The 72089-nt window shown below is 35.7% G+C and overlaps 2 protein-coding genes across 2 annotated transcripts; one reads left to right on the top strand and one right to left on the bottom strand.

The window, feature by feature from the left end:
- Window positions 1-39088: 39088 nt before the first annotated feature.
- On the top strand, window positions 39089-54699 carry LOC129939985 (ras-related protein rab7). Its single transcript, XM_056048196.1, has 5 exons — window positions 39089-39256; window positions 45881-46085; window positions 46147-46365; window positions 46453-46590; window positions 54147-54699. The coding sequence occupies exons 2-5, from the start codon at window positions 45906-45908 to the stop codon at window positions 54237-54239; spliced, it is 630 nt and encodes a 209-aa protein (XP_055904171.1). The 5' UTR covers window positions 39089-39256; window positions 45881-45905; the 3' UTR covers window positions 54240-54699.
- Window positions 54700-61449: 6750 nt separating this feature from the next.
- LOC129942547 (uncharacterized protein C2orf42 homolog) lies at window positions 61450-69121 on the bottom strand. The gene is made up of 5 exons (XM_056051539.1): window positions 68016-69121; window positions 62268-62915; window positions 61966-62127; window positions 61751-61906; window positions 61450-61686 (listed from the first exon to the last, which is right to left on the bottom strand). Exons 1-5 carry the CDS (start codon window positions 68976-68978, stop codon window positions 61585-61587), a joined length of 2031 nt encoding a protein of 676 aa, XP_055907514.1. The 5' UTR covers window positions 68979-69121; the 3' UTR covers window positions 61450-61584.
- Between the last annotated feature and the right edge of the window lie 2968 nt (window positions 69122-72089).

The raw sequence follows: 72089 nt of genomic DNA, 5'->3' as shown, positions 1-72089 counted from the left end.
AACTACCATACACGGGTACTTCACAGTCTTTACCTAGAAGATCAATAGATGAAAGATTTATAAATAACTAGCTTGTGGTTAAAAAAAAATAAAATAAATTGGGTGGCGCAACAGTCCTTTGAGAACCAGGGCCTAGTGACTTACAACTCTCAACCATTCCTGTGTGCGAGTAATGTTGTCAGGAATAGAGGGGACTTACAGTTTATATGCCGAATCCGAACGGCTAATTTGAGAAAGCACTTTTTCATGACAAGAGTTACTCTTGGAGAATTTGTCAATTCCTCTCAAGAGGCAGTACCCGTGAAAAGACTTTAGATGGCATAGGCAGGGATCGAACCCAAGACCTCTGGCATGACAGTCCAACGCACTAACCATCATGCCACGGGTACTACAGCTTGTGGTTAAAAATATCAATATCACATAAGCTAACTAGTCAAGCTTATCAAAATCAAAAAAAAAAGGAACCAACATTAACCCTGAGTATAATTAAAGTGATCGGCTTTTTAAGGTTTATTATTTTTACCATTAAGACTAGAATATTAGCACAAATAATATTTCGCTCAATTTGTGTGACACGAAGTCTGTTACCGTTAATAAATCGAAGGGCATCTTTCGCATACTCATTGCTGGTACGCCTAATTTCAATTAAAGCTTATGTGAGGGCACGCCATACAGCTCAAGTGAGTAAATTAACTCTTCAGTGCTCTATTCTGAGCCCATGACAGTGTATGTTGACAAATACTCCCTCATGTTTCCAATATTCTAAAACAATAACGTTTCTTTTGCTAGAATAGCCTTTTGATAGCGATAGTGACACATAGCTCTCAATACGTGTTTTAACAGCTTTTCTCCTCTTTTGCATGGTTCTTTTGAGCATAGTTACATGAGGTAATGTCATTATAAGAAACGCCTTATGATAAGCAAAGATGAAAGGTTTGAAAGCAGGAAGCACCTAATGATATGCTACTAATTAGTATTTAAAAAAAAAATATATTGAATATCTAATTATAAGTGTTACCAAAGGATCTCCTCAAATAAGCTATGAACGAGATATTTTACTAAAGTAAAAAGTAGCTTAAAAGCCTCTCCAGCCTCGTAACCACCTACACACAAAATATAATGACATAAAATTGTTCCTTTACGACGTGAAGAAAGGCCAAACACAAAGATTTAAAGTATTTTAGTATTTAAAAGTCAAGTAGCCTTATATCCGGGGAAGATAGGCCCTTGTATATCCATGCATTTGTTTTATAAGTAAAAAAAATTCTTAAACTTAAGGCATGTTGACTAATAAACGTAATACATAAGCGCATCGAAATTTTGAGTATCTTAAGACGTTGGCAGAAATAAAAATAAATGTATTATTTAGTTAAGAAGATAATAAGTATTATTATTTTAAAATCATACTCATTATTTTATTTTTTAAAACATTCAAAATCAATTGCATCGGAATATTTATTTAAAAATATACAAAGATAAAAGCTTTGTAGATTACTTTCTCCAAAACGATGTAAAGATTTGTTCCACTGTTCGGTGAGATGAACCATGAGATCACCAGTGGACAAATTGCTACGAAAGCCATACTGTCGGTCATTAAGAAGCTTCCGTTCTTCAAGATATTTCTTAAGCTGAAAATTAATCAGCGTTTCCATGACCTTAGAAAGAAGGGACGTAAGTGCAATTGGACGATAGTTTGAGGGAGAGGAGGATTCGCCTTTTTTAGGGACAGGCTGGACAAATGCAGTTTTCCATCCACTCGGGAAGAGACCTGTAGAATAGGATAGATGGAAAAGCTTACGCAGTGGTTTTGCCAGCGTTGAAGAACACCTCTTCAGAACAATAGGGGGAATACTATCCGGGCCAGTGGATTTGTGTATGTCAAGGTCTTTCAGTACTCTTTCGACGGCACGAGTGCGAAAGAAGATTCGTCCCATAGAATCATTTACGCTCTCAAGAACAGGAGGACTCATGACACTATCCGGTAGCGTCGAATTAACAGCAAAATGTACTGCAAGCAAATTGGCTTTATCAATTGAGCTTACATAGGGAGTGTCATTGTGGACGAGTGTTGGAACCGAGGATGACGTGGTATTTCGTACGTTTTTTACAAATGACCAGACATTTTTACCACCTTTGGGACATTGTAGTATTGTTTGCCTTAATTTCTGATCATGCAAAAATTTGGTTCGTCGAATATGACCATTACAGATCTTTCTAGCTTGTTTAAACTTATTCCGGTTTTCCTCAGTCGGGTTGGCTTTATAACAACGGATCCTAATAACCTCTTTACAGCTCGAATCAAACCATGAGTTCTCTTTGGGTTTGATAGATTTCACCCTATTCGGGATAAAATTTCTCATTCCACAAAGAATTAAATTTGTTACCATATCTGCGCTGGAATCCATGTCACTATCGAGGAAGCATAGTGACCAGTTAAAGTTCCTGAAGAATTCATTGAGAATGTCCCAGTTGGCTTTCTCATATTGCCAAACGGTTCCCATAGGAGGTTTTTCTTTAACTGGGTTTTTTCGACATGAGAATTTTGCAGATACGATACAATGGTCTGATGTGCCTAGAGGCGGTAATTGTGTATTTGTATACTTTCATATAACTTATTAGTTTTTCAGACTCCTTACGTAATAGATCTAGTACTTTGTTATGCACTGCTTTTTTTATGAACAACCATATATTTAAAAAACGGTTTTTACTGTGACAAAGCTAATGGTAAAAATTCGATAGTACTTATTTTCTGTTATTATGAATAAAATGTTTTAGTTTGTTGTTAGAAGTTTAATGGAACATATTATAACCTTGATATTGAAGGCCTTTGTGCTTTATTTGGAGAGCACTGCTATTTTTATGAACACAACTGTAAGTGTGTGAACCCCCCCCCCCCCCCACACTATCACATTAAAATGGATTTAAATTGTCTATATGAATACCATAAACTAGAGCTTAGTTTAGCAAAGACAAAACCAGAACTTATCAAAGAACTATGAATATAGACCGAATAGTCTTTAATTTTAATTTGAGTGTTTATAAAATTCTTGTTTGAATAAAGAAATGAAAATGTTAATCTTTTCAAAATTTCAGCATTGGCAAAAACTTTATTCATCTCAATAATTATGTATAAACAATTTGTTGCACGTCAATATGCTATTCAATTACAGGTTCCTAAATTCAATATTGCACATTCACCATACTCGTATTAAAACCAGTTCTGAAAAGCATCAAAGAAAAATTCAACTTTATCACGACACACGAAATGATTAAGATCCCACAACAAAACAAACTATGAAATGCTTTATGGGATTTTATCGATTTGGCAACATTATAAAAGCTCGTAGTAATATCAAAAGAGTTGTTGAAAGCAAACACAATTGGTTCCAGACCAGGCCAATCATTCTATCAATAAGTCAATGTCCATATTGAACAGAGAAGGGTTATTGAAACGCCGCCGCCGCTTCAGTGCTCCTCACTGCGCTGGCTACAAACATATAAACACAGCATATTCCATCTATACTTACAGGCATCCATAAGCAACCAGCAAGTATCGCATGAACTCTGATTTATTTTGACATAGCATCGACCTTTAATTGAGATATATCAAATGAAAAATTACCTTCGTGATAGATAAATCAAAAAGTCAGTACATGGGTGGATATCGGTTCAAAACTATGTGTGTGTTGGTATTTTTGTATGGTTCTTTTTAATGGAAAAAATAAACACAAAATGATTGCTAATATAGCAATCAATGAGAAAAGAATTAGATGATTAGCTGCTTTTTTTGTTGCTGTTGGTAGTGAGGGTAGAGAGCCGAAGAGATCGCAACTTAATTATGTTACAAGGAAAATGTTTAAAATATCGATCCAATGAAAGATCGTTAAATGGCCTGGGAAAATGAATTCGGAGAAAGTTATGGCAGTGAGAACATCTGTGGAGTTCACATTCGGTAATGTTTTTTGATGATTATATGAAAATTGGAGTATCTATAGGTACGTACATCTTATATCTGTTTTGTTTTGCTTGCGTTGGCGTTTAATTAGATGTTCTTGTTTTTGTTTTGAAGCGAGGTCATGGGAATAACAAACGCCTTTATAACTGTGTAGCCAGCCAGCGCCACCGTTGGATGATAATCATGCTTTACGTATACGTGTGTGAAAAATAGAGCTCCTTGGTGTTATATTGGAAATGTATTCTACGCTCAATAAAACGTTCATTATAAAAATCCAAATTCAAAAATTAATAAAACACACCTAAAACAACAATTCAGCAAATGCGTATGTTATACGGATTTATCAAAAATGTGGTTAAATTTTAAGGGCCGATGTTGAGTGTGAACCACACCTTAATTTCGGACTTATTCAATTTGGGAGGCAAGATACACAATCAAGGAACGCGTTAAAGTTATTCAGATTTATTATAAAAATAAGTGATTTTGTCGTTCAATTTAATCGCAAACGGAAAATTTTGAGTAAACCGGGTCGGTCTGTAAGAGATGTGAAAATACCAGTAAATGCTCGTACAGCTTGTACTGCAGAAAAGATTGCTGCTGTTCGCGAAACTGTGGCTGAAGAGCCGTCTACCTTACCTCGTCGTGCCTAACAATTGCACTTCTCACGCATTAGCCATACAAACTTGTACTGACACGCTTACAAGGTGCAATTGACCCGAGAGCTAAAGCCTCTTGACCAGATGAAGCAACGTCAATAGCCAGAATAGTGGCAAGAAACGGCACCAATAAATGATAAATTTTCGAAGAAAATCATCTTCAGTGATGAGACACATTTTCATTCCAGTCGATTCGTCAATAAGCAGAATTACCGAATTTGGGCGAATGATAATCCAAGAGTGATTGTCTAAAAACTAATGCACCCTCATGATCAGGACGTATTTTAAACTTCCCATATGAAGTTATTTTAAAGGGTCCGATTTGTCAAATTGAAAATTTTGACATTTCTCGATGTTTCAAGGTCCCTAGAGTCGAAATAAAAGATTTTTAGAAAGATGTCTGTGCCTGAGTGTGTACGTTCGTTCGTACGTCCGTATACGTCCGAACATTCGCGACGTGTTTTTCGTCGTCCATAGCTCAAGAACCAGAAGAGATATCGATTTCGATTAACGGTTTTTTTATAAATCAATAAAACTGAAAAAAAAATGTTCACCTCCAAAATTTTACGACTGAAATATGATTTCATCTCTAAAATAATTTTGAGCAACGAAGAATAATGTTTTGGACATCTGATAAAATTTTGAGAAAAATCGAATTGACAGTTTTTTTTATAAAAAATAAAAATCTAAAAAAAAACATTACTCAAAGTTGGTTAAAATTTAATATCGATTCAAATACCTTTTCAAAAACTTGAAATGTAGGCTTCAAACTTATTTTATCTTATAAGAAATATTGTTTTCAACATTTTGAAAAATGTTGAGAAAAATCAAATTGACAGTTTTTTTACAAGAAATAAAAACCTAAAAATTTAAAAGTTGGTAAAAATTGATTTTCGACTCAAATATCTTTTCAAAAATTGTAGATATTGGCTTTAAACTACTTTAATCTTTCAAAAAATATTGTTTTTAACATTCAGTAAAATTGTGAAAAAAATCGAATTGACAGTTTTTGTACAAAAAATTAAAAACCTTAATAAAATTTAACAAAAGTTGGTAAAAATAGATTTTCGACTCAAATATATTTTATTAATTTTAATAAAAGTGGGTAAAACTTGATTGATGAAAACTTTGAGATATTGGCTTTAATTTACTTTTGTCTTTAAAAAATATTGTTGTCAACATTCTGAAAAATGTTGAGAAAAATCGAATAGACAGTTTTTGTACAAAAAATTAAAAACCGAAAAAAAATTACAAAAGTTGGTAAAAATTGATTTTCGACTCAAATATCGTTTCAAAACTTTGAGATAATGGTTCCCAACTAATTTGAACTTATAAGAAATACTATTTTTAACATTCGGAAAAATTTTGAGCAAAATCGAATAGACAGCTTTTATACAAACAATAAAAACCTAAACAAAAAAATTAATAAAAGTTGGTAAAAATTGATTTTCGACTCAAATATATTTTCAAAACTTTGGAAGATTCGCTCTAAACTATGTTTATCTTTTTATATATATAGTGTTGTCATCATTCAGTAAAATTTTGAAAAAAAATCGAGTGGACAGTTTACAAAAAATAAAAACCTAACAAAAAATCAATACTAAAACTTGGTATAAATTTGTTTTCGACTTAAAATCTATTTAACAAAACCAGATTTTCAAACTAAACTGTTTCTTTATATGAAAAATATTCTTAACAATATTAAAATTTTTAACAATAATTCAACTAACAACACGAAAAACTACAAAGTTTTAAGCAAGACAAACCGATAGACGGGATGTGAAGTTATCAGTGTGGGTCGCATCCCAGCCTCTTTTTTAAGATGGAAATTATTCAACTAACATGTAACAAGTAGAATTGTAGTTTTTGGCCCTTTTGTATTTTTAAGCAAACAAGCTTTCTTGAATCTAGCATTGGGGGACCAAATCAATGAATCTGCGAACAAATCGTTCGTTTAATTTAACATATCCTGACTTTTTTTTCTGGGATTATACCTAAATCAATGTTCTAGACAGGATGGCTTTCATAAAACACACAGTGGCGGATACCATGTGAAGGGAATAATTTTAAACCATTAAATATGATGAAATTTATGATCTAATAAACTCCACATTTTTGTTTATACCAAAAAAACAATATTATCATTTTAAATAATAATCTATTTTCATCAAGACACTTAGCGATTGGCCTTGCTAATCTTACTCAGTTAAAAAAAATATCCATTTAATTATAAACTTTTTTTCCACCACTACAGCAATATTATGCCTACAGGCTATGAAAATTAATGGCTTTTTAATGATATATCCTCATCCTCTATCTCATCGGAACGCAGCACCAAAAGATAGATATGTATATATGTGGATAGGTGCAGGAACATCTACTAATTTAACTTTAAATAATAATATGGTCCTATATCATTAAGCCACGGTCCGGTTCCCAAATGAAAGACTATGACAACAACAACAACAAAAACAAAAACAACTACAATGCACGCAACATCGACATAAGACCACATAAGGATATCATCAAGGGCAAATTAAAATACCCAGTCATGACTCACGAGTGTAATTAGAGCACATAAGAGTCTTGCGTTTTCCTTGGACTGTAACACTTGATTAATTATAAATTAATCTCCTTACATATTCCAGAAGGATGCGGATGATTAACGAGTTTGTGGTGATGTCAAGGTGGTTGCAAAATATTTTTCTATTCATCCCTGCGATCTGTGGAAAAAAAAAGAAGAATCAAATAAAAACTGATTCAATTAACGCTCGAACAAATCTTAAAGACGTTGGTAGCAATGCAGACAGCTTCCTGTATGAGTCGCCAGGAAAACTGTTGGCCAGCTTCCAACGCCGACGGATATCAACGCTATTTGGCACAAATGTTTCTGATTACCAGAATTGTCTGTCGTTTTTCGTGTCGAGTCGTTATCTTCCCGTTTGCTATGAAAACGCACATGAAAGTATACATTCTTTCTTTACTCGTAAATGAAATTATGCCCTGGGCTGACAGTTTAACTATTTATTTGAGTAAAGAACCGTCGTTAATATTTTTGCACAAATTCGATTGGCTTTGGGCCAAAGGACATTTTCGATGGTGGTAGCGGCAATGGCAGTGGAAGCGGCAGCCACAAACATACTGCCAATGTATTAAGATAACTAATGTGTTGTTTTCATTCTGGCAAAATGCCTCAGGTAGCCCGCTTTGACTCATGCGACATTAAAATGAAAAACGCTCCTTGCGAGAGTTATTTGCGACACAAAAATAACAAATTGTCTCATAAATTGAGCGCCATAACTTCGGGGATTATTCATTCGGGCAAATAAGCCAAATTTACGATCACACCTTTGCAACTCAAGTCCCAGCTATAACAAAAGTCCTCACCAATAACTGTCGCATAAATTCACCCAAAATCTGATACCCGGAAATAAATTCCACTGCCAATTACTTAAGCTCTGATGTGACCGTGGAACGCGTCATAACCCCACCTGTGAACTTGTGAAGTTCGGTATTTTACCGTATGGATGTGATTCCGTCCATTTTATGCGTTTACTCAAAATAAATTATTAACTCCACAATGGAATTGGATGGTTTGGTGTTGGATTCTGTCCATTTCGCAAATCATAAACCCAATAACAACGACGATATAACCAAGGGTAGAGAGTAAAACGACTGGAGACTTAAAATAAAAAAATAAAATTTCAAAAAAATAAAAAAAAACTTGAAATAACAGCAGCAACATCAAAACCAAAACTCGCACTTGGACTCTGCTGGACAAGAAAAAGGACGAAACGAAGTTATACCGCCGCGCCACATCATATCACCGCTCGCTGCTGGCCGGAGGGATGCATTATTGATGTACACATCGAGCAAATAATTTTCTTACATTTATAAAAGCGCCTAACAATGCTAATAAATAAAACATTTTGCATTAAAGTGTTTGGTGCTCGATGGGGGGCTTACACCAGCCAGCGACCAGCGCGTACACTCTGGCTGGTTAAAGGGATATTTCGAGGCCAAAACGTCTCGTGCGTCGCGTCGTCGTCATCGTTCGTCGCCTATATTTGGTGTTGTAGAGAAGTTGTATAACTTATCCGTGAAAACGCAATTCGCCTGAACACGCAACGTATTGTAGAAAAGGGTATTTTTTGCCAGTTATGGATTTCAGAAAATGAGTTCAGAAATCTTCTTGATAATTTGAGCTTTCCAGATTTGTTTAATACCAATTTGGGTCAAGGCATATTTAATTTGTCAGATTTGTAGTGAACTTATGAAACTTTTCATTACAACTAGGTTGCTTTCAGTTCCCTATATGAGACATTAAGAATCATTGCCTCATGTCGTTAAACTCGATTGAAGTTTTACTAATTATCAAACCTGACCAAAAGACGATGATCTACCAAAGAAAGAATTTTGAAGCGAATGATTGCGAAGTATCAAGCCTAGTTATTCGTTAAGTTCACGCTACCTATTTATTTATTTTGTTTTTATTAAAATTTTTCATTAAAATCAAACACTATATTTACAAATTGACAGTGGTAAAAACTTATTGTTACAACAAATTCAATACAGCTTTCTTAATTTCTAATCTATTTATCGTAAGCAAAGAGTACTGAATACAAGTATCTTCTAAAGGTTTTAAGTCAATAAAAGCACATCTGGTATCGCAAGGTAGCATATTTGAATTATTATAAAGCTTTCGCAAAGCAAATTTTGTAAATCTCTTCTGAACCTTTGCAATCATTAAAATGCTTGATTGTGTAAAGGGATTCCATATTATGCAAGAATATTGAAGTAAAGGTTTTACAAGGGATACAAAAATAAATCCCAACATGGAATTAGCTTTTGAAATAACATTATTTATTTGAAGTGAAAAATTCATACTCGAGTTAAAATCGCACCAAGATCCTTTTGATTTGTTAACCTCATTAAGAACTGATTCTCAAATTTGTAATCAAAACATATCGAATCCTTTATTTTAGAAAACATACAAATACTACACTTTTTTACAATACAATTTAAAACATTTATGAAACACCACTTGGCAATATTACCAATATCCAATTAAATTAAAAATGCTAGTAAACATCTAATGAAGAACTTATAAAATAAATAAATTGGGTGGCGCAACATTCCGACGAGAACTAGGGCCTAGTGACTTACAACTCTCAACCATTCCGAACGGCTAATTCGAGAAAGCACTTTTTCATGAGACGAGCTAATCTTGGAGAATTTGTCAATTCCTCGCAAGAGGCAGTACCCGTGAAATGACTTTAAATGGCATAGAAAGGGATCGAACCCAAGACCTCTGGCATGACAGAATGAAGAGCTTATAGAGCTACAAATATTGAGATCATCAGCATATAAAAGACATCTAGAACTTTTAATACAATTCAGTAAAACATTTATAAATAAAATGAAAAGGAGTGGACCAAGATGACTACCTTGTGTTACACCGGAAAAATGTTGTATTTCATTGAAAAGAACATTACCAATTTTAACATATTTTCTTCATCCAAACAAATAGCTTCTGATCAATTCAAGTTTTTTCAAGAGAACATTATGCTATACCCGATCAAACGCGTCGGAAAAATCGGTGTAGATTAGATCCACTTGAATACGATTTTCTAAACAACCAAGACAGTAATTTGTAAAAATTGCTTAATTTGTTGCAGTAGACCTACCATTCATAAAGCCATGCAGGGAAATATGGTTTTGAACTAAACAATAAAGTTTAACTTCAACAATTGCTTCAAATAATTTGGGGCTTAACTGAAGCTTAGCAATAGGTCTATAATTTTCCACAGATGCTTTAGATCCAGATTTATGCAAATGAGTTATCACAGAATGTTTCCATGTATCTAAAAATACTATTTGTTTTAAGGACAAATTAAAAATAAAGCAAAATTGGGTTTTAAGATTGTATTTACAAAATTTTAAAACTAAAGGTGGAATATTGTCCAGTGCGGCAGATAAACTGTTATCATAAGCGACGATTAATACATCAACTGCCGATAAAGAAAGGTCAACAACATTAATGTTAGAATTGAAACTAAGTGTTTCATTTATAATCTAAACCCAAATCAGAAAAGTTCGATTGGAAAAATAAAGCAAAGTTATTACAAATATCTTTTAAAAAATTTCAGAAAAAATACCATTGTAAGAAATACTGGAAGGAATTCCAATTGATTTTCTTTTAGTATTTAAAAATGACTAAAAACACTTCGAATTAGTTTTTATTTTCGACTAAGGAGACCAAATATACTGTTTATATGTAAATCTTCTTAAGAATTCGTACTCTTTCCTAGATCTAATAAATTTTCCAAGAAAAGAATCCGCGATCTTAATCTTTTTACGAAGTTTAGCTACGACATTTTTTAATCTATACACACTTTTATTAAACCAAACGGGTCTTTTTGAATTTTTGAAATTTTTTAAAGGTACAAAATTAGCAATAGCGTCATCTAATATGCTATAACATTGGAACAAAACTGTAATTTAATTAAAACAGAAAAATTGTATTTTATTTCAAATGATTTATGATGAACACTATTTTTACCCAAAAGGTGAAAGCCCCATCTAATCGAGCTTCTAGATTCTTATCAATACAAATTAGATCTAAAATTCGACCAATAGAATTTTGAACATTCTATTGACAACAAATTTTTAAGAAAGCAGATTACTAGCGCTCCGTATTAAACTTTTATTCCAAATATAGCACTGCCAGAACTATTAATTAGCATAGTTTCACTATATTACAGGAGTTGGATATATTCCAGAAAAATTAGATCTTCTTCAGCACAAATTTTCTTATATTTAGTTTTAAAATTCTGACTGCTGTTGCGTTTTAAACACTTTTTTCTTAATTTGTTTTTATACTTCACTTTTTTAAGCAAACTATACGTAATCCACGGTTTTAAACGCTTATTAGACTTTTTCGGAACGATATCAAAAGAAGCATCAGAAATGTATCTACAAAGAATATCAATAAAAATGTCATACGATTTGGAAGGATCACTCTCGGCAAAAACTTTTGCACCCAAAGTGTTTGTGGAACAGTAAAGTGAAAGTGAAGAAAAGCTTCTACAATATGTAAGATATTTATTGAAAGACGTGTTTGAAAGTTTCTTCAGCTTATTTATTTTCGTATGGCCTTTGACAGCCAATTTTAAATATGTTATATGTAACCATACAAAATTAAGCTCAAGTTACCAAACACACTCTAAGTATACCTACATACACATAATTATTATAAGAATCGTTTTCTACAACCAATACAAATTATTAATAAATTAAAAACGACATTTAACTCATTGTTATGTTTAATAGACAAATTAAGTAAAATGGCTAGAGCCACAAGTAAAATTTTCAAATTCTTAAGTGAGCGTCTCATACATTTTGTAGTTTTCATACATTTTGTAGTTTTCGAAACTTGACACATTTATTGCTTGGTTATACCTCATTAAATCCCCATTTATAACTTGCTAAACGTCACTTTGAAGCAGTTTTGTTTCTTAGTGACATTTCGCACGTAGATAATTTAATAATGGTAAACACTTACTACACGTGGCTATTAGTAATTTGCTAAATCGAACTTACTTCGGATTTTCTGAAATTTCAAAAAAATAGATTGGTTCCGCACATTATGAAATGTTTTATATATCAAATTAAATAAAAAACGCTTATTCCACTTTTATTCCGCGAGCTTACTAAACCAGGAAATAAGAGTTAAGCTGTGGCTTAAAATTTTCCACGAATAAAAATGTTCGTGGAATAGTAAAGTGAAGTTTACCTATAATCCCTTGAGTAAATCTTCTACAAAAGACACCTACGATTACTGTTTGATAACCTACAATTTCCACCAAGTTCCACAGACTTGTTAACTTATCATAGGATGTTATTGTAATGAGTCCGGTTTTGTCGAATTGAAAATTTAAAAATTTCTCGAAGTTTCAAAGTCCCTAGAGTCGAAATAAAAGATTTCTAAAGAGATATCTGTGCGTATGTGTGTGCGTACGTTCGTGTGTCCGTACGTCCGTAAGTTCTGGAACTTTTTTCGTCGTCCATAGCTCAAGAACCAATAGAGACCTTGACTTCAAATAAATTGTGTTATACAAATAATAATGCAGAAAGGCTCTCAAGATTGAGTGGGTGGCTTTTTTTTATTACAGAAATTAAAAAAAAAATGTTTGGTTAACCCTAAATATCTCACGAACCACTAACGCTAGAGACTTAAATTAAATTTTATATTATATATTGTAACGTGATACCAAAGAAACATATTTTTGGAAAAAAATTTCAAAATAACTGAACAAAATATTTGTTACCTCAAAAATTTTACGAACAAATGATGATTTTATCTACAAGACAACGTTGTTCAACGAAAAATAACTTTTTGATGTCTCGTAAAATTTTGAGAAAAATCGAATCGACATTTTTTTATAAAAAAAAACCTAAAAAAACATTAGTCAAAGTTGGTAAAACTTGATTTTCGACTCAAATATCTTTTTATAACTTTAATTTATTGGCTTTAAACTAATTGTAGCTTTTTAAAAATATTATTTCAACATTCAGTACAATTTTTGAAAAAACCGAATTGTAATTTTTTTACAAAAAAAAAGCTTAAAAGAAAATTCAAAAAAAATGAAACAAATACCTTTACAAAAATTTGAGGTTATGGCTTTCAACTAATTTTACTTCTAAGAAATATTGTTTTGAGCATTCAGAAAAAATTTGAGAAAAATCGAATTGATATTTTCTTCCAAAAAACTAAAACCCTAAAAAAAATTAACTAAAGTTGGTAAACATTTATTTTCGTCTTAAATATCTTTTCAAATATTTGAGATTATGGCTTACAACTAATTTTATCTTATAAGCAGTATTGTTTTCAGCATTCGGTACAATTTTGAGAAAAATCATTTGACAGTTTTTTTTACCAACAATTAAAAACCTAAAAAAACAATACTAAAACTTGGTAAAAATGTACTTATGACTTAAATATAGAATTAAAAATATTGGCTTTAAACTTATTCTATCTCACAGAAATTATTGTTCTCGACATTCAGTAATTATTTTATAAAAATCCAATATTCCTTTTTTTCATAAAAAAATAAAATCTACAATAAATAGAACGGAAATTTGGTAAAAATTGATGTTCGGTTCTCGATATCCCTCAATTTATTTTCATTCGTCAAATTTGTATTTGTTTATATAAGGAATAAAAACTTAAGAAATGCTACTAAAATTGTTATTCGACCAAAAATCTCGTTAACAAAAGTATATTTTGTAATAAAATTATTTTATTATATACAAAATATTATTGTTAATTTTTAATTTTCTTAGAATAATTTAACTGACAACTTTTTTAACCTAGCACGAAAACCTACAAATTTTTAAGCAGGACAATCCCTGCTCTGCATCCCAGCCTCTTTTTTTGTTTATTTTTGTATGGGTTTTGACAGCAAATTGTGATAATTTGTAAACACACCTAGGAATTGAATTCTCTTATTTATTTGTTTCTGTCAAAATTATTATTATTTTCAATTTTTTGTATTGTGCCTGTTTTCTGTTTCCTCCTGTGACACCATTTAGGTCATCTTCAACATCCGCAATAAGTTTCCTCATATTTCCCTTGAAAACCTATATTTAGCACTTGCGCTAGATCATACTTGGTTTTATATAAATAATTATTATATTTTAAAGTTAAGGGCTAATTGTCCAATAATTGGAACTGTTTTAAAAACTCGACAAAGCTTACACACATTATTATAACAAAATTATCCACTAATTTTAATTTTATTTTAGAATAAATAAGACACATTTGGATCCTTATTAACCTTCTTCAGTGGTTTAACTTAGTAAACGTCACTAGTAGGAGTTTTGTTTTATTCATAACATTGTGAACTAAGTCTATGGAATAAGACATAACCTCTCGTAGCTTATTAATTCCACGCTTTTTAATGTGGCTGAAGATATTTTAAATATTTATGCTCGTTCTGTGTTGAAGCTTCAAGCCCAATCTTTAGTTTTATTGTCGCGAGTTGAGCAGTTTAAGTTGCTTGCGATTTTCGTACCACAGGATTTCTATGAATTCCGCCAGTAACCCACAGCGAAAGTAACACGGATCCAACTTGTTAAAAGAAACCATATGAGTTACTGTCTAAATAAAACCCGCCTAAAAATGCAACATCACTTAATCAATTAAGAACATTTAACGGGGAGTAAAGTAAAGCTTAAAAAAAATTAGTACTTGAAGGGTTAACGACTGCCTGCTTTCAATATTAGGTATGCATAGGTTCCTTAAAATGTCATACTTTACTTTTAAGATTTAGGCATTTTTTTAATTTTAAAAGTAACCAAACTCATACCTAAAACCTGTTAAAAAAGTCTTATCTTAGGCATCTATCTACGTATACCAACAAAAATATAAGCCTGGTTTCTGTATTATAATCCCTACCATTCTTCTGACATCGATCGCATTCAAGTGTTAAATAAGACACAAGATTACAAGTCGTCTGGTCCGATTTACTGTCAGAACGGATGAAGTGAATTTCAAATCCCAAAGATGATAAGTAAGTGCGATCTTAACAAGACCAGAGTATCGCGCTCCTCAAATTGTCTGCTTTAACTCCTCTCTGATGCGTGTCTGTTGTTTGTTCAATATATGTTTTTTGCCACAACGTATATTGCTCCTGCGAACACCATTTGGCAACAAATTCAGAATCAAAAACAAAAAAACACTTGGCTTAAAACGTAATGCGCGAAAATTTCATGTTCAGAACATTTTGTATTTTGTGGAGAAAAAATCTCAGACAACTCTCATCCGAGGACTGTCTTGGCCATAATATGATTGCCAGGTCGGTAGATTTTGGTTAAGATATAAGTTTGACCTGTTCTGTAAGCGGTTCATCTCAAGAATAATTTGAATTATATGAAAACCTTGTATGACATTGTTTTTTTTTTGGGCCTTTCCTCAAAAAGTTGAAGCTACGAATAATAATAATAATTTGACAATGGCTTTTTTGTTTTTTAATTAATTTCAAGATATTGAATCACTTTTAATAAAGTGGTAAGGGCAATCATACATAAAAAAGACCAAAAGACTTTCGCTGCACTAGCCTGTTGTTGCAGCTTGACTCCTCGATTCGATATGATTGCATGTTAAATGGTTCCCGCTGAGTTATTACGAGACAAAAATCCTTATTTATCGCCTCCTGATTTATTCGAAATTGAGCATTCTCGCTGTCAGCGTTGTTCGCCGAGCTGTAGCTGGCCTGGCGAAGAGATGCCGAGATCTCGTTACCTTGTTCCCGCGATGCTATGGCTATGGTTATGGCTCTGGATCTGGCTTTGGCTTTGGCTGATGCTATGCTGTCTGGTGTAAGTGTTCCTGTGATCACTTCTCGTGCGTCTTATATAAAAAGCCGGTATTTATGCACACGGGACATGCGGTTACGGGAGAGGTGAGATTACCACGAAATGGTGTTTGTTCGTTAATTAGTGAACATATTTCGTATAATCGGTGTCATATTAGTTACAAAGTGGATAAAAGCATAAAACGACAACTTAATTAATTTGGAATTCCCTCTGCGTGCATCTTCTTTCCTTTTTGAGGATCCTTCTTTTGATTTTCTATGGCTTGTTTAGTTTATAGGACTCGTTCTAGTAGGTAAAGGTATACCTACATATATACTCATCATTGGGATTCTTGGAATCTTCCAATAAATTCGGGTTTGATGATTTATATCGTTGGAGGGGGGAGACGCGCTCTCTCCCCTACCTCAATTTATAATATAATTCATTAAAAATATATGAATTGACCAAACAAATCGATAAAAGATTAAAAATAGGGATACCTGTGGGCATTAGGTATACTTTGTATCTGTTTATCGAAACACAGAACGTCTGTATGCGGATTGTGGATATTCTTATGAATCTATTTAGGCGTTGATTGATTGAGGTGTTTATATCAGCTAGTTAAGGATTCTTAAACACACAATAAATTCTTATTCAAATTTTGTTTTATTATATTGAGCATTTAATACCGTCATTGGAATTTCAATTTTTCTTGGATGTAACTTTTAAGTCAGGGAGCTGTGTAACATTTAAAATAGAATCATACATTATGGGATAATTTTATCTTAAGCCCATTGTTTGTTTTGGGCTTAAAATAGACATTAAGGTGATATAAAAAATGAATTTAAGAAGATTAACACAATTTGGAAACAATTTTCTGATTGTTAATATGTTGAGAAGATATTTTGATTGATTAGTTTAATAGGCAAGAACTTTTTCAAGTAGGTTCTTATTCTCATTCTAGATTTTTGTAGTAGTGATCGCGATAGTTAAATCGGTACTCTCCATTACCAAAACGGTGTTGCGAAAATGTATTTATTTATTTATTGAAATGTTTATTAATAAAGATACTTTCTTTGCCAAGCTTACAACTTATGTGAGTATTTTACTTCATTGAGCTTTCAATTTTTCGTAAAAAAAACGAATCTCTGTACTTCATAGTACGGCCGAAGTTGGGCTCAAGGGTAAACTGTAACCATTTATCGAAACACAGAACGTCTGTATTCGATGGCTATTTCACTAGAGCACAGAGATAATATTACTTTTTTTATATTTAACTGTAAACTATTTGAATTACACCATTCAACCACCCGATTTATATCGGATTGAACACGATAGCAGTCACCAACACTTCTTATCTCAAGAAATAATTTAAGATCATCGGCATATAGGAGACACTGGGAGTGATTTATGGCTAACGTAATGTCATTGATAAAAATATTAAAAAGAAGAGGACCCAAATGACTGCCCTGCGGGACACCAGAAGTACATTCTATAGATAGTTGATGATATTAATGTCACCAATCATTTTAAAAGCTCTTCTTTGAATACTGTCCAAGAGGCTTAAATGACTTATTGGAGCACCAGCCCAGAGATTAGAGTTAAGTTTCGGACGTATATAGGGTTTTTAGATTGTAGCCAGATCAGAGAAAAAGCCAATACATCTTGCGGCATATTTGCATATTTCGAGGATGTCGAGATTTTCCGTTTTGTTGATGCAAGTGCCACTCATGGATAGTTTCAAAGGGGATTCATCTCGCTTTAACAATACAAGACAGCATTGGGTTTTCGAAGCATTAAATTCCACACGGGTTTTTATTCCCCATTTTACAATGCTGTGTAGGTCGGAATTTAATGAGGTAATCATATTTTTCGGTTGCATTTCCACATCCGAAAAGGAGGGTTGTATATCTGGAAACTGATATGAAAAGCTTTCGTCAGTGAAACAATGTATTGGATTAAAAGTAGCAGACAGGGGATCATTTATAAAAATTAGGAAAAGGGTTGGAGACAAAACGGAGCCCTGGGGAACACCCTGCATTTATTGTATGGGTTTCAGACTTGAATCCGTCCAAAAGACCTTGTATTGAACGGTTCGAAATAAAATCCAACATAGAAGAGATTCGTCGATACCGAAAGCAAGCATTTTTGATAAGAGAACAAGATGCCAGACTTTATCAACTGCTTTTGACATATCAAGTGCAATAATCTTACTTTCTCCACAACTATGTATGTAAAGATGAGATCACCAGTTGACCTATTGATACGAAAGCCGTATTGTCGGTCATTAAGAAGCTTTCGATCTTCGAGATATTTCTTGAGCTGATAATTAATCAGCGTTTCCATGACCTTTGGAAAGAAGGGACGTAAGTGCAATCGGTCGGTAATTAGAGGGTGAGGAAGATTCGCCTTTTTTGGGAATAGGCTGGACAAATGCGGTTTTCCATCCACTTGGAACGAGACCTGAGGAGTAGAACAGATGAGTATTTTGTCAGCGTTGAAGAACAGCTCTTCAGAACAATAGCGGGATACCATCTGGACCAACGGATTTATGTATGATTAGATCTTGTAGGCCTCTGACTAAAGTACGAGTGCGAAAAAAAATTAACCCCATAGAATCACTAACGCGCTCGATGACAGGCGGATTCATAACACTCACTGGCAGCGTTGAATTGCCAAAGAATTTAAATTGGGGTTTTGCCACTGTTGTAGTCTCAATGTTATTTTTTAACAGATCAATCGAGGCTTCTGAACTAAAATGGGATATAAGTTTGATTTACTAGATGATACTCGTATATAATTAGTTATTAATGTTGGGTATTTCCTTCTAAGGAATTTAATTTGATGTGTAGTTTGAAATAAAAATTGCATGTTGTCATATCAAAGCATAAAAGTTTTAGTACTTGCGAAAGTTAGGCAGGTTCTAAATATATTAAATTGAATAAAGCACATTCTCAAATTTGACGAAGTAAAGATTTCCATATCTAATCTGAAGTCTAACAAAGCCTCGGGAGCAGATGTCTTAAATGTCTTTAAAGCAGCTGGAGATAATTTGAAAGCATGCCCGATGAATGGAACATCACTATTGTTCGCCAGATACTGAAAAAAGAAGACAAACTTAACTCCATTAACTATAGAAGAATCAGTCTATTTAATAAGCTTACAAAATCTTCTCTGCCGTAATATGTGAACGTTTAAGGCATATCGTCAACAACCTGATAGGGCCTCATCAGTAGCGTTTTAGAAGTCTCGGTATTGTTATTCTGAGGTAGTAAAGAACTTTGTTTACCTAGGCTCCCCTCTCTGTGTTCACCAGCGCTGAAATGAAACGAAGAATTACTTTTGCTAACCACTGCTTCTTTGGGCTAAGAGAGCAATTAAGTAGTAAAGGCTTCTATTATCATCCCCGTCCTGTTCTACGGTGCAAAAGCATGGACTATGACAAAAGTGGATGAAAGTGCCGTGGGTCACTTCAAGGGAAAAATTATTCGCTTGATCACGGTCGGTCTCGTATGCATGAATGGTGAGTGGTGGAGAAGATGGATCAAAGAACTATACGGGATATATACATTAACGTAGAAGGATGATAGTCCAACGACTGAGATGGCTGGGTCACGTGGCGCTCACAAGTGAAAAGTAACCTCACTCAACTTGAAGGGGACAACTAGAGACATCTAGCTAGGGACCGAGCTAGATAGAGACGTTTTTTGGGTGAAGCCCTAGTTCACACAGGACTGTAGCGCTATTCTTTTTTGTATAGTTTCAAATATTTAATATAGTGTCCCTTTAAAATATTTACAGGTATGATCAAAATGAGCAAAACTTAGTTTTTGGTAAATAATTATTGTATTTATAACAATCATTCAGCTACGTGGCGTGATGCGTAGTGTATCGGCTCCGAAAGCTATTGGGTCAGGATTGTTGTTATAGTAAAGTTAAATATAAAGGAAAATGTAAAAGAAATTCCAAGCCAATTCGTATTATTTACTTTTCTAAGCCATTGCAAAGAGCACCAATGGTTTTGTTTATTATTCTATAACTTCCACATAACATAACCTTACGGTTGACTCCTAAACTGATATCAAAAAAATGATAATTATAAAGAGTGATTTTTTAAAAGCTTTAAGAAATAGTACGGTCCATATAATTTAATTTTAAAGATTATTCTATGCTTATGTTGACCTTGACTGGACCTCAAAAATGGTCCATCCGCATAGTCCAATTTTCGCATACTCTTTCTAACATTTCGGCCATTATCTCACGAATAAATGCTTCAATGTTGTCTTCCAATGCGCCCATTGAAGCGAGCTTGTCTGTATATACATGAGCTCTAACATAGCCCCACCAAAAATAGTCTAAAGGAACGATCTAGACGGCCAATTGACCGGTCCCAAACGTGAAATAAAATGTTCACCGAACTCAAAAAGTACATTGTTGCACGTGCTGTGTAGCTGTTGCACCGTCTTGTTGAAACCACATGTCAAGCTCTTGAATTTTGAGTAAAAAAAAGTTGGATACCATCTGACGGTAGCGCTCACCATTTACAGTAACGTTACGATTCGCATCATCTTTGAAGAAGTACGGTTCACAGCCCATAAACCGCACCAAACTGTGACTTTTTCTGGATGCATTGGTAGCTCTTGCAATGCTTCTAGCTGATATTCACTCCAAAATCGACAATTCTGCTTATTTACGCACCCAAAATCAAAAAAATGGGGTGGCGCAACAGTCCGTTGTGAACCAGGGCCTAGTGACTTACAACTCTCAACCATTCCTGTGTGCGAGTACTGTTGTCAGGAATGGAAGGGACCTACAGTTTTAATGCCGAATCCGAACGACTAGTTTGAGAAAGCACTTTTTCATGACAAGAATTACTCTTGAAGGATTTGTCAGTTCCTCGCAAGAGGCAGTACCCGCGAAAATTATTATTTTTTTTTTTTTTTTAAATTAAGGTGGCACAGGCAGGGATTGAACCCAAGACCCCTTGCATGACAGTCCAACGCACTAACCGTCATGCCACGGGTACTCATTTACGCACCCATTGAGCCAAAAATCAATGAGCTTCGTCGCTGAACACAAATTTTCGGTAAAACAATGGATTTTCAGCCAACTTTCCAAGATCCTATTTACCAAAAATTATACTTTGCAGTAGATCGTTCGCCTTAAATTTTTGCACTGTATTTTGAAAGGCATCACACCTAAATCCTTCCGCAAAATTTTCCACGTTGTTGAGTAAAATAGGCCCAATTGCTGCGAACGGCGACGAATCGATATGTGATATTTTCTTCAGTTTGCACTCTACGTAAACGTGATGGGGGTCCAACAATGTAAACTTGGTGCGAAATTTAGTCACGATAGCTCGAATAGCCGCTTCAGTGGGTCGATTTAATTGATCATAAAATGGAAGAAGCGCGCGAAGAACTTTCTTAACAGAGCACGCATTTTGATAATAAAATTCAATTATTTGCAAGCGTTGTTCGTTTGTAAGACGATTCATTGTAAAATTATAGACCAAACTATTGTTAAATTATAAAAAAACATCGTTGCCACAAAATTGTAGGCAATTAAATTTTATACAAAACAGGTGCTTTTCTCAAAACACACTATAATGTTTAATATTTATCATATCTTTTTTCTAATGGTGCTTTATTATTTAAAAACTTTGTCACGTTAGCGATTCAGTACAATTTTGTTACTCCTTAATTATTTAGGTTGTTGTTCTTTCAAAGATAGTGCAGAATATTATTTTACTTAAACCGAAAAATAATAATAACAAATAGCGCCTCTCTGGATACAAATTATGGTTATTTAAATAAACAGCACACGATTCTTGTGTTTATGCCTTAAAAATAAAGAGGAGGATGAAATTGTGTGCTTAAAGGATCATCCGCACAGATATATCCTGGGTAATTTGTTCGTTGAACGTCGAGCGTGGTTTGGTTTTGAGAAGTTAGCATCACTATCTGTATAGCATGTTGGCTTTGCATCCGTCAGTCAGTATGTCCATACGTCAGTCTACATCAGAATGCGGTGGCTAAGAAACTGAATGTTCTTATACACAGTTTTTTTGTTGCAGTTTTAAGGCAAGCTAGCGAGAGCAGCGAAGTTTCAGGAGTGAAGCTAATAGGAGGATAATGATCCCCAGGATATAAAAGGGGAGTGCAATCAAGTCATGATTAAGGTACGCCCCCTAATTTTGCGTAGATTGACTTCACACAAAAATTCCATTCACCATGCACGAAACGGAGGTTAAGAAATACTTCTTATGCGCTCAAACTGCCAACTTTTCAAAACATTGTTCGTCGATAAAGGAATGAATAAGTTGAAAGTACACAAGCACACTTAATTAGAGCTTACTTTTTTCTTCTTCTTTGATTCAAAGAAAATAAAAGTTGTGTTCTTTGTTTTCTTATGTGAATATCGAATTAGACAGAGAATAATATACATTTGTTAGTTCAGCTTCGTATCTTTATGCCACACTTTTTAAAAACTTTTTAAAATTGACATTTAAGCTTTAAGTACAGACAATTAGAATATAACCAGGTTTGTCAGAAAAAAACTCGTCCCAAATGTCTACCAATAGTGTAAGCTTACAATGTTGTGTGACTCAGGCAATCTTTCTTTAAATCTGTAAGATGTCTTCAAACTTTGTAAACAGGCAAAATTTCTTCGAAAGTGACTATTGTCAGTTTATTGACAGCTATTCTTAGACTACCTACAGATCTGATAAAATTTTACGATTTCACATCGTGTCGGTAATTCAGCTTTGGAATAATTAGGGAAAAATATTAATTTGTATGAATATTTTTTTGAAATTTAAAGCTCGATCTACAAACCTTACACAAAGAAAAATGTAATGACACACAATGACACTCCCTATGTGAGCTCGATCGATAAAGCCAATTTGCTTGCAGCACAGTTTGGTGTTAGTTTGATGCTAAAGGTGAGTGTCATGACTCATGAGTCCTCCTGTTCTTGAGAGCGTAAGCGATTGTATGAGACGAATCTTCTTTCGCACTCGCGCAGTTGCAAGAGTACTAAAGAACTTGACATACACAAATCCGCTGGCCCGGATAGTATTCCCTTATTAAACACTGTGTAAGCTTTTCCATCTGACCTATTCTATTGGTCCCTTTCCGAGTGGATGGAGTCTGTCTCTAAAAAAGGCGAATCCTACTCCCCATCTATAACTATCGTCCAATTGCACTTACGTACCTTCTTTCCAAGATCATGAAAACGCTATTTAATTTACAGCTTAAGAAATATCTTCAAGAACGAAAGTTTCTTAATAACCGGCAGGTTGTCTTTCGAAGCAATAGATCCACTGGTGATCTCATTGTTTATCTCACCGAACAGTGGAATAAATCTTTACATCGCATCGGTTTGGAGAAAGTGCGATTAAAAATAAACAAAATAAAAAAAATAAACAAAATGCGTGCATTTGGTATTACCGTTCGTACCGTTCAATTCAAGTAGTATTGGACGGGCTCAAAACTGATATCCACAAAATAAATGCTTGTGTTCCCCAGGGCCTCGTTTTGTCTCCGACACTCTTCCTTATTTTTTAAATGATCTTTTGTCTGAAACTTCTAACCCACTAAATTGTTTTGCTAGTGACAGTACCCTCAGCTTATCATATTCGTTGTTAGATTCGCAACCTTGTTCTTCGGATGTGGCAGCGTATGATAAGCTCATTTAATTCAGATCTTGACAGCATTGTCCGTCCAATTGGGAATCAAAAATCGTGTAGAATGTAATGCTTCGAAAAATCAATTCTCTCGCAAAAGCGTAACCCCCAAATGCCAATATCAATGAGTGGTACTTGCATCGAAGAGACTTAACAGCTTTCAGTGTTAGGTATGAAATCGCCAAAAATGCTGCTAAGTGTTTAGGTTTTCTCCGCAGATGCAAGAAGTTTTTTACCCCTTTCGATTTAGCTATTATTTATAAAGTGTATATTCGTCCGAAATTCGAGTACAATTCCCATATCTAGGCAAGTGCTCCTATTACTCACTTGAGTCTCTTGGACCCTAAAACTGATAGGTGGGCATTGCCTAACTGAAACTTTTTATTCCTCAAGCACCGTGTCGTAAGGTTTCATGCCTGACTAATGCTCTAATGAAATAGCTATTTACATTCCTCCCGACAAAGAATTCGACCGTAATACCCGGTTCTTCTAGGAATGCTCATCGGTTAGCTCTTGAGCCCCATTTCGGACGTTCTGTAAAGTACAGAGGTTCTTTCTTTAGCCGCATAAAACCAATGTGCATCGGTATCAGATTTAAAAAAGATTAAAACTGTAGGTCCCCTCCATCCTGACAACATTGCTCACACACAGGAATGGTTGAAATTAACTAGGTCCTTTTTCCCAAACGCACTGTTGCGCCACCTAATTTTTTTACTACTCCCCTAATATTGCCTTTGCTTTTCGAGTTGACTGAAGTCTTAAGGTTTTGTCCTGATTAACTTTGTTTTATTTAAGGAAAAATTGAATGGTTTGAAAATTATCAAAATGTAACACAACTCTTTATAAAGAACTTATAATGAATTTCATGGCATTCCTCACAGCTCATCGTAAAGTCTTCAAGTAATGATCCTATGAAACTTGAATGGAACACCACCGTCGCCCATTAAGTATTGTTCTTTTCCTTTATGCATCAAACTGTGATGAACCTGGCGCATAAGAAGGCATAAGAGATGGAAGTGGACGAGGATGTGGACAGGTCTCGTCGATCCTCATTGTTGATATTGTAACTGCTGCTGCTGTTGGCTTTAACTTTGATTTTGACTTTGGGTGTAGGGATGGGGATTGGGGATGTAGTGCTCATCACAAGGAGCTATTTGTGGGGCGCAAATCGTGCGAGATGAGATGATTCCTTTCCTCCACATCGCATCGCTTGCGAAGAGGCATATTAGATGATATTTTGTTTTTACACAAGCATACAACACGATGGTATCTCTGGGGTAATGTGGGGAAATCTTTTCGATATAATAGCGGGCTGTTCTGATATTTGTAGCGCCAAACCACGACGAGACGAGACGATCCAGGACTTGGTCTCTTACCGGAGAGATGATGCGATTCAGACAAGATGCACTCACTATAGTTGTGGCGTTCGTAGCCGTACCATTGAGATGAATCGCACAGGGTTTGCAGTTTGCAGTGAATGAGGCGAATTATCGCGGCGTTTTGTTTATTTTTATGCTATAATTTAACCCATAATTGCACGCCAGCGGGTAGAATTTGTAACTAAACTGCAAATTAGCAGCCAATTCAACAGCCGATTAATAACTATAATTATTTTGGCTTTAACTGACGATGGTGAGATGGTGGTGCTTCTTGGGCTCCTCGATGGTAGAGCGTAGAGTTAGAGTGGAACTCTGTTTGATCGCTTCTTCACCATTCACCCAGACCCCATCATCGCGGCCATCGGGTGGATCGAATGGATGACCGACCGACGAAACGCGACGCGATGATGCAGCAGCTACAAGAACCTATATGAAAAACAACAAACTTACGAGTAAAAGAAAGGTCCATCGATGGGTTTTCGTGATGCACCAGGAGGCTTGAGCTGACGATGATAATGCTCCAGTCCAGCAAAGCTGACTTATTCCTCCTTTGGTCTTATGGTTTGGTAGAATTTATTAGGAATGGTGAAAATTATGTGGTAATAGTATGCGCATTGTACAATTTTGCTGTCGGTTGGGAATTCGTTTCGATGAAAAGCGAGCAACTCGGGTTGGTTAAGGCTATTTTACCCAAAGGAGGCATCGTGCCCTCATTAATTGTGGACATAACCGATTGTCGATGATTGGAGGATGTTTCTTATATTCGATATATTATGATGTTTTCTTGGGAATTCCATGATCATGTTCTGGACGAAGCCATTTGGTGTACGCATAAGTTTTTTGTTTTGTATTTCCTGTTGACAGGATGAGAAATCGATGTCTATTTGTTATTATTAAACCAAGCAATAACTTCAATTATTGCGTAGATCATAAACTGTATGATTACGAGTTTTAGATATATTGGGTTAGTCCATATACTTTTTATGTAATATAAGAAAATATATATCTGGTAATATTATTACACAAGCTTGTATAATCGCACGATTGTTGGACTTTAAGACGATTTTTAGATGACATATCTGATTCTAAGCTTACGATACTTATATTTAATCTTACAGTTTAATTAAGAAAATTTGGTCGCATCTGCAAGGTGTCTTATTGGGACTCAGAAAAGCTTATTCAAGTATTTACAAAATTTTTAAAGACCATATCTTCAATTGGTTTTGAAGCGTTGGCATTGTCTTTATTTTTCACATAGACTCAAAAATAAATCGCAAGGTACAAAGGTCATGGTTTCTAACTTTTATACCTATTCAAAAAACATTTTAATAACAAGTACATACATATTTTCATGTAATTAAATAAAATAAAGGATTTTTCAATGAGGGCGGGTAGATGGACAAGATGTCAATGGTGGCGTTTGCTGAGTGGCACGTAGCGCCGGCCGTTCTGCTGGAACCACAAGTCGTCTAGGTCCATATGGTTCATTTTGGTATAAATAAATTAGTTATTTAGGGTCAGTTGAATCTTGTACGGTTGTAGGCCCAAGTCCCGAAGCAAAATTCGCCAAGTTGAAGTCTGCGAAAGGCCAAGTTCTTGTGCACGGCGAGATATAGACTGCCTCGGGTTCTGCTCAATGCTGTCGAACGTACAAAGATCTATACGAGCTCCTAAAGAACAAATGGGATTCCGACATGGAGTGGTTTAACGAACGTTTCGATATGAACATACAAAAAACTCCGAGTATATCACCACCCACCGTCTCAGATGCGGATAAAATGAAAATATCTAAGTACTTCCTTTCACACAGTGAAGATGTTCTATATGGTATTGAATCGCAAACATTCTCCTAAGGATTTTACTGTGCCGTCGAAACCCTTGAATCGATAATCCTTTCCTGTGCTGTGATAGAGCAGCATATCAGTGCAGACAAGGCCGTAACACTAGCTCATCTAGAAGAAGAGTTTCAACTGAAGTTCTGGAGACGGGTGGAATGGGCTCATGACATGAACCAACAAGAACTAGAAACTCGCTTGGCTGCAGCTATCCTCTTTGTTTACTTCTACCGGTCAGAACAATTCACCACAGAGGAACTAATTGTGTAGAAAATATACGAACAAATCAATAAAAACAAAACTGTTACAACAAAAATTAGTTTTATTTTAAACATTTTCTTTTTTTTCACTACAAACTCAATCCAAAATACTGCTTATGACTTTTGCTTCTGTTGGCCAAATGTGCCTTCAGAATCGCCATGTATTGTGGTTGTCCAAGCAGCTTATAGGCGGGGTTGAGAAAATTCTGAACGATTTCATGTAAGTCATTATGGCCGGAGCAGAAAATATCAATTCCTAGTTCCAGATTTTATTTTATTTATCCAAAGCACTGAGGATCTTCTTGATATTGGCATCGCTGTCCATCAAGGGGCGATAGCCCACTATTTTGGTTTTATTCACTGGAACAACGATTCCCACATTGCAGAATGTTTTGGCGCAAATTTTCCTAGCTCGCTGCAACTTAGCCTCCACCAGAGATTTCCTTTCATATTCATTTCCCTCCACAAATGAACTTATCGCCTTTCTCATATCTCCCAAACCCTTGTGATTGAACGGAGTTACCGGAAAGTCTTTCTCCAGGTAGTAAGCGAAAGTGTCGAACATATTTGTGGCGACGAGTTGGAAGACGCATCCCTTGGAAACGTCATTAAGAACTATGAGCCAGTCTTCCTCGTCCTTGGGGTCGTAACGCCAGTAGCCATAGTGAATTCCGGTCCCCGCTTAACAAAGAGCGTCTGAAACTCTAGAGGATCATAAAAGAACCACCAGTGCCACAAATAGTCACCTGGGGTTTTATTCTCGATGTTGGCAAAATCTTCATATTCTGTAAATAAAAAACAAAAAGCAATAATTCTTATTCTGTAAGGAAATTGTATAAATAATACTTACCACGACCGCTGAATGTTTCGAAAGGTTTGTTTGTTTAGTTAAACTTTGAATTGTAACTAGTTTTCGAGAGGTTTTATATAAAACTTTTGGTTTACCAAAAATGTATGGGAAAACTTGAGTTTTCGATGTAGGTTTTCGACAAAAACCGATATTTTTGCGAAAACCGGGTTTTGGGTTTGGTGTGAAAAGCCTATTACAATGTATGTATATAAAAGGAGTCCAAAGAAACAACGTTTTACATTGAGGGAAAACAAAGACATCGCTTAAAATGAAGACATCTTATTACAATATGTTTCCACCTGGCGATTATTCTATATTACCCCTTAGCAACTTGAGATGTATTAAAAACCTTTGTGTTGAACACACTTTTAAGTATTTCGATGACTTCGGTGATTGTGTACACAATTTAAGTGGCTTACTCTGAATATTTGGTAATTGGAAAAAAATCACCGAGGCACCGTTACAGCAAACACCTTTCACCTTGCAACTCTGAACTTTTATTAATTTATTTAATTAAAAGTTTTCCTCTTTGCAAATTATGTGTCACCAAAACTCAAATTTGCCAAATGCCAATTTTCTGAAAAGGGAGAAAAGTTTTGTTTTTTTTTTACCCAACATTAAATTTTGTATAATAGGTATATTTCGAATTTTGAAAAGTTTTTCAGTAATATATTCAAAAAGAAATTTTCTTTTGCAAATAGGAGTTTGTGTTGACAAGTTGTCGAAAGCTAGTAAAAAAATAAATAAGCCGCTTTAAAATGGAGGAGTAAATAATAGTTAACAAGGAAGTGGACACAGGTTATTTTTTTTTTAAATTTTGAATTTGAAGTTTAACTCGTTGATTCATTTCAATTTCAATTACAATTAAATAGAAAAATTAATATGGGTTTGAGTCCCTTTCAACAAGTTTTGTGTGGATTGAAGTGAAGCCCAATATCACGGTGTGGCATCTATGCACGGAATAAACAAAGCTAATATTATCATTGATAAAATTCTCTTTAACACCAGTTGCTGGCCACGACATTGTTAAGCATAACCTCGGACTTGTATACCCAAGGAGGATTTCCCTTTTTAATTGGATGTGTTGACGGTAACATGATAGATATTGTTTCACCAATTTTTGTCAATGCATATTTCATCTTATAAATACAACATAAGATTTACTTTGAAAAGTTGTATTTTAAATTGGTAAAATCGTTTTACTTTTCACATTTCAAATAAAGTCTGAAAAATTGGAAACTGGAGATAGAGTGTATAGACATTACAATATTATAAAATACTTGAAATATTTCAACTGAAGAGTAATTTTTAAGTCGGATTTGATTTAAGACCATCTATTTAATTGTCTGGAATCTTGCAAAAATTATAATATGAAAACAATTTGATTAATCCATCACATTTAAATAAAACGAAACCAATATTGACACTTATGATAGATTAGTAAAACTTGCATTTTGTTCTCTAAAACAAGGCAATTTTGTAAAAATAATTTGGTAGTAACGAATTACAGTGTAGTTGCTACGAACTGTCAAACTCTATTCGCGTTCCACATAGCATAAACACGAATAAATTTTTCGCGCTCAACTTAACCTCAAAATTATATCGCTTTTGTTTTGTTTGTTGAAAACGGTTATTATAAACTGACAATTCGTCGCTGTTTGTGAATAGAAATAAAGCTCATGTGAAAGAAAAGTCAAAATATGCGAACATCCACAGTTCGCAGTTCGTAGCTCATGTGCAAGATGCTTTATATGTCAGGTTTACAGCTTTACATTTAAGGCGGAAACACTAACATATTCAATAACATAATCCTAGAATGAAATCTAGATTAACTTCAGGTGGAAACATACAGGAAAATTAATTTTCCTTAAATTGTATTTCCATCGTTTTTAACCGTCTCGAGCTTTACCATATGCACATCCTAAGAAAAAACCAAGAGGATACAAGAGTAAGGTTGTTTATCAATTGTTTAAACTTTAAGGGATTAGGCACTACTTTTATAAGTTGATCTCCACCTCTTTTAGTGTTTGACCTTGCGCCTTATTAATTGTAATAGCGAAGCGGATTTAAGCCTTTTGAACTTGAATACGGAATTAAGGAATAATTAAATGTTCACCTTTTCCAACACTAGTTATGTTATTAGTGTTTCAACATAGTTTTATGCTTTACTGTTATAATACGAAAAGTCCAAAAGCAGGCAGCACCTAATGATATGCTACTAATAAGTGTTCCAAGAAAAGATTATTTTTACACGAATAACAAAAACAATATCCATAGTGAGAAATAACACCGATAAAAGTTAGAGTAGAATCTCACTATGGATAGGTTTTTGACATTTATAAGAGCCTCGAATGGATCTTATGTGATTTCGTTCTGAAATGTTGGTACGATTGATATTGCATTTGTATCTCGATGGCTCTGTTTGTTGAGTAGTTCTGCATTTGGAATCATGTGTGTTTTCCATTGCAGAAAAAACGAATCTATTACTGTTGATATTATTTAGTTTTGTTAGTGAAAATGGACTAAGTGGGCTTATTTTTTAAAAAAAAAATATAAAAAATATTTATGTTTTGCTATGTTTCCAAAAAAGGTTTATCTCAGTTTAGAATAGATAAATCTCAACTCGACTCATGTATATAAAGAATTGAGGCGAGCTTCAAACTCGCTTCAACGCCACATGTTAGTGTAGTAGTCTACGAACAAACCCCCTTTTTGAAATTTTTTATTATTATTTTGACAGATCTTCTTTCAGTTGTACTAATTTTTAAATACAAAAACCTGGCCACTACGGATCGTTTTGTTGGGAATTTCTCACTTTACTATATATGAAATGAGAACAAAACGCACGTATTGAATATCTAATTAAATATATGTTAGTGCTACCGACGCGACGGATCTGCTGAAATGAGCTGTGAATAAGATATTCAACCGTAGTAAAAACATTGGCTTAAAACACTTTTCAGTCCTGAAACTACCTCTACACCTTCAAAATTTATGTCATAATATTGTAGCGTTACGACGTGAGGACGGATAGACAAACAAACAAATTGAATTTTCAATTTTAAACATTAGTTTAGATGAATCATCTAAGTAATCTGCATTATGGCACTTTCTATAATCTGAAATCATGAAGATCTCTGCAATTTCGGCCTAACTATCTCTATTCAACTGCGTTATGGGGAATTTTAAAAATATCACAAACGTGATTATAGTGAGGTACCTACATGTTTATTTTTATTATAGCATCTTCGTCTGCATACATAAGTGTTGCCACAATTTTACAAGCATAGCAAAAGCTTTACATTTCTATATTTTTTCTTACTTTTTTAAATTGTACGTTTTGTTGAAATTTTTTAAGAATTTCCTTTTAAATAGGAGGTTAATGCAATTAATTAGTAGTACCCGTGGCATGATGGTTAGTGCCTTGGACTGTCATGCAAGGGGTCTTGGGTTCAATCCCTGCCTGTGCCACCTTAATTTAAAAAAAATAATTTTCGCGGGTACTGCCTCTTGCGAGGAATTGACAAATCCTTCAAGAGTAATTCTTGTCATGAAAAAGTGCTTTCTCAAACTAGCCGTTCGGATTCGGCATAAAATTGTAGGTCCCCTCCATTCTTGACAACATTACTCGCACACAGGAATGGTTGAGAGTTGTAAGTCACTAGGCCCTGGTTCACAACGGACTGTTGCGCCACCCCATTTGATTTGATTTTGAATGCAATTAATTGCATAATTTTTCTTACATTAGTAAAATACTTTTCAAATTTGAATGTGTTTTTATTATGGAAAAACACTTACTGTACTTTAATTGGCGCTACAGCGCATTGTACTCCTGGGTCCAAGTAATAACTTTCGCCAGCTTACTCGATCTCTAGCTTGCTGCATCCAGTTTCGAATACCAAGTTGACGTGGGTCGGCCTCAACTTGATCACTCCACCGGAGATGAGGCCTGCCTCTGCTTCTTGTTCCCTTAGAGGCTTGGCGTTGAATACCTTACGGGCTGGAGCTTCGATTTTCAATCGCTTGACATGCCATAGCCATCTTTAGCGTTGTACTTACACGCAGTTTTTTGACCAGTGGCAAGTTTCTGTACAGCTAGTATAACCTTTGAATAAATCTTCTCCAGGTGTTACTTTGCCTGTCGACACAAACCGCACCATAGATCGTACGCAGAACCTTCCTCTCAAAAATACCAAGAGATCCTTCATCCACCAGTGAGAGGGTCCATGCTTCTGCACCATACAGCAAGACTGGGATGATAAAAGTTTTGTACAGTGCCTTTTTGGTACTTGGCGATAGGGCCTTATTCCTCAACTGAAACAGCGATTAGCAAGGGTAATTCTACGTTTGATCTCTGCGCTGATGTCATTTGCAGAATTAACAGCAGTATCCAGATAAACATATTCGTTTAACACCTCGAAGTTGTAACTGTCAATTTTCACATATTGACCAAGTCTACGGTGTGAATCGACTCTTTTTGATGACAGTAAATAATTCGTTTTGTCCTCGTTAATGTCAATACCCATTTTATTCGCCAAGAAAGCACCCGTCACTGCTCGTTTGGTTCTTCCCATAATATCGATGTCATCTGCATATCCAAGATATTGTGTGGATTTTTGAAAGATGGTGCCACTTTTATTGGCGTTTGTGTTGCGCACCACTCTTTCAAGAACAATATTAAAGCAGCTACATGACAGCGCATCGACTTGTCGAAGTCCTCTGGTGGTTTTGGTCGAGTCTCTTCCAATTTTGAGTAACGAGCATTTTCCAGCGTCATCCTGATAAGTGGTAAGGATACCAAAACTCAACATGGTACTGTATAGTTCGTTCCTGTCTACACTGTCATAAGCTGCTTTAAAATCGATGAAAAGATGGTGTGATTCGATGTTATGTTCTTGGGTCTTTTCCAGGATTTGGCGTAGAGTGAAAATTTAGTCGATGGTAGATTTTCTAGGCCTGACACCACACTGGTAAGGGCCAATTAGTTCGTCAGTAAAGAGCTTCAGGCGTTCACATAATACACTGCACAAGATTTTGTACGCGATGTTTAAAAGGTTAAAACCTTTGTAGTTGGCGCAGAGAAGGCGGTCACCTTTTTTATGGATCGGCCAGATGGTTCTTAAATTCCAAGTGGAAAAACACTATGCACCTAATTAATGCCACCTTTTTGTTTTTAAAGCAACATATTTCTTGTTTGTCCTTTTTTTTTTAATATTCTAACTGTTTTTTACCTTTTGTTAGATTTTTAGATTTATTTCATAAGCTATTTTGATCACTGTACTGTCAAAAGGTCAAGGTATTTTATAGGAAGCCAAAAAATTACGTTTGCTACATTTTCTCCAGTTCTTGGGTTTCGACATTAATCTGTCTTCATCTACTTCTAGATGCACTTTTAATCTGTAATACCATAATAATTAATATGATGTAACACTATAGTAATATGATATGAAAATTGACTAATGTAAATGTCCTATTATTTCAATTTCGAATTCGAACTGTCAAAAAGGATCCGAACTATCCGACCAATGAGATCGCTCGTTCTATCTCCCAATAGGATAGCTCGTTGTATTTGATTCAAAAGAAATTGAAATAACGAGGGCATTCAAAAAGTGGAAGTCGAGAAGAGAAGTCATCTTTTTTCATTCCTGCCGATGTAATATTTTTTTGTATTAAATAAAGGAAAATTAAAAATAAAATACTTTTTTGGAAAGTACTAAAACATCAGATGTGGGGTATATTCACCTATTAATAATAAAAAAAACCAAGTATCTAACAAACAAAACGAAAATTACATAAAACAATCTCTGCACCATGGCCGACCAACAAAAGACAAAGGGGGACATGATAGAAGCGCTAAAAGGCGCAGGCATTGATGTGCCTCCGACAATCAGTCTCCCCCGGCTGAAGCAGATGTACAAAAATCTCTACGTCATAGCTGCTGACGACGCCGCTGCCAAAACTCTCCCAGCCGATGACGAAGTGTATGCGACGCCCAACAGAGAGCAGAAGTTGAAGACCCAGCCGAGGAGCCTGCTGTAAATGAGGAAACCGAGGCCGAACTCGACCACAAATTAATGCTCCTACGCAAACGCCGCGAAGTCCTCATACTGCAGCAATCGATAGCCAGATTGGAGCAAGCTGAGGTACAACCTACACTATTTGCTACGCAAAATTCTACGCCATCCGTAGCATCAACATCTCGACTGACTTTTCGAGACATCGAACATGCCATCGTTAAGTTTGATGGCGAATCCAGGGCCTACAATGTGCACGACTTTTTGAGGAATTTCGAGAGAGTTATGAATATGGTTGGCGCAGATGACCTATTTCGCTACACGTCTCTGTGTAATTCCTTGATTGGCACTGCTAGGCTGCTCCTCAACAAGGATGCACTCGATTATGGCGAACTGAAGGCAATACTCCTGAAAGAATTTGGTCGTACAATTGGCCGCAACGAAATATACCAGATGCTTATGAAGCACAAGTGGAACAAGAAGGACAACATCCGCCGGTACGTGTTAGAAATGGAAAATATGGCCGCCCGCTGCAACTTTATTGACGAATTCGAACTGATTGGTTTCATCATCGATGGAATGCAAGACACTTCACCAGAGTCACACCTCCTAATGAACGCACGAACGATGGATCAGTTTAAAAATTCATTAGACCTGTACGAACAGCGGCGTTCCAATCGACTTGCTGCTAAACCCGATGTCACTGCTGCCACCATAAGACAAAAACCACCGACGACCAAGAGCAATATGAAAGCTGACGCAACCGATGCAAAAGAAGTCCGTTGCTACAACTGCACGCAGATGGGACACTACCAGAGCAAATGCCCGTACGAAAAGCGACCAGACAGTAGCTGCTTCCGGTGCTGGAAGATTGGACATGACCACCGAAGTTGTCCCAACCCGAAGAAAATGCTGAAGCCAGTGAAAAATACCGCCGCTGCTGTTGCCGATGTCACTGATGAACGAAGCCACCCTAGTTGTCGAGAAGATGAAGACCTTGACGATTTTCGAAGTGCTGTAGATGCTATTAATTTGGTAAGTGTTGCCTACTGTAGTAATAAAGTTAAGCGCAGAGAATTTAAGGAATGTTTATCTCTTTTTGACACCGGTAGTCCAACTAACTTCTTACGCAAATCTGATGTGCCGACGCCGAATAATATTTCGAATATTGCTGTCAAGTCAAAGTATACCGGTCTTGGAAAACAAAAACTGATGACATACGGAACAATCAAAGCCGAAATAAAATTCAAAAATCGTTGCGGGAATGTATTTTTACATGTAGTGCCAGATGAAACTATGGCCATTCCATTAATATTAGGTCGTGAGTTTTTAAACTCGTTTAATATACACTTATGTCAAATAAACAAAAAATGTAAATCATTAAACAGTTTTAATAAAAATCCATCTGATAAACAATTACATTTCTGTGCGCTTAACTCAAATCTTGTTAGTAAGTTAAAAGTAGTAGAGGATCATTCAGTTGCCGATGAAATAGTTGTTAAGCGGAATGGGCAAACCATCAATGAAAATAAATTACAAATCGCCGCGGCTCATTCGAAAGGGGTTTGTGGCACAGATGATACGATTTTAAATGATTTCATGTCAATCGAAATAGAAGTGATGCCGTCCGAGGTAGATGTTAATCCTGTTCTGAGTAAACAGCACTTTAAGGCACTACAAGATACGATTAGAAGTAACTATTTGAATGCAAAGCAAGTTAAGTTTAAACCATATGACTACGAAATGTGTATAAGCCTGACTAGCGACACACCTTTTCACTGCTTGCCACGTCGTTTATCGTTCTATGAAAAAAACGAATTACGCAAAATTACCGATGACCTGTTAGCAAAAAATTTTATTAGGCCAAGTGATTCCCCGTACGCTTCTGCAGTAGTCTTAGTAAAAAAGAAGAACGGTGAAATTCGGAAGTGTGTGGACTATCGTCCGTTAAATAAATTGACCGTAAGAGACAATTACCCATTGCCTCTAATTGAAGATTGTATAGAGTACTTAGGAGGGAAAAATTATTTTACAACTCTCGATTTACGAAATGGTTTTTTCCATGTAAAAATGGCACCCGATTCCATAAAGTATACGGCCTTTGTCACACCGTATGGGCAGTTTGAGTATATGCGTATGCCATTCGGCTTGAAGAATGCGCCGGCCGTCTTTCAGAGGTACATTCATAACATTTTCAGAGACCTGATCGATGATGGTTTAATTATCATCTATATGGATGACATCATTGTAGGGACAGTTGACTTCGAATCACATTTGCAGTTAGTGGCTAAAGTTTTACTACGAATGAAGGAAAGTGGTTTAGAACTGAGGTTGAGTAAATGTAAATTTGGCTACAATGATATAGAATATTTAGGCTACCGCGTGAACTCAGAGGGAATATGTCCAAGCGACTCACATGTAGAAGCCATTCGGGATTACCCAGTGCCGTCAAATCAGAGAGAAGTGAAAACGTGTTTGGGTTTGTTCTCTTATTTTAGAAAGTTTATTCCAAATTATGCTAGAATCGCTAAGCCCTTACAACGACTAACTCATGATGGGGTCCAATTTGTTTTCACTGATGAATGTGAGCAAACTTTTAACGAGCTAAAGAGAAGACTGTCTCTGGCACCGGTTCTCTCTATCTATGACCCAACGAAAGAAACTGAATTGCATTGTGATGCGAGTTCCGCTGGGTTCGGTGCTGTGCTTTTGCAGCGACAATCAGATGGAAAACTCCATCCAGTGATGTATTTCTCTAAAGCCACAACGGCTTCTGAAGCGCGGTGTCACAGCTTCGAATTAGAGACATTGGCAGTTATATATGCCCTACGACGTTTTGATGTCTACTTAGATAAAATCCCTTTCAAAATCGTTACGGATTGTAACTCTTTGATAATGACGCTTAAAAAAAAACAACTTAATAGAAAAATTGGCCGCTGGGCATTAGAGTTAGAGAATTATAACTATACAATCCAGCATCGAGGGGGTGTAAATATGGGTCACGTTGATGCATTGAGTCGCTGCCATACCGCTGGGACTGCTTATCCTTTAGGATCCTTATGTGGTGCTATAAGCAAAAATTTTGAAATTCCCGATTGTCACTGTAGCGTAGTACATGCCGTAGATTCTGATGAGATAGATTTTCAAATTCAAGTTACTCAGAATCGTGATAAGACTATAAAACAGCTGCGAGAACAGTTAGAGAAAGAAGCGGTAATAGGTTACGATCTAGTAGATGGGTTAGTTTTTAGGAAAAATAATGCTGGAGTATTGCAACTATTCGTTCCAAACGAGATGGAGGGCAATGTGATTAGGTTAATTCACGAAAAAATTGGTCACTTAGGCGCTGGGAAGACATGCGATCAGTTGAAGAAAAATTATTGGTTCCCAAAAATGACGGAGAAAGTTGAAAAGTTTATACAAAATTGTATTCGCTGCATAATGTGCTCAGCTCCTGCTCGTATAAACGAGCATAATTTGTATAGTATCCCTAAGGAACCAGTCCCATTCCATACTATACACTTGGATCATTTCGGTCCCTTGCCGTCTATAAATTCGAAGCGTAAACATATTCTAGTAGTCATCGGTGCCTTTACAAAGTATGTGCGGTTGTACGCAGTTGATTCCACGAGTACTAGAGAAGTTAAAGCTTGCCTGGACAAATACTTCAGTTATTATAGCCGTCCAAGACGCGTCATAACAGACCGAGGTTCGTGTTTCACATCCCTTGAATTTGATGCTTACCTGTTGGAACATAAGATAACTCATGTTAAAGTAGCTGTCGCGTCTCCACAAGCAAACGGGCAAGTGGAACGTGTAAACAGAGTCATTAAGTCTATGCTAAGTAAAATAAGTGAGCCGGTAAGCCACGCTAACTGGTCTGTTATGTTAAGTCGTGTTGAATATAGTTTAAACAACACCATACACTCCACTACAAAAGAGACGCCCAGTAAATTGCTGTTCGGTGTAGAGCAAAGAGGTGAATTAGTTGATGAATTGACAGAATATCTTGAAGAGAAACAAGTTGCAACTTCAGAACGTGACTTGGAAGGGATGAGAGCATCTGCCTCGGACGCTATTGTTAAATCACAAGAGTACAGTTTGAACTACTTCCTAACACGCAGTAAACCCGCGAAGACGTACTCCGAAGGTGATTTTGTTGTAATACGTAATGTAGACACGGTTGTCGGTACCAATAAAAAAATTATACCGAAGTATCGCGGACCGTACCTTGTCCATAAGGTTCTGCCACACGACCGGTATGTCATTAGAGATATAGAAAATTGTCAGATCACCCAAATTCCCTACGATGGCGTTGTTGAGGCTTCGCGTATGAGAAAATGGATGGTAGATGGTAGTGCACCGAATGATCCGACGCAACTTTATGTGGGCAACACTTGTTAGAATCTTAGTAGTTTTAAGGATAATAAAGTTAATATGATCGAGGTCGATTTTGGTGTCAGATCGGCCGAGTTGTAATACCATAATAATTAATATGATGTAACACTATAGTAATATGATATGAAAATTGACTAATGTAAATGTCCTATTATTTCAATTTCGAATTCGAACTGTCAAAAAGGATCCGAACTATCCGACCAATGAGATCGCTCGTTCTATCTCCCATTAGGATAGCTCGTTGTATTTGATTCAAAAGAAATTGAAATAACGAGGGCATTCAAAAAGTGGAAGTCGAGAAGAGAAGTCATCTTTTTTCATTCCTGCCGATGTAATATTTTTTTGTATTAAATAAAGGAAAATTAAAAATAAAATACTTTTTTGGAAAGTACTAAAAATCTTCCATTTTAAGTGCATTAAAGGACATACAAAAAATGAATCTAACTTAATTTGTACATTTTTATTGAAAAACAAAACGTATATGCATTCATCTAAAAAATCCAATGCAACTAATTTATTCTTTTAAAACTGTCTCTTTTCAGATACAAAAAATCACTAGACGCTTTCATCACGTTCAGCAATCACCACACGAAATAGTTCAAACTGTGAACGTATCCAACTTGACTTATCTCTACAACTCCATTCTCCACTCGTCATCGCAGCCATTTTGTATTCTTGTTGTGTCATAAATTTTTTCTTCACTCATCCAGCAGTTGCAGAAGTGATTGTGTTTAAAAGAAAAGTAAAGAGTTGATTCTTTTTCCATACAAATTTATTTATTTATCTCGCAAACCAGATTTCAGTGGAAATCAATTACCAAAATACAAATCGTTATAATCGTGATATAATCAAGTGTTTTCACAAGTTAGTATTCCTTTTTCTTTAAAATTAAAAACAAAATAGAAAACCAATCCAACAAGAGCAAGTGTCAAAAAATAAAATAAAAACCTTTGTTCTTTTTTCCTTCCGTCTTGTCTCAATCTCGAGACAAAGTCACAACCAAAAATATCTTATAAATAGAAAATTTGTTGATAAATAAAACACCAATTGCGTAGAATACCATTTAAATAAATTTATGGAATTGTGAGCATTTGGATAAACTACGTTTTAGGTTTTTGTATCTTTTTGTCTCAGGGAGAAGTGAAAAAATTAAACAAAGACGTCACGACTTACGTCAGGAATTTGCTTTGCTGCCTTTTTAAATGTTTTTCTTTATTTTTTGTTTGATATTCGTCTTTCCTGCATCGATAGACTGCGATAGAAAAACGGAATCACAGTAAAACTGGTCTTGGGTCTTGTCGTTGTGGAAATCGGAAAATTTAATTAATGCATAAATCGGGGGCTTATGGGAAGAGTGTTTTCCAATGGGGGCATTATTTTGTTTGTTTTCTCAAATTTAACAAAAAGTAGGAGGGTTTAGTGCAGTACAAAAGAAACTATAGTTGAACGGATGATCGTTGCTGATTCATATGAGTCATGTGGGTACTGTGTGGTGTGTATTTTAGTAATCAACAAGATAACAATGCAGCCCGTTTTGCTACTTGAGCTTGAGGAAGTATCAATCACTCATCGAGTTGGAATGGAACGAAGCGTACCCAGCTCGGTGGCATATTAGCTTATCGTCTTTCACTCGATAGCAATTTAAATCCTCCTCATTTGAGTCTCGCCAAAATGTGCTGACCCAGAAACCTCATCACTCAGAAATACGATAACAACAATCTGTTCCATGAAAAATTCCTTAGTTTGTTTTTATCTTCTTTCTATTGATATGAGGTTAGGTATTGAATAGCATTACACTTAAGTTGCAAGTTAAATTTGCGATCAGCTTGTTATCGGTCTTGACACATATGAAAGAGAAAGTGTGTTTTGAGAATACCTACAAAATGCAACAAACATAATCGCAGTTGCTTGTTCGAAAGAAGATTTTTATGAAGAAACAAAAACTGAAAATGTGATAAGGCTCTTTTAATACATATTTTACATGAATGACGTTTTCATGTCCAGCGTTTCTGTGGGTTGCTAAGTTAGGTTGAATGACAGCTAGCAAGAAAGTAGGTTCCTTGCACAGATTTTTTTGAATATTGTATGAAACGAAATAAATAAATTAAACCATTGAAAATGAAGGTCAAAAACTTCTTAAAGATTGAAATTTAATTTTATATTTTAAATGCAGTTTCATAGATCATTGAGTAACAATATTAATAAAAAAAAAGCAATTTCAGCAAGTACACCACACTTGAAATCGCTATTACTATCAATAATACTAAAAAATCGGCCCTTCTAGCCAAAAACATTCGTCGTATGTTTTTGAGCTTTCAAATGGAAACGATGTAAAAACCGTATTATCTTCATCAAGACATTTAAAAAACACAAAAATATCAGTTAATAAAGGCCTTATATTGAACGAACGATCTGAAAGTTTCCATCTGCGTCAGTTGAAGAGAGTGCTGCTGAAATTGGATACCCGGCTTAAACTAGAGATTAAGCATTGGACAGTTTCAGTTGAGGGACGTCAATATAAATGCAACAAGGATGGTATTATCACTTCACTAAACGAAGCCGATAAGACGTACTCGGTTAATCTTTTAAGAAAAAGCAACCTACTCGTACACTTTCCTGTCAACGTGGCAATATCTAAAATTCAACAAAACATTATTAAAAATTAGCAACACATTGCCTGCCAGGTTTTGTTCTACAATATAGCTGGACTTTTAAACAAATCTTACAACTGAATTTAATACCTTTTTACTTTAATTGTAGTCATTGGAATAGAGACTTTATGCTTCTTAAAAACTTCTTTTCTGAGTTCACATCCACTGATTTTATTCTCGGAGGGAACGGGCAATAGAGGAATAGTGGACTGCAACTTGATTTCTACATCGTCGATTATGGAAAGAAGATATTCAAAAGATTTTACCTCTGACAGTTACTGCACCAAATTTATTGAATTTCTTGATGATATTGGTACATTTATTCTTAATGGCAGAGGGTTTAGACAAAAATGGTGAATATACTTTTGTAAGCAGTAGAGGTTCTTCAGTGATTGACTACTATTGCCCTTCGTACGCAATTACTAATTTGGTTGAAGATTTTAGTGTAGATTGTGTAACCTTCTCAGATCACATGCCATTAATTTGTTCCCTAAAATCATCAGTAACAGCAGAAAATACCAACCAAAGAGGTATCTCTCTCATAATACCGACAGATTCAATTGAAGAACGATGCAAAGCAATGCAAAAGCTGTATTTATGAAGCAAATGGAGATCCAATTCAACAAAATGTTAAGTTTGAGCCAAAAAAACATTGGTTTGATTTAGCTTGTTTTATGGCCAGGAAAAATGCTCTTAATGCTCTTTACTTCCGAAAACTGAACCTGGAAACATGTCATAGAAGCTACTATGATGCCAATATAAAATATAGGATTTTATGTAAAACTAAAAAACAAGCTTATTTCGTTAACCTTAATAGGAGTCTTGAATATGTTCATTCAGCCCGAGAATGGTGGAAGATTGCTAAGGAAATACGCGGACAGTCGATTAAAACCACAACGTCAATAAAAGTAAATGAATTTAAAATACATTTTAAAAGCTTACTCTCGTAATCAAATGATTCAGCTAGTATCTCTTACGCTCTTCCTCAGCGACATGTTCTAAGAGTTAGATTACCCCATTGAACTGCACCAGATATATTCTGCTATATCTTCATCAAAAGATTTGAAAACTCCTGGTTTTGATGGAATACCGTATGAATTTTATTAAAATGCATGTCCATCTCTTATTGAAGAAATACAGAAGTTATTCACTGATATTCTTGAAACTGCAACGATACCATCATCTTTCAGAAAATCCATTATATACCGACTGTTCAAGAAAGGAGATACAAACTGTATACAGCTGTTTGCAGTTTACAGTTCTCTTGAACACACTGTCAGCTTGGTTAGAAAAAAACATCATACATTTGATAGCATTGACAGGAATGCTCTTATTTATAAGCTATTGACGCTGAGAATATCTTCGAAGATACTAGCTACTATAAAGTCGCTTTATAAGGATAATACTGCAGCTGTTTCCATGGTTCGTGTTTGTCAGACTTCTTCCCCACGAAGAAAGGTGTTTGTCAAGGATGTGTGCTAAGCTTTCTTCTTTTCGTTCTGTTTTTAAATGATCTTCATGCGGAACTTCAAATCGGTATTGTTTTTGACGATATTCAAATTAACGCCCTTTTATATGCGGACCATATTGTACTGTTGTCAGATGTTGCCAATTTGCATTGAATGGAATCTTGAAATAAATCTTGATATGTCGGAGAAGCAGCGTGCGAAAAATGGTTTTACAATAATTCATAAATAAAGGTGTCTAATCAATACAAATATCTTGGTGTAGTGTTTAATTACAACATATCTTGGAATGAGCATCTAACAAACAGATTGGGAGCATCTAAGAATTCCATCAAAAGCTATTATGTTGTACTGTGCTCAAGTTTGGGGATACCGCGAATACAACCAAGTCGAAAAATTGCAGCGTTTCTTCATGAAAAGATGCTTTTTACTGTACCGCTGTCTATCAAGGTCGAAAAAGATCTCACCGATGCATTTGATGTAAAAAAAAAGTTTTAGACAAGGCGATGCGACCTCTTCAACATCGTTCTGGAAAGAATTGTGCAAAACTGAACCGTCAACACTAAGAGGCACAATCTTCCAAAGGTCCATCCAATTACTCGGATACGCAGATGATATTGACTTAATTGGAAGATCAAAGCGTAATGTGAGTTGGGTGTTTTTGAGTATTGCGACGGAAGCGAAGATGAGTTTAGTCGTCAATGAGGGTACGACCAAGTATATGCTGTAATCAAAAAAAGACATTGAACAACGACGTCTTGAACAAAACGTCACTATGGACAGCTATAACTTCGAGGTAGCTCCTCCACTTCCCTTCGATGCATACGGGACCGTAGACCACACGAAGAACTTTTCTCTCGAACCGACCCAAGGTGCTTTCATCCGCTTTGGTGATAGTCCATGCTTCTGCACCGTATAGCAGGCAGGGGATGATAATATATGATATATAGCGACACTTTGGTCCCTCGAGAGAGAACTTTACCACTCAATTGCTTTCTCAGTCCAAAGAAACAGCGGTTAGCAAGAGTTATTCTGCGTTTGATCTCAGCGCTAGTGTTGTTGACGAAGTCCTTGACTACCTCAAAGTTTTGACTGTAGATGGTGTCGCTTTGACCAAGATGTGTCGGTGTTGTATGTCCTTTATTGACGACAGCATGTACTTTGTTTTGCCCTCATTAACCGTTAAACCCATGTTTGCCGCCTCTGCTTATATACTGACAAAAGCCCCATTGACATCACGCTGAGTTCTTCCGATTATGTCAATGTCATCAGCATATGCTAGTAATTGGACAGACTTTTGAAAGACAGTGCCTCTAGTGTTAACGTGTGAGCTCTGCACTATTCTTTCAAGCACGATGCACGGCAAAGTACTTCGAGAGAGGTTACTTGTAACTCGGTCGGAAAAGGATTTGGCGATCTCTGGCGATTGTAGCCGTTCGACGTTGGACCTTCTCTCAGCACCTCCCTGTTTTGCCTTGGGCCTGGAAACCAGAAGTGCTACCTTGGCTACAACGAGGTAGTGGTCCGATTTGATGTTAGCCCCACCGAAAGATCGGACATCTATGATGCTGGAAGCGTGTCTGGCGTCGATCGCAATATGGTCAATCTGGTTGACGGTAGATTGATCTAGAGAAGTCTAAGTTCCTTTGTGAATGTTGAGGTGTGGAAAACCATTACGTTTCGCCCCGCAGCAAAATCCATTATCGGAAGTGTTGTCGTACAAGCTGTTTTCCCCGATTATTCTACCAAAGATGTCTTCCCTTCCTAGCTTAGCATTAAAATCGGCCAGGACAATTTTAATATCGTAGCTAGGACACTGCTCATGTGTTTGGTCTAATAGCTCGAGGAACATATCTTTGGTGTTGTCATCCTTCTCTTGAGGGCGTGCGCGCATATCAGGCTAATGTTGCCGAATTTAGCCTTGATGCGGATGGTCATGAGGCGCTCGTTAATGCACCTATAGCTCAAGACTTCTTGCCTAAGTCTGGCTCCAATGACAACGCCGCATCCAAATAAGCGCAGTCACCATAGTAAATATCGCAGTTTTTCATCCTCTTTTTGCCCGGCCCATCCCATCGTATTTCCTGGATCCTGGCCAGATCCTTAGTATAACTCCAAGGATGGGGACACGGATAAAACAGCTCCTTATAGGCCTGGGCTCCGAATATGTCGAAGAAGCCCTATAAGGTGTTCACTAAGTAGTTCAACCTTACTTGAACTGTAGACGCCACCGTTGATTCCATCTCTAGAATTCCTCCGCTGCCGTTTGGATAAGGAGAGGTGCCTTAATGGAAACACCCCTCCCCCCTCTCTCGTTTGCTGCCCCCAACAACTTTCCACTGGGGTTGGAACCAATCTCCAGTTGAGGTACCCGATGTTCACCACGGGGAGGTGCGAGTAGGAGAGTACAGTTACTTAGCTAAAAAAATAAGTATTACCTTCCTTTTAAACTTTTTATCTCATCAAGATTTTCCAACACCTGGTTCTGTGCAAATTGATAAAAAAAAGAAAATACTTTCATTTCGTGAACACTTTTCCAATTCTAAAAAAAGATGTCGACTATTAATGTTTGGAGAACATGTACTAGAAGAAGATGAAGCAGTTAACATTTTAAATGGAAAGAACAGATGGGATATTTGTAATATTTTGTATTGAAATAAAAGTACATTTTAGCTTAATTTATGCAATGTCGAATCTCCTTCGCTAGGTTGTGACCTTGTTAATATAGATTTTAAATAACCTTATAAAAAAGAAATCTAAGTTTGTTAAATCACACGATCTATAGGTGCCAATTCTGATCATCCAAGGGATAGAGTACACGACTTGTAAATTTCGCACAATAATTGAAATGTTTAACAGGCATTTCGCAACGCCTTGTTGAAACCACGTATTGGCGACATCAATAATATCTAATTTCGGCAGAAAGAACGATATTGACCTACAGTAACAATCACTGCTTGACCAGCCCCATTTAATAAAAAAGTATGATCTAAATATGCCGCCAGCCCACAATTTACATAGAACAGCGACCCGTTGTGGTTGCATTCGTTTCTCGATAATAAAATTTTAGCGATTAACGAACCCATCAAGCTTTGGTTTGCGATCATGATTTTTACGAAATATTCGAACTGCATCTGCCAAGTTTTTAAAGTATTATTAAATAATGAAAAAACGGCTGTTATATCGTGTAACGACACATTTTTACTAACCCATAAAACAAACTTATATCAGCTGTCGATATTTGTTGATAAGGGTTGTCAACACTTTATTGGATAAATGACAACATTTAAATCTTGCGTTTATAAATCCCAAAAAACTGAAAATTATATTTTTTAATAACTATACTAAAACAAATTCAATTTATTTTTCAGGTCTTAAGAAAAAGCAAACAAAAAAATGGCCACAAGGAAAAAATCTCTATTGAAAGTCATCATTTTGGGAGACAGTAGCGTTGGTAAGACTTCGCTTATGAATCAATATGTGAACAAGCGTTTTTCAAATCAATACAAAGCAACAATTGGAGCTGATTTCCTAACGAAAGAAATTGTTGTTGATGATCGTGTTGTCACAATGCAGGTTGGTTTATTTTATATTTAAAACTATAAAGATATTTATTTGAATTTTTGTGTGTATACAGATTTGGGATACTGCTGGCCAAGAACGTTTCCAATCGTTGGGTGTTGCCTTCTATCGCGGAGCCGATTGTTGTGTACTCGTTTATGATGTGACTGTTCCGACAACGTTCAAAAACCTTGACTCATGGCGTGATGAATTTTTAATTCAAGCCAGTCCACGTAATCCCGAGCAGTTTCCATTTGTTGTGTTAGGAAATAAAGTGGATTTGGAGACACGTCCAGTAAGAGATCTTATTTAAATTTAACTTTTTTTAGCCCACAAAATTTATTTAAATCAAACTTATTTTCAAACCAAAACAAAAAAAAAGATGCCAAACAGACGTGCTCAACAATGGTGTCAGTCAAAGAATGATATACCATATTTCGAGACATCAGCAAAGGAAGGAGTAAACGTTGAATTAGCCTTTCAAACAATCGCCAAAAACGCTCTTGCTCAGGAAGTTGGGGTGTGTTTTAATTTTAATAATATTTATGTTTTCCTAATTTTCTATGTGTGACACTTTGCAATGGAATATGTAGTCTTATATTATCAAGACTTACATGTTTTTAGGTAGTCCAATAATGGGTTAACATTATATTCATTTTATGTTTTTGTAGGTCTAAACATTTGTTATTCTAACTAAAGTTGATTCTTATATCTGTTGGAAATCTTCAAAAGACATTTGGTAAGAATCGGTACAGAGTTGTGTGGGACTTTTACCGCACTGATACTACCGGAACCAATCTATGAAAGATCGATAAATGATTATTCTTTCCTAATATAAAATTCACTTTAGGGAAAGTTTAAAGTTGTAATACACTTTATAAGGGTTTAGGTTTTTCTTAATCTCCGAACATTGTCCCGTATATTAAAGACAGTCTCCATTTCGGAGTTGCTATGACTTTGCAGTTATTGATTTCGTGATACGGCGTGTTTATTTACAACTTTTGTAAGCATTTCAATTTAAGGTCAGGATGTTGATCGCTATCTCCTTGGAATTTGTGTTGAAATTGTTGGACAGGTTTTGGAATTTTTGAATAGGTTCAGCATTTGTTTTCGTTGTACAACCCCATAATTGGTAAATTTTCAAAGCATTTATATCTACTTTAACGATCTAAATCATATCAGCATAATCAGCCTCTCACGTTTCGTAAGGCACCCAAAGTGGTTCCATTGAACTTAGGAGGAAGCTTAAAGATTTATGTGGTATCACAATGGGCCATTAAACTAACCTAAGTGTGTCCGTTTTCATCTTGGACAGCGACTATAACCTAACCTAACCTGTATCTACTTACCTATTTATAAGAAAGAGTTAAACCGAAAACAATAATTACGTTGAATTTGAAAAGTTTCCTGCAATGTATTCAAATAAATTGCCATTCGTATTCATTGGGAAAATATAGGGAAAATAAAGGAAAAATTAAAACAAAAACAATTCTTTTTAAAGCTAGCCATTTTTTTATTTTTTTATTTATGAGTCGACCATCCTATTTTTAGCGTTACCTCAAAAATTCTATTTGGCAAGAAATGTTTGTCCAAGCTTGTTTTATTGCTGTTGTTACTGATTTTGTGTCTCCCAATTGTTGAACAGACTTGTAGACTTTACGGACGAGCCATTCCCAAACATTCTCAATAAACAAACATTTTGTTAGTTTATCATGAAAAGTCCATTTCATGGTTCCTAACATTTCACTGAATATCGGAAAAGCCCTTTCAAGAATGCTTTTGTATGAATTTGCCGTCATTCGTGATGATGGAAATTCCAGCTTAATAGTTCCAAAATACGATATTGCACCCAAACCATAACACCACCTACACGGCTATGATAACGAAGCAAAAATAATTTTTATTTTCGTAGATCATGGTAATAATAATTTAATCCGTCCGGGCCATCGAGATATAATTTGTATTCATCCGTGAAAACGACAAGCTGCCACTCCTTTTTCCATGACATGTGGCGCCTGCAGAATTCAAGCCGCTGTTCTTTTCGTTGTGGGTTAAGTGGAGGCTTCTTTTTCAGTTTCATGCGCTTGGTGTTTGGGGCACTCCTGACCGCTATTTTAACTGTGGAAATGCTTGCTGTCGTTCGTTCCAGATGATGTCTTTATTTAAGGAGCTGACTGACGAGAAATCAATCTCCTTTCAGCAGGTGACGTAACTTTTGGGCGTCCTTTCATATTCTTCCATATTTTTCAATATTTCTATATTTTTCAAAAAATTGCTCACAACATTTTGCGATCTTCCAATTTTTTTTGCAATTAAACGCGCACTTAAACTTTGTTCTGTGTACGGTTTGATTTTAATTTTTTCTTCGGAATTAAGGCACTGTGCTTGTCCCATTTTTTCTTAAAATTGCATTTTTAATAATATAACTTCACTTTGTAGAAATTTCACGCACAGATCTTTACAAATTCTGAACTAGAACTACCTTTGAAGCAGATGAACCTGAAATTGCATTTCATAGTGTGCTTGCAATTTACCGTTAATTAGATCGATAGTTAGACCTGATTTCAAAATACAAAATAAAAAAGCTTTTTGCTAAGGTCTATTCTGGAGAAAAAAGCCTTTTCCCTTGTAAAATCTGAGTAACTATTCTATTGGCCGGCAGTGTATATAACATTAGTCTGTTCTAAATAGATACTCGTAGGTCAGATTTGTTTACTATGAACCATTACATTGTTCTGAACTTCGAGCTTAGATGTTTTCTTTTTTATGAAGTATTTCCATTTAAGTATTGCAGAAGTTTCTTCTGTACTGTTGATGGAAATTTGACAAATATTTATATTTTTGATTTGTTAAATTTTCTATAAATCGATTTTGTTTGATACGACATTTTTTCGTCCAAGCACTTACTTTATCAGAAGAATTTTTCAATTTGTATGTATCCTCTGCAACGGATCTATCTGGCACCAATGTTGCAGTATTATCAGCAAAAATGGCTATGATAACGTTTTGGTTTTCACTCAAATAACCCTTGCCTAAAAACGATACAAGTTTTGTCCTAGGACACTGCACCCTGCGGTACACCGGCTTCTATTTTTCTTATCTCCGAGTAATTTTGGTCGTATTGTCCTCTAAAGGGCAGGTTCGTAACATAAAATTTTAGTATTAGGTATGTCCTGCTTTGGAAAGACCATATGCAGTTTGTACTCAAGTAACAAGTGCCAAACCTTGTAAAAGGCTTAAGCAAGGTCTTCAAATTTAGCCGAGCATACTCGTTTTTCTTCAAGTGCCTTTTCCACTTCATTCGATATTGTATGGACGATCGTGGTCTTTTATAGAATGTTGACATTTTGCAGGAGTAACAATTGCTTCTGAAATGTTTCAATGATTTTTTACTTATCTGCGTTTATTATACACAGGAGTTATAGAGGTTATTTCTTTTAAAATTTAAGTACCGATAAAAAACATCGTACCCCCGTGACTTTTTATAACTCATGTTGGCGCATGCTTCTTATTTCTCAGAAAAAAGGAATTTCATATTCTTCATTCCAATCAACAAACTGTAAGAGATCTGTTGCCACATTTGCTGCGAATGGTTTAAAAAATGGTTTGTCTCAGTTTCCGACCAATTGAGACAGTTTTCTGCTTTACATAACTACTATCGGTAAAAGTGTCTGTAATCAGACTATTTCTTGTACTCACTGTACTCTTTTTTTATTCCGTTTAAAAATAATTAGTAATGTTGCGCAACAGTCCGTTGAAAATCAGGGAATAGTGACTTACAAACAACCAGGAAGGAGGGGACATACTGTTTTTAATCCGAATCCGAACGGCTTATTTGAGGAAGTACTTTTCATGACTAGAATTAGAACTAGAATCCACCAAGAGGATTTGTTTTTAGTCCGGTTAACATCTGGAAATGTTGTAACTTGCCTTTTTCTTCGAGTTCTTTCTTTTTTCCAAAATCAAATCCTTTATTTCGTTACGTTATTTTAGATCTGGTTCTCTCAACTTCGAAATAGTTGCAGTACTTTCTTCCACATCAATATTAAATTGTTCAAATTCATCATCAATGTTTTCAATTGTTTGTTGCATCTTGGAAAGGATAAAATCAAAGAAGTTTTATCTCTTAATGTGCCATTTCCAAAGTTAGACTTCGATTAAATATCAGGCTTTTTTTATTTATAAACTTAAATCTGTATCGCAATCACCTTGAAGTCTTATTACTTTTAATTAGTGATAAAAGTTATATAATTTTTTAATTTCTTATTCTGAGCAAAACGATAAAATTAAATCGCTTTTAAGACCTCTGAAATTTTAGAAATCTGTTCTATAAATTATCACTTAAAAACACATCCTTGATAAGCTATTTTTCAAGTAATGTATTTTGATGAATAAAATTTGTTTTCTTTTGTAAGCAGGGGGACGAATTTGACAATTACTTCTCAGATAGTGTCCATGTTGAAGATGACGAAAATGATTTTAACCAAAATTCAGACAGTTGCCAATGTTAAATTTTAATCAACTAAATTCAATTGAATAGCAACTTTTCATTGTGCCAATTTATCCCAAATTAACTGCAATTGTGGCAAAAATTAACAATATCAACGAATTTTAGTGAGTAAAATGGTTACATTTTTACTTTTATCGAGCATTAAAAATCGATGTAATATTTAATTTCTCATAATGACCATTTTTATGTTATAGAGAAAAAGTATTGGGCTTGTTGTAATATTTGTTTGTTCTTTAATGGTTGTTATAGCTCTTATCCTTTGCTACCTGAAAATTTGTATAAAATTTTACGTAACCATTCGTAGTCCTATTATGAGTTTAACCCGAACAACATTTCATTTCACTTTTCCCAAACTTCAGCTAAGTTACTATTTCTTTCGAAATTTCATTCTATTTAAGACAAAACTTGAATGTAGGGAGGATGTTCGAAATCTTATCTTTATTCGGGTAATTGATTCTTTCGAAAATAATTCAAAAGAGAGCCTTAAAAATAGAATTTGTTTGAGTAAAACATTTCCACTGCTTTAATGGCAGTACTTCAATAAATACTCAACCGTTTGTCATTTCACAAGTTTTTACGCCATAAGACACTTCCAATCAAGGCAACTTTATGGGAAAGTTGACTGAAAATGTAGCCAAAAAAAATTTCCTTAACAATCAAGTCAAGTCCACTTATGTCAAAATGACAGCTGATCATGTTTTTTTTATTCAACTGTTGGCTCAACTTTATAACTTTGTGATTTATTTATTTTCTGCACAATTCATTTAATGTTTGGTGCAAATTGGAAAAGGAATAAGTAATATTTCTTTACAATACTTATGTCTTGCTTAAGAAGTATTTTGACACGATCAAATGAAGATTGAGATTAATGAAGTTAAGTTCCGAGTTTGAAATTTAAACACTTAAAAACTTACTAATTGTCTTGATCAAACTGTACGTTTAAAGAGAGCAGTTGCTCAAATAAAGTCTCTTAAGTTGTCTGAACCTGCCCATTAAACTAATTTCGTACGTACTGTAAAGTTTAATGTGTTTAACTATATAAGGGTGATCTTAACCCTTTGTAAAGGTCTTGTAACATTCGATTTTAAAGCCCATGAATATTAATCACATGTTCAAAAGATTCATGATTCCTGCATTTAAAATAAAAGAAATGTTTTACATAAAAGTTTGTGTTGTAGTACAAAATATTGCAAAATGAAAATCCAAAATCAAATAAAACACGTACAAAACATTCGTTTTTATAAAACGAAAAATAATTAAAATGGAACCATTATATTTTAAAACAAATTAAGTAGTTTCCCAGTTTTAAAAGTCACTCGAGTATTGCTTAAGAAAAACTAAAGAAAATCGACTGTTAAATTATTGTTTATGCTTTCATACTGTTAGGTTAGGTTACATTAAAGTAGTTGTCCATGATTATATCAGACTCACTTAGGGCAGTTTAATGGCCTATTGTGATACTACATGAATCTTGAGGCTTCCTCTAAGCTCAATGGTACCAGTTTGAGTCCCTTACGAAACGAGGCTGATTATTCTGATATCATTTGGATCGTTAAAGAAGAATTCTCCTAGGTAATTCTTGCGTTTTTGAGCTAGAGCAGGGAAAGAACTGTTTCCTCCTCTTCCTCGTCCGTACAGCTTCTTCAAAAGTCATTTGAGAATACGCCTAGCCGCGTGGTTTTCTATTTGACAGTGTCCGGTTATGACACCTATTATCGAGCTTATATGCGACCTGCTTAGATATAGCAAGCACCTTGAAAGTTTTAAATCTAGTTATGGCCAGATTTTGTTGTGACCTGACAAGTGGTGATGTTTTTCCACCTGGTGTTTGCCTTCTTCATAGCGTCCTGCATTAGTAATAGTTTACGAGTAGCGATCTTCATTAGAGATGATCGACAGCTATGGACTGTTATAAAGTTTGTAGAGACAGAGTCCAGAGATTTGATAGCGGCCTGACTATCTGAGAAGATACGGATATCAGATATTGATATCACGTTTTCTTTCAGCCGGGACAAGACTTCTTTTTCCGCCAAAAGTTCCGCCTGGAACACGCTACAATGATTGGGAATGCGAAATAAGAGACATAATTTCAGTCGTTCAGAGTACATACCTCCACCAACCCCTTCTTTTGTTTTTCAACCATCTGTATAAAAATGGATTGACTCGTCTTGGGGAATGGTGTAGTCTGTGTGCTTTTGGAATTGATTCTAAATACCTGAGATTTACGGAGTGGCCAATGTTGTTGTAAGTCCACAGCGACGAAGCTTTGACGCGAATAGCAGAGCGTGCAGCTATTTGTTTGCTAAATATGTCAAGAGGTGTTAGGTAGAGTAGGGTGTTGGAGAAGCGATCCAATTATACATACGCAAGCTAAACGTTGGACTTTATTTAATTTGTCGCAGTTTATTGCTTTCTCTAAAGCAGTCCACCATACTGCCACACCGTACATTAAAATCGGTCTGATTAACGATGTGTATAGCCAATGGGTGATTAAGGGTTTTAAGCCCCATTTATTACCAAAAGCTTTTTTGACGCTTCCTGTACATTGCGTTTCCAATTTAGTTTTTTATCTAAAACAAGACCCAGGTATTTAGCCTTGTCTGAGAATTTAAATTGGATTCCTTTAATATAGAGAAGGTTGACAAATTAAATTTTGTATCTCCTCGAAAATAAGACTTAATCGGTTTTTTGTGGGTTAACCCCCAGTCCACACCGGTCAGCTCAAAGTATTAGTCTGCCTAAGGCATTTCGTAAAAGTTCTTTTAGGGTGTTAATATACTTTTCTGAACCTACTACAGCAACGTCGTCCGCATACTCGATCACCCTGAAAGCCACCGTATCCAGACTATTTAGGATTTCATTCACCATTAGGTTCCGGAGGAGAGGGAGGAGGAGATGGGAACACCATCTTGCGGTGTCCCTCTACTAACGAATCGTCTGCCAGAAAAGTTGCCCAGTTTTGAGTTAATTATTCTGAATGAATTAACTTCCCAAGCGAACTCTCTACGTTTAGAGCTGTTAATGCAGATGTGTCCAGGTTGTTAAAGGCTCCTTCGTTTTTTTAAATATAAATTTTTAGGTCTGTACGAAATGGATAGACAAAACCGCCCAACATTTGTAGATGTGCGAAATCTGGTTATTCTGTAATTTTAAGAATAAAAAGACATGCAATAAATAGGTATTTTAGTAAATGGCAGTCTCTCTACAGTTGATTCATTAACATTTTTTTAACCGAATGCATGTTGTACGAGCTTAACTTTGATGTGAATTTTTAATTATTTTAATTAAAAGTTAACTCGACTTGAGTTAAAATATTTTGATTTACCATAAACGTGTTAAAAATATAAAAAACGATTGCAATATACTTGTCAACAAACGAAGTAAGTTATTAGTGAAAAACAAAACTTAGGAGATACACTGTACATAACAAATGAAAATATTTCAAAATAAAAAAAGTTTAAATCTAAAATTCCATTTCAAATTGTCACTCATGGTCAAACATTTATTAATAATTAATTCAATTATGTATTTATATTTATATTTCTTCTATTTTGTTTATTTAACAGAGGGACGAAATTTATAATCATTTCCCCGACCAGATTCGCCTTGACGGTGACAGAAATAACCGAAACCGAAATTCAGACAACTGTCAATGCTAATAAACTCATTCGAAAAATATTCATTCGACTAAAAATAATAATTAATTCTATCATTATACATACATTAATGAGTGTAATGATTTATAAATAAAACAAGTAAGAATTATATTAAGTAAATACAAAATTCATAATTAAAACAAAAAAAAAAGGAAGCAGCTCCAAATTAAACAAAAAATAAAAGAAAAACTACATCAAAACCAGATAACAATAAGATTATATATGCAACCATTGTGTAGAATTTGTATTTTGTTTTAAGCAAGAATTCTTAAACAAAACAAAAAAAAAAAACAGAACAGAACTTTATTTGTGGTCTTATTTTTTATTTTATTTAAATTTATTGCTTTGCAAGTGTTCTTATATTTTATAAGCAACATTTACTACTGTTTGTCTTTCATATTATTAATAAATCAAATTTCCAAGAGTAAATTAAAGTTAATAAAATATTATATTTAGAGAAAAAGTGCGTTATTTTTTCAACCGCAAGTAACAAAAGAATAAATTCCGGTAAGGAAACAGGTGGCAGGGAATTCTATACATTTTTTATTTATATAAAAATTATCAATGCATCAATAAAAGCAATGCAGTTAAAACGGTTCAACCCTGTTCAAAAACTTCAGTCTCGTTTTAACTGTATGAACTACGTATTTTCTGATAAATAATATCAAAAATTAAAGTGTAACATGTTTCTGAAAATAGGAGCTTATGATGTCCACATGAAACGTTTGAATAAAACTGAAACTCACCACTTCTGAAATGATACACTTTTGAAATAGTTTAAATGACTTAACTTCCCTTTGAACGAGGATATACTCTTTTAAATTTAGTTTAACAGCTCTCTTGATATAATGATTTGGAAATTTCAAATTCGTTGTATTTGAAACCACCTTCATAATAATTATGTATCCATGACTTGATTTTGTGAAGTGATTGATTTTTCAAAAGCATCTTTCATTGCTCCTCTTGTTATCAGGCAGATAAGAAACATAAGAAGTGTCATTGAACTTATCACGTAAACAATCACTTTCTTTTCAAATTCGAAACAAAGTTTCACATGGATATTAAATTTAGCAATTAAATTTTCAAAAATAATAAAATATCGTTATTGTGTAATATTTAGAATCATTCATGTATTAATTGGAATCAATATAATTGAAACATTTATTTGCAAACAGAAAAATGAAGTAGAGAAATTGTATTTTTACTTTTAGCTAAAATTATTTGCATTCTTATTACATAATTTTCCTAATTTTATTTTTACATACCAATTTAAACGTTATTAAGCTAAATAAACAGAAAACTTTTGTTGTATATATGAAATATTTTTTATTATAATAAAATTTAAAACAAAACAAAAATATTTCTTAATAGTTTCTTTGATTATACGTACAATAAAAAAAATATACATTTTCACAGACACTGGGAGCCCTAAGGTTTTAATCAAAACTAATAATGTAGCTCGCATGCATTTATGTTTATTTTAAGACGATCATGGTTGAGTTCGTAATTGTAAAAGTTCCGCAGTACTATAAAACGTGTGTAAAACAGTAGATCCGTGGGACTAACTTCGCAACTAACTTTTCTTTACGTTATCAGGAAGCCGCTTTGAAGCATGATCTCCAACCTGGAGCACCAGGCCAATGATTTGAACTGTAAGGGCAAAAGTTGGTACATCCATTCCTTACAGGCCTGAGCTCTGAATATATCGTAGAACCCCTATTAGTAGTTCACTAAGTAATTCAACCGAAATGGAACTGTAGACGCCACCGTTGATTTTATCTAGAAAATTCCTCAGCTTCTGTCTGGTAAAAGTAGAGTTGTCTTAGTTTAAAGACATCAACCCCTCTCTCGTTTGTTAGCCCCAACTTCTGTCTACTGTGGAACCCAATGTAAAATGGAGGTACTAGCTCGGAGTTAGCATAGCAACTCTTGTGTTCATAAAAGTAAATCAGTAAACTTGTGGTCAATTGGATTGGCATTTATTTTACAGTTACTTACAAAATTATTAGGTCAAATTTATTTATTTAGTTAAATGTTAATTTCAGAAAGAAAAACAAAAAAATAATTAAAAAAATTAACATTTTATTCATAAAACAAAAAACATTTTCTTTGGTACTAAAAATTAACAAAAAAAACACAAAATTCATCTAAAGCGCAGTTTTTTAATCACAAAACTATTTGGCTAAAATATGAAGTGAATACTTTTGGGTTGTAACTAAGTGCAGTTTTGGTTTTTCATGTTCAGTACTTAGTTGGGTATCCCTTCTATTCGCTAAACCCTTTAATACGTCTTCACATAGATTCGACTAACTTTTGGGTGGTTAAAGCACTGATTTTTTCCCATTCTTTCAAAATTCTTTCTTGCGATCGGTTTTGCTTGATATTGTGTGCTTCCTGACTCCACGATCCAAAATTGTCTGGGGGTTTAAGTCGGGACTCTGAGGTGGTTTTTGGATTACTTTAGGGCAATTATAAAGCAACCATTCCTGTACGACGCGGTACATTATCCCCTCAATAAATACCAAATTACCAACCCTAGTATGCGACATACAACCCCATACCATCACCGAACTTCCACCATGTTTTGCGTTGGTAAAAGGTTTTCTTTCTTTAGCTCGGTATTTACCTTGCGCCATACTATACCTCGGTCGTCCGATCATCAGCAAATGTGACTGTTTTCCAGAAATCCAATGGCTTGTTTTAAATGGTTTTAGCAAATTCTAACCTTTTTTTCTATTGTTTTCATTTATGAATGTTTTTTTTTCTATCCACTCTACCGTTATAACCATTTTCTCTTAGAACGCGGCGTATGGTTTATGGATCAACAATTTTTAAGTAAGTGCCATTTTTGGGGCACTAATATAGGGGTTTCTCCTGAGGTTTTGCAGAATCAACATTTGGTTATGTTCATTTAAGATTTTTGGACGTCCAGGATTGGGCTTACAATATATCCTATTTTCATTTTTTGACCTTTGGAATTTTCAACAAATCAGCGATTTCTCTTTGCGTCTGTCCTTTGGCATCATGAAAAATAACAAGTTGCCTCAGAAAACGCGTGTTAAAAAATGCAAACAAATCAATTCAATTGACTAATATAACGGACCTGAACAACTGTACAATTGTTTTTTTTTTCCTGCGCTCAATTTGTTATCCTCACTTGATGCTGTCAAATGCACGAATGAATACTTGACCCAATAATTGCGTGATATTGTTTTTCTTAAAGTGAAGTTCATTGAGTATGGTAATGGTAAACTAAAGAATGAGAGGAACTATTTTCAGCACAATTAAAATCACAATAGTGCAAGCAACGAAATGAAATGCAAACCGGTTGAACTTAATTCAGAGTGTATGTATATTTTGTATGGACTATTGTTTTAAAATATAAGTTTTGACCTAATAATTTTGTGAGTAACTAAAAATATAATGTTACTGAATTTACATGAAGTAGTACCCGTAGCATGATGGTTAGTGCGTTGGACTGTCATGCAAGAGGTCTTGGGTTCAATCCCTGCCTGTGCCACCATAATTTAAAAAAAAAAATAATTTTCGCGGGTACTGCCTCTTGCGAGGAATTGACAATTCCTTCAAGAGTAATTCTTGTCATGAAAAAGTGCTTTCTCAAAACTAGCCGTTCGGATTCGGCCTTAAATTGTAGGTCCCTTCCATTCCTGACAACAGTACTCGCACACAGGAATGGTTGAGAGTTGTAAGTCACTAGGCCCTGGTTCACAACGGACTGTTGCGCCACCCCATTTGATTTGATTTGAATTTACATGAAATTCATATTTTGGGGGCTAGGATCGGAGTTGACTTCCGCATTCACTTCGAAAACTGATTGGTTCTAAAGCATACAAAACTATCCATTAGGTTTTGTTGAATGTGCATTTAATATAATTTTTTCTTAGCTTGAGCAACAATCTCGTTGTTCTAATAAAGTATTTTAAAGTTGATCATTTAGCATGATTGAAAAAACAACTTATTTCTCTTAATAAACAAGCTTCCAAATATCGAGGAAGACCGCCATCCTCTTATCTTTCTTTGGTCGTCCGTAATACGAGTTTGTAAAAACAAACAATTGGAAGTTTTGTGTAATTACTGTAAGAAACAGTTATGAAAACAGAGGGGGCTACTTGAATAGTAGACCCGGTCAATTGAAAATGGTTTTGAAGATTTTCATCCGAAAATTCCTCGATGGTTTTAAGGAAATTTTATTTGAAATATTCCTTATTATCATCGTTCTAAAATTTTTAATTTTCAAAAATATGTTCCTTATTTTTCAGTTTTTTTATTTATCTTACTTCTGCCAATTTGTATCGCTCGTTTTATTTTAAGTTTATTCTGCAAAGTTTTGAACAATAACCATGTTCAGTGTACTACAAGTCAAGTCAAGGGATTCCCATTTTGTAAACTCTCTTATAAATTTATTTTAAAAAGTAAGATGACTACACGCATGCATGTGTAATTGCGTTGATGAATATATTTGAGCATATTTTAAGCAAGGCATGAGCAACAAAGCCTGCAACTTAGAACACAGCCTATCACTCCCAAACAAAATGTGGAAATATTCGTGTTCAACTGCCTTCCTCAGCTTCCGGCAAAAAAAAACCTGCCAGACGACTGTTTCCGCAATTATTTAAACTTCTCAACATACCAACTTACACTTTGCTTAACCTTTCCAAGCAAAAGCTTATCGCGAGCTCCTGGACTAATAGTATATAGTTGTTGTTTGATATTTGTTATTCCAGTGTTTTTTCCTGTGTTCGCTTTGAGTCAAAAGTTGGGAGATTTACTTGCCTAATGCCTGCCTATATGTCTTAATATGATGTTGACTACTTGGAGCTTAAAAGCGAAACATTTTACTTTAATAAAAGTATTTTCCTGAATTGATTTATTGGTTGTGTGTTTCCACCAATTTCAAAAACTTTTGTACCACACCGTTTGACCTATAAAACATTATTTTAAATTAAATTGTTTTCCACGCATTGCGTATGTTTTATGTTTGGGAACAAGAAAAAGTCAATAGACTTTAAGTAGTGGATGACTCGTGAAGTCAATGGTGTTAAGCTTTCAAATATTCAGCTGTTTTGCGGGTCTTAAGTTTTCACAATGAAAACGGATATAACATCATTTGTATGTTATACGTATTCAATATAAATCTTTCTCCAAACAAAAGTGTTCGACGTTCTTCAAGTGGAATGTTAGTCACATGTCCGGTTGTAGCACAAAAACAGGCTACATTTATATTGAACATTTTGTTTTTTATTGGTTTATTTTGAAATAGAAATACAATACATATTTTTTTTTATAATAAACACAAACTTAAGGGGATATTACTACCCTTATTATGCAGAGGCACAGTGTGAGCACTAGGAAGAGGAGAGAGGGTTTAAAAGGAGATGTTGGTGCACATTTGTTTTGAATTCCTGAATATTGCAATGACTAGGAAAGACAGAGTCTGGTAAGGCATTCCACATTCGCGTAGTACGGCTAAAGAACGAATCTCTGTATTTGACAGTACGACCGAAGTTGGGCTCGAGGGTATACTGATGGGCATTCCTAGAAGCGCGAGTATTACGGTTGAACTGTTTAAGGGGAGGAATGCAACTGGCTATTTCACTAGAGCATAAGCGGTTAAAATAACGGTAAAAAAGGGTCAGAAAAGACACCTTACGTCGATGTTTAAGCGAAGTAAATGAACTTATGATGATATTATCATCTATCAATTTAAATGTTCTACGTTCAATACTATCCAAGAGGCTTAAGTAAGTTGCAGGAGCACCAGCCCAGAGATGGGAGTTATACTCAAGCTTTGGACGTATGTAAGTCTTGTAGATAACAGCCAGATCAGAAGAAGTGAAATATTTCTTGCATCGCCTAAGGAAACCCAAACACCTTGCGGCATTTTGTCGTTGCAGTTCCACATCCGAAGAAGAGGGATGTGAGTCTGAAAACGAATATAAAAAGTTAAGAGTACTATCTTCAGCAATGTAATGTAACAATGTATTGGATTATATGTTGCAGACAGAAGATCATTAATAAAAATGAGAAAGAGTGTTGGAGATAAAACAGAGCCCTGGGGCACACCAGCATTTATTTTATGATTTTCAGACTTGAATCCATGCAATACTACTTGTATTGAACGATCCGAAAGGTAATTACTAATCCAATGAAGCAGGGATTCATGGAAACCGAAAGCACGCATTTTCGATAAGAGAGCCTGATGCCAAACCCTATCAAATACTTTTGAAATATCAAGTGCAATAATCTTACTTTCACCAAAACGATGTAAAGATTTGCTCCACTGTTCGGTGATATGAACCATGAGATCACCAGTGGACCTATTGCTACGAAAGCCGTATTGCCGGTCATTAAGAAGCTTTCGATCTAAGCAAAGGGCTTCCGGTCATGATAATCCATTCAGAAGCTATTGTTTAATTTGTATGTGTTTTAACATGACATATGTATTTCCCTAAAAGTTCACCTAAATTGTGTACAATATATTCATTACTTATTTCTGCAAAGATCTGGAACAGAGCTGGCTAAGAACGCTTTTTATCGGTATTGTTGTTTGCGATGTTACGGATTCATATTTATTCGTAAATTCTGATTATTGGTGTGACCAATTTTTATTTTATGCTGCATCAACGGATATTAAATGATTTTCATTAGTTGTTATCGAAAACAAAATTGATTTAACCACCCGTAAAGTTTGTTTTCCTATTCAAATTATAGAATATTTTCAATTCAATTACAGTGTTGTTGTGTTGTTTTAAGTATTCAATTAAGGCTAAAATAAAGAACCATTTTCTGGAGTATAAAATTTAAAATTGGGAAATCTTGGTATGCACATTAAAAAAAAAATGAAATTAAGCACGCTGGAAGAAGCTTGTTCTTGGTTGAGGCTCCAGCCTACTCACGAATTTAGCACCAACTTAAAAATTCAGTTAATAGTTAATTTAAATGCAAATAAATATATGTATACAAACAACTTATGTGTTCTTCAACCAAACCAATCATCAAAAAATACATTTTTCATTAATTTTGATTCTCTCTTACAGCCAAATCACTTACCTGCTGAGTGTTTTATTCCAAAAAAAGCAGAAGAAAGCTTTTGTGTTAAAATGTGTTAGGATTTTGATGAAACATAAATCACCTAATCTAGATTTTCATTAGAGCTGAAATTAACTCCAGAGAAATAAAAAGATTTTAATAATTCGATTAAATCGTTGTTTTTTTTTTCTATAATAATATTTTAGTTTTAACGAAATTTTTATAAACAATTAATACTTCTAACCTATACAACTATGGAATTATATCTTATTCTAAATATATTACACAAGGCGAGCTCTCAATGCTTTAAGCCAACAGAAAACTCAATATTCAAGACGCCGAAATTACTTTTTGGAAAGACATTCGGTACCCACTCGATTTTGAATCCAGTTTTTTGATTCTGTTAATAATTTTAAATTGATACAATATTAAAAATTCAGTGCGATAGATTTTTAACAACTTACATTATTACTACAGTCGAACCAAATATGTGCGATGTACATTTTTGGGGAAATTTTCTTATACTTTTTATTGAGTACGATGAGATCACATTGCTCGTCCACATAAGGAACATATTTGTCGCCACTGGGTTGGAATTTTCTTTCAACTTCCACAGACATCTAAAGATTGATTAATTTATGAATTTGTGATGCTTATATTTTGCTAAAATTCTACTTACGTTTTTCGTTTTAAAGATACTCTGAACTTTAGATGCACTCTGTAAGATCCAGGTGTATTTTAAAAGTCCTTTGAATTTACCTTTTTTCACGACCACCGTGCTGTTTGGAAGCCGACATTTGACTCCATTTGTAAAACTTGTGCTAAAGTGGGCAAAAACATCCTTGAAGAAGAAGAAAGAAAACAAAAATGATTAATAAATACAATCGAACTCGAACATAGTATATCATTTCGAGTAATAAACCACGGCCAATAGGACACCCTAAAGGAATAGATTTATGAACTATTAAACCTCGTACTTACCTCATGAACATTAAAGCTTAACGAAACATTTGGTTCCTCCGAGTTAAAGTCAACATTCATGTTGATACACTCAATAACATGGTCCAGCCACATTACATACTCTAACGATGGACCAGGATTCAATCCCTTTCCAGCATCTACAACAGCACTTTTAACCACTTCTAAAGTCTTCTTGGGACTATGAGCGATATTAACCTTTTTCGTCTTTTTCTTACTTATTCTCACAGCATTTTGTTCAACAACTGGTAATGGTGTGATGGGCAACATAAGTTGGGGTTGATTTTGATTTTGAGCAACAATTAAATCATCGACAATTGTATCCGACAAATCAGGCATTACTATGCTGTTTCCTTGGAATAGATCGGTGTCGGAGAGAATAACTCCGCCATTACATAAGTCAATTTGATTTGTCAGCTCGAACTGATCCATTAATTCAATATTGCAGTCGCTTAGTTCTAATCGTGTACTTTGTTCATTCATCACGTCTATACAACTAATAGCCTCGAAAGGAATATCCGCATCGTCGGTTGTGCATCCGGAAACCATGCTCGGGTCACCTTGGTACATGTTTTGGTGCGTATTTGTGTTCGCATTCTCGTCCTTTATTAGGACTGATTTTAAAATATTATCAGTAAAATCTGATAAATCCTGTAATTTAAAAAGAAAATAATATTAATTGAAAATTAGATTTACTTAAATGTTTAGGGAAAATAAATAAAAAACTAAATTGCAAAGCTTTTAAGTTTTCCACTGCATTATTTAAATGTTTAAAGACACGATTCGTGTATCAGTACTAATTTACTTTTACTTTGCGGACTTCATTATTGAAAACGTTTTAAGCAGTCAAAGAATAACGCAAGGCCTACAAAAAGCTTAGAAAGACACTTGCAAAACATTGAACTTTATGTGAAAAACCAAGTTAAGTTTGTTACAACCTTAAAACATAATAAAAGTGCTTATACGCCCAGTTTTCCATTTTTGTAATGAAGTTTGTAAACTGGAAGAAGCACAACTTCAGCAAGTTTCCACATTAAGATTTATTTCTAAGTTCGACATTATTTTTTGTTCGCATTGTTTTATAAGCTTTTACGGATGAAAGTGAATCGTTTTTTATTAGATGATGATGTTCAAATGGTAGACATGTGCATTCAAGAGGACACAGTTCCAGTAAGGTTGAACTACTTAGTGAACACCTTATAGGGCTTCTAAGACATTTTGGGAGCCCAGGCCTATAAGGAGCGGTTTATCCGGCTCCCCATCCTTGGAGTTATACTTAGGATCTGGCACTCCAGTTTGGGGGTTGTGCCGTCGGGGTGACTTTCTGGCCCCGTACCAAAATACCTTAGTTGCGAAGCACCAACAAGCCTCAAATACGGACGGATTCACTGTTGACAATCCAAGCAAACTAAATAAGGACAACTAACTTCGGATCTGTACGTGGAATGTTAGGTCCCTTAATAGACCACGAGCAGCCAACCAATTAGCGGCAGCCCTAAACTGTTGCAAGCCAAGAAGTGCGTTGGGATGGACCGGGCAAACGGAAACTAAAAGACTGCGATGTATACTACGGCGACTGCCGTATTATATGAAATGATGAAAACACCAAAGACATATTTTTCGAGCTCTTGGACAAGACCAATGAGCAGTGCCCTGGCTATGAAATTAAAATTGTCTTAGGAGATTTTAACGCCAAGCTAGGAAGAGAAGGCATCTTTGGTGGGACAATCGGGAGATACAGCCTGCACGACACCACCTCTGACAACGGATTCAGGCTAATCGATTTCGCTGCGGGGCACTGCAGGGATTTCCACAAGGGGACATGGAAATCTCCTGATCAATCAACCGTCAACCAGATTGACTACATGGCAATGCACGATCTTCTCCAGTATACAGGATATCCGAACATTCCGAGGGGCCAGCATTGAATTGGACCACTACCTCGTTGAAGCCAAGGTACGGCTACGGATATCCCGATCCAAGCCAAAACAAGGAAGTACTGTGAGAAGTTTCGATTAGACGGCTAAAATCGCAAGAGACTGCCATGTCCCTTTCCGATCGAGTCTCTTATAACCTCCTAAGGAGTCCTATGCTGCCTGTATTAAGCATTGACAAGAAGTGGCAACATTGCCTTGCAGCCATAAGAGATACCGCATCTGAAGTGCTTGGTTTCACACGGCCACCAGAGAGAAAGAGAGCATGAGAAGCACGCGATCGAGGAGATAGAGGGATGTCACAACAGGAATTAGGTTCCTAAATTCCGCCTACCCGACCTTGACGAAGTGAAGATAGCTATATCTAAACTCAAGTCAAACAAAGCTGATGGAGCTGACGGCATCGCTGCCGAACTATTCAAAGCAGCAGGCGATGATTTGGTAGGGAGCATGCACCAACTCATCTGCAAAATATGGTCGGAAGAAAGCATGCCCGATGAGTGGAATCTCAGCATAGTGTGCCCGATACATAAAAATGGAGACCCTCTAAACTGCGCCAACTTCAGAGGCATCAGTCTCCTTAATATTGCCGTATGATAAGAACGTCTGAAGCCGTTCGTCAATAACCTGATAGGTCCTTATCAGTGTGGCTTCAGAACAGGTCCACTATCGACCAAATACTCACATTACGGCAGATCTTTAAAAAAAACCCAGGAGCTTCAAATCGATACCCACCATCTCTTTATCGATTTTAAAGCAGCGTATGACAGCATCTATAGGGAAGAGCTCTACAGAGAAATGTCTAGTTTTTGCATCCTTGTCAAACTTATCCGTTTGTGCAGAATGACGATGGAGAATGTACGCTGCTCCATTAAGGTCGAAAAAGATCTCACCGATGCATTTAATATCAAAAAAAGTTTTAGACAAGACGATGCACTGTCATGCGACTTCTTCAAAATCATTCTGCAAAGGCACAATCTTCCAAAGATCCAATCAATTACTCGGATACGCAGATGATATTCACATAATTGATGTCAGAGATGTCAGTGGAGCGTTTTTGAGCATTGCGACGGAAGCGAAGAAGATGGGTTTAGTGGACAATGAGGTCAAGACTAAGTATATGCTTTCATCAAAAAAGGACATTGAACGGCGACGTCTTGGACAAAACGTCACCATGGACAGCTATAACTTTGAGGTAGTTAACGACTTTGTCTACCTAGGCACCGCTATTAATGCAGACAATGACACCAGCGCTAAAATCAAACGAAGAATAACTCTTGCAAATCGCTGCTTCTTTGGACTTAGAAGGCAATTCAGAAGTAAAGTCTTCTCTAGAGCATTTAAAATCACCATCTATAAGACACTCATCATCCCGGGGATGCTGAGGCCTGGACCTCATGATGAGATGAGAGCGTCTGAGGATGCTTCGAGAGATTTTTGGTTCCGTATGCATAAATGGAGAATGGAGGAGAAGATATAACGACGAACTGCACGGGCTGTACACCGACACTGACCTAGTTAGCAGAATTAAAGTTCAACGGCTTAGATGGATGGGCCATGTAGAGCGAATGGATATCAACGCTCAAGCCCGGAAGGTTTTCGAATCCAATCCCGAGGGACGGCGCAGTAGAGAAAGACCGCGACTCAGGTGGCGCACGCAGGTGGGTTAAGACCAACTTGGCGTGAGAAACTGGAGACATCTAGCTAGGGACCGAGCTAGCTGGAGACGCATGTTGGTTGAAGCCCAGGTCCACCCGGACTGTAGCGCCACCTTAAATAAGTAAGTAAGCACTATTCATGAGAAAGATTACACTGAGAGGATTTGTCAGTTCTTCGCAAGAGGCAGTACCCGTGCAAAAAAAAACGTTTAGGTGGCACAGGCAGGGATTCAACCCAAGACATGTAGCAGTACAGTCCTACGCCACGGGTACTACTCAGTGCTTATTTACTTTTTCTATATTCTCGCCTATGACTTGATTATTTGTTTACAAGAAATTGAAACCATTTTTAATAATCAAAGAATAACAAAATACCCACAAAAAGGTTGGAAAAATACTTGAAAAATTTTTATCTTCATGTAAAAAACAAAGTTGGGTTAGTTGCACCTTTAAATAAAAAAGTGCTTATACGCCCAGTGTTATTTTTGTAAAGAAGCTTTTGGACAGAAAAATCAAAAAAAAAAGTAAGCAAGTGCTTAAATACCCTAGAACTTCATCGATCTTGTGGCCAACTTTTTTATGACATCACCACATCATTAAGCTGAAGGCAACAAGATTTCCCTATCAATTCATCATATTGATTTTTTCTTATCTTAAAAATAGGTCTTATCAAGTTGAATTCAGTCCAACCTTTTAATTTCCAAATTAGGAGTTCCCCCAGGTACTCATTTAGGGCCACTACTCCTTATCTTAGCTATAATCATGAAACAATTGTGTACGATACAGTTAAGGCTAAGTCCTAAAAACCATACATTTCCAAACGACAATAACAACTCCAGGAGGATGTTAACAAATTATATATTTGGTAAAAACCGAATGGTCTAAACACTTATCCAATTAAATGTCAGGCAATAACTGCCTCTAACAATATCGCAGCTCTCTATACATCGCGTTCATAGTTTTAAAAAAATTGAGTTCTTTTCTATTTCACGGATCTTTTTAATTTGCACGTTAGCAAAGCCCTACACTTTATTAGAATTTGTTAATTGTTGGTTTAAAGAATGTCAGGATCCTTATGTTAAACTCGCTTTATATGACGCTTTGGGTCGCCCTCATCGTGAATATGCATCCCAGGTATGGACCCTTTTGAAGAGATCTACACGAATATAATAATGGGTCATATGCTAAAAGATGAGAAAGTTCTCAGAGCCAGAGCTGAAGAGCTTGAACCTAGCATGTGAGATCGATCGAGCAGACTCGGACTCAGTTTCATATGCAAAAAAACGAGTTCACTCCCTACAGTTCTGACTCAGTGATATGAGAACGATCTCAGAGCTCTTTATATGCACTTGCACTATTTAAAACAGTAGTTTCTGTGCGGTCAGTCCAGTCAAGAAAGAAAATGGTATCATTACCCAAGGCCATACCCTTCATCGCCTAGTAATATTACTGAAGAATTATTAGTCATATGATTAAATAAGAAACTATTTTTCAAAATACGGGAATCGTGGACTGATGCTGGCCAACAAACTTCAATGCTTGGAAATCTTTCATCAGCGTTTGCACGTAGCCAGTGCATTTATTGAGTAGTATCCTTTGCGGTTGATGTACTTCTCGTAGTGATAGAGTGGTTTCCTTATGCGCACATGTGTACAATCCAGAGCACCAATGTTGTAAGGAAACTCTTACTTAGTGCTCCATAACCTTTGCGCTTCTTTTCTTTCTTCAGAATTGTGTGGGAACATGATCCAATCATTTGCACGGATTGCAATTCCTGTACCGACTTGCTGTACCACCTTAGATAGGGTTGATTGATTGGCTCCAATGTGTTCACCAACACCGCTTTGAAATCCAAGATTTTTTTGCATACCACTCTAAGACATTTCTCAGAAAAGTGGGTAAAGAGATTGAACTCATCTTTTTGCATATGACCAGATGTCTTTTCGCCGTCTGTCTTAAGAGGAATACCAAGGCTAATCCTTACGACAGACTTTATCAAATAGGAGGAATAATAATGGTATTGTCTTTACTCATCAATTCTTAACTGAGGTATAGAATTAAACTACTGTGGAGGTTTTATAACCTGTCTAACGAAGTGAAGATTATAGATGAAACAATGTTTAAAAATAATTTAACAAAATTAAAATAAATAATCTTACATCGGTTGGCAGGAGTTCATTGTCAAAAATGAAGATATCACCATTTCCAGAGCTATTTTCAACAACCAGCTTCTCCGGACTTCCATCAGCTATTTGAGGTTTCCACACTGACATTATTTCTTTAGTAAAATTACTGAATTCATTTTGGCATGGAGATGCCCATCTGCTGAGCACTGCTGCCACCACCAAGATCAAATGATCGCAGATATCTTCTTTCAACGACACCGAATTATTTGGCGACAGGAGTATTTTCAGTTTCTTACAAGCACACGAAAATGTTTGAGCTTCTATTTTCTTGTCGTTCGTGAGGACTGTCACATGCAGTCTCCCCGATGGGAATATATTCGACCTGGCGCACTTTGTCACAAATGTCGTATTGTTTATCCTCTGCACAGCTGGAACAGCGGATTCCTCCTCCTTGTATGACTCCCATAGACGAACTTTGTCCTCAACTCCAATTGGCAGACTCCAAAGAGTGTCGTAGTGAATTATAAACTTTTCGGCGACCTTCACAGATTCCGCAGTCGCCTTGACATGCTTGCAGCTAATATCGATGTCCTTGGAATCGTACTTACAGGTGTCCACAAAACAAATGGCTTTCCGCTTTATCAGCAAACTCTTGCCCTCTTGAGTGTAGGAGTCGGTGATTTGAACGAAATTCCTCGGAGCGCATTCTCGTTCCTTAATGCGGACACTGTAGAACTTGGAATCAGTGTGCGAAATCAACTGAATCGGATCCATGGACTTCTTGTTGTTGAGTATTTGCTTGCGAAGCTCGCACTCTGGATTGCGACACATTTGGCTGCGATTTCCGTTGAATGTTCCACAACTCGGACAGCGTTTTAATCCTCGCAGACTTCGTCTACTCGCGATATCCATTAATTTGAGTTGCTGTCCATGCTGGTCTGACATTTTGGGTTTGTTTTTGTTTATAATGCTTCCTATCATAGCCGGTGGGGCCATTTACCTTTGTAGGACGTTTCGGTTTTTGTTTTGATGTAAACGACGAAAGATTTCTCAAAACAAAAACTGAATATTTGCCTTTGGCTTCGCAGAGGATTATTCGTAATTTCCCTTTGCACTTTGCTGTCAGATGAAAAACAAAATTTTATTCAATTTATTTTTCGTTCTTCTTTCGTGCGATTAAAAGGAAATGTCAAAAATAAAAATTAATTTCCTATTCTGTTGAAAAATAGGAATAATTTGTTCGAAATTAAAATTTGGGAAATATTTGGTAAAAATAGGTTGTTGCATTAGATAGGGAAATTTGTACTCGATTTAAATAGAAGTTAAGGGAGTGGCCACACTTGAATTTTCTGTTATTTTTTTTTTAATAATTTCGACCGGAGTATGTGTTATTATTAAATTTGAATTTGAATAGTCTGAGCATTTAAGCATTAAAGCTTTTCAGTTGGAAATTGTGTTTCTATAATTTTATTGCGAACTGCAACAATTTCAACTAAGATTATTTGTTTTGTGTTTACATTTGCCACTATTATTACCCAATTGGCCAGTTTATGTTACTAAGATTCTTGATAGAGAATTCTTTGATTTCTGACAGCAAAAGAAGGGTATTTGTATGAGAAACTGAGTTTTCTGAGAAATCTCCGAAATCTTAAAAATATAAACTTACCAATTAAGACCCTGCAATCGCTACCCTGACGTGATGGTAAGAGCGTATACTTTTTATACAAGAGGTCTTGGGTTCAATCCCTGTGAGTGGCACATAATTTTTTTTACGAGTACTGCCTCTTGAAATTGACAATTGTAACGAAAAGAGCTCTCAAAATAGCCGTTCGAAAACGGCAAATAAACTGTCCTTACCACTGAAATGACTCGCTCACATGAATGGTGGTTAAAAGTCATCTAATTTTTTTCTTAAAAATATTATATCATTTACGTATATTCAGCAACAATATTAAAAAATTAGAAAGGAAAGTATGATCCCGAAAGTAGTACCTACTTTTGTATTTTAAAATATTTCCCTTTTGTCTGAAAAGCTGTGCATTAAGTCCATGTCCATGAAAATATTAGATTGGATGTTATTTCTCGATATGATTTAAATACCTGTTTTCCATTTGTGAAGACTTGAAAGTCGTGGTCATTATGAAGGTCAATATGTATAATGTCCTCTCACCCGTTGTTGTAGACATTATGTTAAGCGAAATATATACATATGTACATAGACCGCACAAAAACTAAATAGTTAAAAGGGTTTAAATGCATAAGAAGCTTGTACACCTTATGAAACTGTCAACATCCTTACTTACTTACTTAAGGTGGCGCTACAGTCCTATGTGCACTAGGGCCTCACCCAACAAACTTCTCCATATAGCTCGATCCCTAGCTAGATGTCTCCAGTTCCGCTGATCCGCGGTCTTCCTCTACTGCGCTGTCCTTTGGGTGTCAATTCGAAGACTTTCCGGGGCGGAGCATTGGTTTCCATGTGCTCTACGTGGCCCAGCCATCTTAGTCGTTGGACTTTTACCCTTCTGGCTAAGTTTACGTCGCTGTACAGCCCGTATAGCTCTTCGTTCCATCTTCTCCTCCACTTTCCCTCGATGCATACGGGACCGTAGATCACACGAAGTACTTTTCTCTTGAACCGACCAAGGTTCTTTCATCCGCTTTTGTCATAGTCCATGCTTCTGCACCGTATAGCAGGACGAGGATGATAAGGGTCTTATATAGCAACACTTTGGTCCCTCGAGAGAGGACTTTACCACTCAATTGCTTTCTTAGTCCAAAGAAACAGCGGTTAGCAAGAGTTATTCAGCGTTTGATCTCAGCGCTCGTGTTGTTTTCTGCGTTTACAGCGGAGCCTAGGTAGACGAAGTCCTTGACTACCTCAAAGTTACGTTTGTCGATGGTGACGTTTTGACCAAGACGTCGGTGTTGTATGTCCTTTCTTGACGACAACATGTACTTTGTTTTGCCTTCATTAACCGTTAAACCCATTTTTGCCGCCTCTGCCTCAATACTCACAAAAGCCCCATTGACATCACGCTGAATTCTTCCGATTATGTAAATATCATCAGCGTATGCTAGTAATTTTGTAGTACCCGTGGCATGATGGTTAGTGCGTTGGACTGTCAGTCGTTATTTGACTTCCAAAGTGTGAAGAAGTGCTATTTTTATCTTAGTTTCAAGTAAAACAAGTCCAAGTGTGTTAGTAAATCTAAAGTTGGCAAGTTGCCACAACTTTTTTAAACACATCGGTAGCTCAGTGGAAGTGGCGTCTGCAGACGAATCCAAAGGTCGTGGGTTCGAATCCCGGGCGGAGTCGACGAAAAATATTATAGCTTTTTTTCATAATCGAGAAATTGTTGATTTCATCGATTGGGAAGAGAAGCAAATGGTTAAGGAGAAGAAAGCGGGGGTATCGAAAGATACCTCTGCCAACACGTCAGGCGATGTTACGGTGGTGCCAGTAACAGTACCACAAACAACAGCAACAACATCTGGTCAAACATCAGACCACTAGATAGAAGCAGCAGCAACTATCAAAAAAAGAAAAATGAAGAAGCATAGCCCAAACAAAGTGGAGAGGGCCAACTCTGCTAAGCGGCGGGACATGCGGAAACAAATGGAGGGTGGTATAGGAGGAGTTACCACCGAGAGCGAGTTTTCAGACTACGCAGAGTCTGAAAAAACTGAATACGTGTCCGAAGGTGGAGAGGGGCTCTTCAGGCCTCCGAATATGGATTTAATCCTATCGGAGCCTGAGCCAGTCCCGCCGACAACTAAGGCTTTGGAGGTAGTGGCGGACCTCCAAGATGAAACCGAACTGGTGCAGGCCCTGCAAACCAAACAGGCAGCCATCAGCCAGTTCGAGGAAAGTCTCAACAAGCTCAAGGAGGAAATAGAGCCCCTCCTCACTGCACTTAAAAACAAACAAGAGGCGCGCCGAAAGCAAGAGGCAGCCCAAAAACAACAGCAGCAAAAACAACAGCAACATCAACCACAGCAGCAAAAACAACCACAACCCAAGCCCGCTCCCAAAATCACAGGAGCGGAGCAAAATAAAAAGAAACCAGCTGCAGTGACAGGCCCAATTGCTGATGGCCCATCGAC

The sequence above is a fragment of the Eupeodes corollae genome, chromosome 1, assembly GCF_945859685.1.
Source record: "Eupeodes corollae chromosome 1, idEupCoro1.1, whole genome shotgun sequence".
NCBI lineage: Eukaryota > Metazoa > Arthropoda > Insecta > Diptera > Syrphidae > Eupeodes > Eupeodes corollae.
Note: the sequence above shows the minus strand (reverse complement) of the source record. Positions and strands in the feature narration are given on the sequence as shown.

Coding starts and splice junctions, on each gene's coding strand:
- LOC129939985 (XM_056048196.1), top strand. CDS start 45,906: ATGGCCACAAGGAAAAAATCTCTATTGAAAGTCATCATTTTGGGAGAC. Junction 46,086..46,146: donor ATCGTGTTGTCACAATGCAG/GTTGGTTTATTT, acceptor GTGTGTATACAG/ATTTGGGATACTGCTGGCCA. Junction 46,366..46,452: donor TGGATTTGGAGACACGTCCA/GTAAGAGATCTT, acceptor ACAAAAAAAAAG/ATGCCAAACAGACGTGCTCA.
- LOC129942547 (XM_056051539.1), bottom strand. CDS start 68,978: ATGGCCCCACCGGCTATGATAGGAAGCATTATAAACAAAAACAAACCC. Junction 61,907..61,965: donor GTATCTTTAAAACGAAAAAC/GTAAGTAGAATT, acceptor ATCAATCTTTAG/ATGTCTGTGGAAGTTGAAAG. Junction 61,687..61,750: donor GGTTCGACTGTAGTAATAAT/GTAAGTTGTTAA, acceptor AATTATTAACAG/AATCAAAAAACTGGATTCAA.